General features: G+C 38.7%; 3 protein-coding genes and 1 pseudogene across 6 annotated transcripts; 1 reads left to right on the forward strand and 3 right to left on the reverse strand.

The window, feature by feature from the left end:
* Positions 1–2,207: 2,207 nt before the first annotated feature.
* Positions 2,208–18,528, reverse strand: TDP2 (tyrosyl-DNA phosphodiesterase 2). Of its 2 annotated transcripts, XM_045551900.1 has the most exons (7): positions 18,274–18,528; positions 18,103–18,188; positions 12,210–12,383; positions 11,450–11,541; positions 7,401–7,519; positions 5,952–6,122; positions 2,208–3,243 (listed from the first exon to the last, which is right to left on the reverse strand). In XM_045551900.1, the coding sequence occupies exons 1-7, from the start codon at positions 18,436–18,438 to the stop codon at positions 2,962–2,964; spliced, it is 1,089 nt and encodes a 362-aa protein (XP_045407856.1). In that variant the 5' UTR covers positions 18,439–18,528; the 3' UTR covers positions 2,208–2,961. The 2 variants fall into 2 exon arrangements, with proteins under 2 accessions (XP_045407856.1, XP_045407857.1); XM_045551901.1 differs by lacking the exon at positions 5,952–6,122 and having other exon boundaries at positions 18,274–18,458.
* ACOT13 (acyl-CoA thioesterase 13) lies at positions 18,321–32,790 on the forward strand. Its single transcript, XM_045551902.1, has 3 exons — positions 18,321–18,859; positions 28,942–29,126; positions 32,537–32,790. The coding sequence occupies exons 1-3, from the start codon at positions 18,632–18,634 to the stop codon at positions 32,691–32,693; spliced, it is 570 nt and encodes a 189-aa protein (XP_045407858.1). The 5' UTR covers positions 18,321–18,631; the 3' UTR covers positions 32,694–32,790.
* A 2,711-nt stretch (positions 32,791–35,501) lies between these two features.
* Positions 35,502–50,385, reverse strand: C5H6orf62 (chromosome 5 C6orf62 homolog). 3 transcript variants are annotated; one of them, XM_045551904.1, is made up of 6 exons: positions 49,304–50,385; positions 47,991–47,996; positions 46,054–46,230; positions 44,764–44,886; positions 41,554–41,688; positions 35,502–37,109 (listed from the first exon to the last, which is right to left on the reverse strand). In XM_045551904.1, the coding sequence occupies exons 1-6, from the start codon at positions 49,343–49,345 to the stop codon at positions 36,984–36,986; spliced, it is 609 nt and encodes a 202-aa protein (XP_045407860.1). In that variant the 5' UTR covers positions 49,346–50,385; the 3' UTR covers positions 35,502–36,983. The 3 variants fall into 3 exon arrangements, with proteins under 3 accessions (XP_045407860.1, XP_045407862.1, XP_045407859.1); XM_045551906.1 differs by lacking the exon at positions 47,991–47,996; XM_045551903.1 differs by lacking the exon at positions 49,304–50,385 and having other exon boundaries at positions 47,991–48,774.
* Positions 50,386–71,711: 21,326 nt separating this feature from the next.
* Positions 71,712–72,089, reverse strand: part of LOC123638785 — a 750-nt pseudogene continuing 372 nt past the window's right edge.

Below are 72,089 nucleotides of genomic sequence, written 5' to 3' on the forward strand. Positions count from 1 at the left end.
CAACCACAGAAAACTCACGTGAAAGACTCACACATGTGGCGCTCCGGATCCCCAACTGCAGCCTCTCCACAGAATCCAAACTTCACAGAACAAATCCCTTTATCAATTTGGATTCAGTCAAAAGGCCGCACTCAAGGATCCAGAAGGCCACATGTGGCCCCAAGGCCGCAGGTTCCCCTCCCCCATATGAAGTAGAGTGCAGTACTGAGGACTGAGTCACACAGACCTGATGAATGTCTCTACTAGGAGACTCTCTAGCTATGGAGGAGCCTTAGATAAATTACATAATCCTGATAATCCTCAATTTCAATTATAAAATGAAGATAATAATAGCACTCATACAGGATGAGTGTGGAAATTAAATGAGATAATGCACATCAAAAGAGTAAAAACCTGTCCAAGACTGAAGGTGAAAATCAGCTTGGACTAAAAAGAAAAAGGTAGTCCCCACTAATGATCAGGCTGGGAGGACAAAGAAAGATAAAAGCCAAAAGCAAAGTTAACAGGAAATACTTCTTCTGAAGTCATGCAGCCCCTATAAAATGACTTAACAACTCCCTCTTTGGATGACTACTGCTTTCTTAACACTGATGCCCCCCCTTCACTTTGTTATTTTGTTCCATAACTGGGGATATCCAATTGCTAAACTCCCTTCACCTTGTGATAGCACCCAATCCCTAGTTAATCCCAGCTTCTCCTAATCTGCCTCTGAAACAGCAACCAACTGGAGCCAAACCCTGATTCCAAGATGCTCTTCAGAATCCTTTAACAAGAACCCAAACCTTACAAAAGACACTTCCTTTTTCTTCTCATATGGCATTCCACAGTACCTGTGGAGTGCCTGCTCTCAATGCATCAAGTCGATAAATCTGATTTTGTCCCCAGTGGTCTTTGGCTGACTAGCCTTTAAATAAAGATATTTCTAGCATATCTATATACATCTATATAGATATACTTAGCCCAAAAAGTTAAACTATTAACATCCTTTTAACTTACAGGCACTAAAATGAATATTTACTTTCATTTATAATGTATATATATCTATGTTGGTACTGTATGAAAATGTCAGTCTGCCTCCTTAGGACACAGATGTGAGGCCACTATCTTTCACTTCTCTTCAACATTCAGTGGACATTCACTGAGTTCCTGCTATATGCCAGACGCTACAATAGGTACTAAGGACAAAATTATATATCCTTAGTACAATTTTCGACTTTGCTTTTGCTTATGCTGTTGGTTGGGACATTCACACAATAAAAGACAAAGAACTATCTTATTTTGAAGGTGGGAAAAACTGAGGTTTAGCAAGGTTAAAGCACATTCCATATCAGTTGCAAAAATGGTACTTAGCATTTTGAAAGCATTGCCTCATTGAAATATGAGATTCCAAGTTGGAATTTCATCAAGGGAGGTAAGTGAAGCTACTACAATGGAAAAACTTCAAAGGATTCAAAGTAAAAAACTCAAATTCGTAGGTTCTTAATTCTTTCATTGTTTGAGAACTATTGCTCATGAATACAGACTAAAAGTGGTTTGGTTGTTCTTATGCACTTCACTTCTAACTTGTTTTTTAGACTTTGTCATTATAAGCAATATACAGGAAGGCATTCCATGTGGATGCTGTAAGTTATATAAAGGAAATGATACTTTCATGGTTTTAAAACAATTTGATAATCCTTTATTTAGTCTAATTTGCCACATTGAATATTTTATTTTTTATATTAATAGGCTTTCACTCTTTTCTTTTTGTAATGTGAGGTTCTTCTAATAATTTTTCCAAATAAGCAATTTGTGCTAGAATAATCCTTTTCCCACAGAAATGAACTACTGTATTACCTCCATAATGTATGCTACTACAATATTAACACCAATTCTCACTTTTTAATGATTAAAATTATGATTAATATATAAAACTTTGCATTGTCACTAAAAAGGGAATATTACATATAAATTCAATTTGTCTTTTATTAGATGTTTTAATTTTGGCACTCCTGATGAAAATAAGGTTCTGTTACTTTTACTTCTAATTACTCCCACTGGCTTTCTTTTTTTTATACTAAGGAAGCAAAAGTATTGTTGGTAATTCTTGGTGCAGTAAGAAGGAACATGGAAAGCTGTTTCCTTACACATGAAGAGGAATCAGGAGCCAGAAACAGCAAACAGGTAAAAACTTTAATCCCATCATGGACACAAAAACACACTAAAACTATGAACAAGTAAAATTCTTTATTTAAAGTACAGTTCTCTTGAAGGAAAAATTCTTTTTCTTTAAAGCACATTTAAAAGTATTCTTTATTCACTTCCTATATTTCCATTTCACAAGTAACAAAACTAGAAGGCTATTTCTCTTTACACATTTATTTTTCTCTTAGCAAAAAAATCCCATAGTGCTATAAAACTGATTTCAATCATTATCAAGCCGAACTTTGCCTCTGTTGGTGACATAACTACAAAAATGAATCAAATCATTTATACCTTACCAATTATGTACTGTTAGCTGACAAAAATAAAGTCTGATGTAGGATAGTTGTCTTCTACGTAACTGCAGATGATCTGCCTTTTCCATTTAAGATTATCTGAATTTATGAAATATAATTAAAAGAACCAGTCCCAAAGATTCAGTAATCTTTTTTCTTTTGAAGACTTTTTTAGCCCAAAGACAACATGGCCCCTGCTTGTAATCCAGCCATCAGCTATAAACACTATTAAGAATTCTGACAGACTTTGTGCCTTTTTCATTAAAAGACCTCACATTCTGAACACAGGTATGCTTTAAATAAACATTAATCTTTAATATTGAATTCTGAGGACACAATCACAAAATAAAATCATAGTTGTTTTCTGTTACTATGATCCAGTATATTAATTCCTCCATATTAAACCTACCTTTCCAGAAAGTAGAAATTATATTTGCAAAAACCCTGAATAAAACTACCTTTAGAACTCGTATCTGAAAGCATTTCACAATATTACATCTAAGTTGCATAGGAGACCCCAGTGATCACTAGGAAATCTACCGCAGTCCAGTTTTTCCAACCCAAGGAGGTCCAAACTTCGGGGAATAATGTGGCCCTCTTCTGCCGCTGCTCTGAAAAATATCCGATCAAAACGAAGCCTACAAGTAGCAGTTATTCCAAGATTAGAGTTCATTTGTGTATCCCACGTATACTGGCAATGCTTAGGTTTGCCCAAAAACTCCCAGACATCCAAAATGTTGTTGGGTAAACCACCACATTTGGTAACCTGGAAAGAAAAAGAATGCTCTATTAAGATTTACATCCCATTTTTCCCTCTAATTTGAAAAGGTGTCTTTGCTATTACCATGTCTAAGTGCAACACTTCCAATTAGAATGTCAGCAGTTATTAATGTACAAATTCAAAATAACTAGACACATTATAAGAATTATGTTGCATGGTAATAGGTAGGTAATATAATAAGAGAGCCAAGGAGGCTTAGGATTTGCCCCTTCTCTTCTGCCATGGTTTCCTAACTTTGAATGTCAGATAAAACTCAGAAAGCTCAATACCCATGGCCTGTTATTGCTGTTAGTAGTTTGTAAAAAATGAACTCAAGTAAAAAAGGCAGCAGAACTAGTCTACAAATTTAGAGGTGTAGCATTTGTAAGATCCAGTAATGTCAATTACCCTCACAGTTTTATTTGAAATTTACTAACAATATTAATTCTTCCTTTTCCATTCACACTCGAGGATTAAAAAAAATTGTGTGTGACAAAATATATACAACATAAAATTTATCATTTTAACCAATTTTTAAGTATACAGTGCTGTGGCATTAAGCACATTCACACTATTGTGCAACAATCACCACCATTCACCTCCAGAAACTTTTCATCTTCCCCAATTGAAACTCTGTATCCATTAAACACTAATTTACCATTCTTTTATACCCCCAGTCCCTGGCAACCACCATTCTACTTTGCCTCTACAAATCCTACTAGCTTAGGAAATTCATATAAGAGGAATCATATATTCTCCTTTTCTGATTGGCTTCATTCACTTAGCATATGTCTATAAGATTCATCCATGTTGTAACTTGTCAAAAGTCCCTTCCTTTCTAAGACTGAATAATATTCTACTGTACGTATATACCACATTTTGTCTATTCAGCTGTCAATGACACTTGTGTTGCTTCCACCTTTTGGTTATTGTGAATAAACTGCTGTGAACACACATGGGTATACGAGTATTAGGTTATTAAGTATGAAATGTCTGATTCTCTTAAGTGCTAATTTAGACAGGTGATATCTCTGACATTGCACTTTGACACTTCTTGTTTTATGTTTATTGTGAAGGTACATCTTCATTCTTTCAAATGTAGTTTGGCTTGTGATTATCTTTCAAATTTTTTTTACAGCAATTTTTGTGAAACCATGGAGAAGTAAAAAATGCATGTTATTTTCAATTATGAGTTCTGTCGTGGAACCAATGCAGCACAGATAGCTGAATATATCAACAAAATGTTTGGGAAGGATGTGGCATTTGAACGCACAGTAGTACACTGATGGTTTGAGAAGTTCCCTTCTGGTGGTTTTAATCTTGAAAATGAGCCACGTGGGCAATCTGAGACCAAGGTGGATGATGATGAGCTGAAAGCTGTCATAGAAGTGAATCCATCTCAACCTACAGATGAATTAACAGCAAGATTTGACATTAATATTCCAATAATATTGGACCATTTGAAACAAATCAAAAAGGTAAAGAAGCTGGATAGATGAGTTCTGCATTAATTAAATGAGCGCCAGAAGAGAAATCGTCTCAAAACTTGCCTTTCTTTGCTGTCACAACATAAAGGCCAATCATTTCTACCCTGTATGTTACATGTAATGAAAAATGGATTCTTTTTGACAATTGCAAGTGTTCAGCACAATGGTTGGATAAAGAGGAAGTGCCAAAACACAGTCCAAAACTGAATATTCCTCAAAAAAAGCTAACGGTGTCTGTTTGGTGGTCCAGCACTGGTATTATCCACTACAGCTTCATGAAACCTGGTCAATCAATTATCTACTACAACCAATAGGATGAAATGATGAGGATGCTTGCAATTAAGCAGCCGTGATTGGTCAATGGAGACAGGCCAATCCTCTTCCAAGACAATGTCATACAAATAATGCTGCTCAAACTACAGAGGCTAGACTTGGAAGCTCTCTGTCATCCACTATATTCACCAGACCTTGCATCAACTGACCACCACTTCTTCCAGGCTTTTGACCACTTCTTGCAAGGAAAAATATTCAATTCTTAACAAACTGTGGAAAATGCCTTTTGCTATTTCACTGCCACTCACTCTCCAGGCTTCTTTGCTGCTGGCATAAAGCTACTGTTAAGATGGCAAAATTGTGTTGATAGTTTTGATGCATACTTTGATTAACTATACTGCTTGTTTGATATATAATAAACAAAACTTTTGATTTGAAATTGGACATTTCATATTTAATGACCTAATACCTGTTCAAGTCCCTGCTTTTACTTCTTTGGGGTATATACCTAGAAGTGAAATTGCTGGATCATACAGTAATTCTATGTGTAATTTTTTGAGGTCCTGAAAAATCTAAATATGCCTCAACTAAACTAAGGGGAAAGAGAAAGACTTTGTTTCAGATCTGGAGACCTGAACATGTGGCCGGAAAAGGGAGTAAAAAAGGTTGATAAAAGCCAAAGAAAGAAAAGAAAAGAAAAGAAAGAAGAAAGAAAGAAAAGGAAACCTCAGAAAGAGTGTTAGGGGCCAGGTGCGGTGGCTCACGCCCATAATCCTAGCACTCTGGGAGGTCAAGGCAGGAAGATCCCTGGAGGTCAGGAGTGTGCGTCCAGCCTGAGCAAGAGCCTTGGCCTCAAGCGACCCTCCCACCTCAGCCTCCCAATGTTAACGGATTACAGGTGTGAGCCACCACGCCCAGCCTGCCCGCAAACATTGAACTGACTTTGTCACTCACTTCTTGATCTCTTAAATTTGTATCTCCTGCAAATATAACTGTAGCTGACTCCGGAGCCTCTTGCATTTTCTTTAAGACAATTTTTAACTGATTCATTCGTTCCTTAGCATGCCCTCTGGTGCTCTCCAAATGGGAAGTCATAAGGCAAAGTTCATTTCCTGACACACTCACCTGCAACAGGATAAAGAGTCATTAAAATTGCCCACTGAGCTGAACTTTGCTAACAAAATCAGACTGTTCCATCAACTGGTATATTATTTACTAAACTGAAATTATATGACCAAAATTACTCCCATCCCTCTGGGTCAAAAGAAGTATAAAGTGAGAACCCTGCCCCAAAGGAAACTGCTTAGCAAGCACAACCTACCCCAGATGTTACCTCCACTGTGAGCCCTTCCCCAACGTCCCCAGGCCATCATTGGCTCCCTCCTCTATACTCCAATAGCAAGCTGGACAGACTGCTTTAAAGCCCCCTAGACTAAATTAAAAGCACAGTTTTTTTTCCCTCCTACAAAGCTATAAGTCATTTGTAAGTAGAGATGATTCTTATTTACTGCTATATTATTAAGGGCCTGGCACATAAGTATTCAAAAAATGTCAGTTAATAGAATGAATGGGAATCATTTACCATTTGCAATTAAGACACCAATAATGTATTACTGTCATTATATATGTGCCTGCAGAATCAAGTTCAATTCATTAGTACTCAGCATTCATGCTCTTCTATAATCTGGATCCTACCTACTTCTCAACCTCCTGTCAAACTACCTTCTCCGTGTCTTCTGCACCCAACTGAATAGAATGTTCATTCATACCAGTACATACACACCTCTTGCAACTTGCAAAAGTTTGCTCACGGTGATTTCTCCATCTAGACTCCTCTTAATGTCTACATCTTAGGTACTTTTCAGGGCCCAATTCAAATGCCACTTCTTTCATGAAACCCTCACTAAACAATCTGGTTGAAAGTCATCTTTCTTTTCTCTAAACCTCCATGGAACATCACTTACACTTCTCCTGTGGCATTTATGCCTTTCCTGTATTTTAGTTACTACATATGCACTCTCCCTTACTAATCTATAAACTGTATGAGGAAGATCTATTTGATTAATTTTGTAAGTCTCATAGAGTACAACACAGTACCTTGTGTAGAGCAGAAAGCAAAAACATTACTTCAGGAAGTAAATGTGAAATGTTAGGAAACTCTCAAGCATTCTTAGGAAAATATCTCATAGATTAAGAATTCTATTTTTATAAGTCCATCCATATTTAAAATTTATGTAAAAACTTAACTTACAAGGTTCTTTAAGACTATTTAAAAGACTCTGTAAGTAAGGAGCAAAGTTTTCCCTAAAAGCAATGATTTTTAAAAAGGACAACATGAAGAACTATTTAAAAAATCTATTCTTTAAAAAAAAAAAAAACAGTCAATTTTCAAAAATTACTTACATTCACACATAAAAGGTTTCTCATCATAGTGGTACTTGGAAAAGGAATAACTTCTTGGTTTTTTAATTTCACTCTTGATTTCTTCAACATTATAGCTGTGAAATAGCCTTCTTCATGACCTTCAAATGTTTGTGGAAAAGAATTTAGGCTAAGAAGGTCATTTTCAGTTTACCACAAGTTCCTGTACTGAACATTTTTATAACACATAGGTAACAGATATTTAATGGATCTAAATCTTTAAAGTAAACTATTATTTCTAAATAGTTTATCATGGCCAAGTCCATTTATTTACCTGCTCCCTCCTAAATTTTAACTGGAAGCATGGAAGAAATATAAAAATAAAAATAAATAGGCCAGGCGTAGTGGCTCACACCTGTAATCCTAGCACCCTGGGAGGCCGAGGCAGGAGGATCACTCGAGGTCAGGAGTTCGGGACCAGCCTGAGCAAGAGCGAGACCCCATCTCTACTAAAAAATAGAAAGAAATTAACCAGACAACTAAAAATATACAGAAAAAATTAGCTGAGCATGGTAGCGCATGCCTGTAGTCCCAGCTACTTGGGAGGCTGAGGCAGTAGGATTGCTTGAGCCCAGGAGTCTGAGGTTGCTGTGAGCTAGGCTGACGCCACAGCACTCTAGACCAGGCAACAGAGTGAGACTGTCTCAAAAATAAATAAATAAATAAATAGATGCACATATATGCCCAAAATAGTTAACACTGCCAATATCAAATGAGAAAATTTGAGAAATTTCTGAAAGACACAGAATAGATGAGACTTAAACTGAAGCAAATTACTATCCATTTACTTCTTTTCATACTAGAAGTGCAAAAAAAATTATAGTAAATGAATAAAAAATTCAGAAAAATATAAACCTGCAAGAAGAGGATGGGAACAGAAGGGCAGTGAATGAAAGTTTCCCATAGTTTTTCAGAAAATAGAAAGCAGATGGAGAAGTGGCAACTGGTTTATCAGAACAGAGGGAAACCATGTGAGTGACTGTAGCAGAGAAGCAGACAGGATGGAAGCAGATTTGTTCCACCAAAGCCTGGAAACTCTTAGTACTCCAACACAAAGGTACCACAAAAGGTAAGGTGCTGAGCTAGGAACAGCAGGGTCACTTCAAGGTCTAGATATAGGATTAAACACCTCCCCGGTGCCTTCCCCACTCCTCACAGCCAAGTGATCACCCCACTATTAACAAAGATTAGCAGTTTATAGAGAAACTGAATTGAGGAGGCTCCATACAGTCATCAGCCACTGGGAGGAGCGTGAGTTAGGGGAGGACTGATAGGGGAATGGGCTGAGGTATAGGACCGAAAATAGGGATTTAGTGAAAGCGTACCTACTCAGCTCCCTTCCAGCTTCCAGATGGTAGGCAAGACAAGCACACCACCTCCAACCCCAACACCCAGGAGACAGAAAGCTAAAGAATTCTTTTTGAGAGAAACTCAGTGGCCTCAGATTAAAGGCATCTATATACTCACACACTGATAATTGGAGGTCTCCCCTGGTGAACAAGCAGTTTGCTCCTTAATCAATCCCTCATGCAGCTCTGGTAAGGCACACTACTAGCCTTGCTCAGAGATACTAAGCTATAATTAACTTTTTAGTTAGCCTGGTGTTTAAATGTCAAGAGCCAAGAATCCCTACACATTTAAAAAACAGGTCTAAAATGACATGACAGGCCGGGTGTGGTGGCTCCCACCTATAATCCTAGCACTCTGGGAGGCCGAGGCGGGTGGATCATTTGAGCTCAGGAGTTCGAGACCAGCCTGAGCAAAGAGCGAGACCCCCATCTCTACTAAAAAAAAAAAAAATAGAAAGAAATTATATGGACAACTAAAAATATATATAGAAAAACATTAGCCGGGTATGGTGGCGCATGCCTGTAGTCCCAGCTACTCAGGAGGCTGAGGCAGAAGGATTGCTTGAGCCCAGGACTTTGAGGTTGCTGTGAGCTAGGCTGACGCCACGGCACTCTAGCCCGGGCAACAGAGTGACACTCTGTCTCAAAAAAACAAAATAAAATAAAATAAAATAAAATGACAGACACTAATATGACATAACACAACCAAAAGAAACAAAAAGAAAAAAGTGAAAACAATGTAGAGAAAGAGATTAAAACCTAAAACAAAAAACAAAAAGATACTATATCCATAAACATGAAAAGTATGCCATAAAAAAGATAATGGATAGGACGCCCAGGAAATTAAACTAATGTCTAAAAGTCAAAACAGTTGTCAAGAAAGTAGAACAGATACGCAAAGTGATGGGAAAATAAGAGAAAGATATGGAAAAATTTTTTTTCTTGAGACACAGTCTCACTCTGTAGCCTAGGCAAGTGCCCTGGCATCAGCCTAGCTCACAGCAACCTCAAACTCCTGGGCTCAAGCGATCCTCCCACCTCAGCCTCCCAGAGTGCTAGGATTACAGGCGTGAGCCACCACGCCTGGGCAAAATATGAAAAATTAAAGGATCAACCCAGGAGGTACACCATTTAACAGAAGGATTTCAGAAAAAGGGGAGGAATAAAGAAATTATAATGGAGGGAGGGAGAAAGAGAGAGGGAGGGAGGGGGGAAGAGAGAGAGAGAAGGAAAGAGAAGAAGGGCAAAGGAAAAGAAAATAACAAAAGGGAGGGGAAGAGTTAGAAGGGAAGGGAAGGGTGGAGAGACAGGAAAGCAGTGAGGAAGGAGAGGGAGGGAGGGTGGGAGAGAGAAGGATTTTCCAGAACCAAGGTTTTCCAAATATCCAAATTAAAAGGCCCCACCCAAGCATTCAGCACAATAAATTTTTAAAAAGACCCAAAGAACACTAGGGTTAAAAAGAAGACCTGCAATGCTTCCAGAGTGTAGGGAAAAAGAACAGGAATTAGAATGGCATCAGCCTTACTATCATCAATAATGGAAACTAAAAGACACTGAAGCAATGCCTTCAAAATTTTGAGGAAAAATGACTGAATACCTAGAAATCCATGTCCAGGCAAACTAACAACTATAAGGCTAAAACACAGGCATTCTCAAATATGCTAGGATTCAAAAACTTCACTACCTACAAATTTCTTCTCAGAAAATAATCAGAGAATGTGCTCCAAGAAAACGAGAAAGTAAACAAAGGAGGAGGAAAGCATGGGATTCAGAACATAAGAAATCCAAAAAGAATCCCCAAGAGAATGCAGAATAGTCCTACAAAGGAGACAGACCCAGAGACTGAGAGAGCACCTTCTCCTCAGCAATTCTGGATTAAAGAGTGTATCAAAATTAAAAATCACACATTATATAAAAGTGAAAGACAAAGAAAACACTATACAGTTGGCCCTTGAACAATAGGAGTTTGAAATGCATGGGTCCCCTTACATGTAGTTGACCCTCTATATCCACCAAATGTGGGTGGAAAATACTATATTTGCAGGATGTGAAACCCAAAGACATGGAGGGCCAACTACTTTTCCTATACGCAGGTTCTGCAGGGCCAACTGAGGGACCTGAGTTATGTGTGGATTTTGGTTATCAGTGGTGGGCAGGGGGATGGGGGGTGGTCCCAGAACCAATTCCCCATGGCTATAGAGGAACAACTGTATATGAAAATCATGAGACATAGCCAAATGTACTTAGCAAAAACAAAACAGATGGGAAACCAAAAAACTAATTTACCCAGGGCAAAAACCTAGAAAAAGAACAACAAAATAAATAAAAAGGAATAACTATAAAATAAAAAGGAATTTTTTTTGAAAAAAGCATAACCACAATATGATTATCACACTTAAAACTTTTAACAACTGAATTTCACCAAAAAGTTAGTGTCTCAAATTTTAGTAATATTTTCCTAAAAAATCATCCATTTCAAACACTTTTTCACACTTATTAACATTAAGCTATATAAAATATTCTCCTATAATTCTTTTAGTATCCTGTGTCTTACTTAATTTTCTCAAACTTATTTACTTGTGCTTTTTCTTCTCTATGTTCCAATAGGCTAACTTTGATTTATCTCTTTCATTGATCTGTTTTTCAAAGAAAAAGCAAGTTAAATAATAGGAAAATTGTTACCTGTAATAATCTCATAATTACTTGCTCTCTTCTTTAGATAACTGTAATATGGGGGAATAACTTCCTGTAGAAATATCACATCAGGGTTGTACCTAATTAAAAACATCAATTTATGATAAACACCAACTATATCATTTCATTTTCAGCTACACAGATTTGTCCCATGACATAACAAAAACACAAATCTATTACCCTTTAGAGCACGTAATATTCAGTGTTTACACTGGTCTTTGATAACTATAAAATGACAAAGATGTGTGCAATTTAACACACAGCACTGTAACAATTATATTTTTAAAAAACTGAAATGACTGACAATAGGAACCACTATAGTGAGAGCCTACAAAGGTCCTACACTCTTAACAGATGCTTTCAATGTTATCTCTTTCAATCCTCCTCTTGAGGCAGTTATTATCCACAAAGAACACCACTGAGCCCCAGAGAACTTAAGTGGTTTGCCCAAGGTCACAGAGCCCAACAAATCTTTTTGGTAATTTAAATCTCACAGCAGTAATTATATACAAAGTTTAACAAGAAATCAGTAGTAGAAGCCTTCTAACAAAAAACTGAGTATTCCCTCTCCACCCCAGCCGGAAATTCTGCTCTCAGAGGCAATCATCTCATTTCTTTCAGATGCTTCTTCTCTGAGCTGGAATTTGAACTCAGGTTTAATTCTAAAGCCCATAACCTTGAACTGATACTTTGTACATACATAAGACACATTACCATAATACTATTAAACAGAAGTGATGACACTTACAAAGTTAAGTAGGAACACACCCCTCGAGCCCTCTCTTGCAGACTGTTTAGATCCAATCCATCAATGTTCCAGGTAATGAAAGAGAACATGCTGCCATCTTCTTGCTGAGTATTTTCAGATGGGTTGACTTTAGAACTAGTGGAATCAGTTGTTTCCTCATTGGTTAGGTCAACACTGGCAAGATCAAAATAAAATACAACCTCACAAATAATCTATAAATTGATTAATCTTGAAGGATTATTTTGCACTTATAACCTTCATTTTACCAATAAACTTTTAAAAAGACTAAAAATATCTGCCTATAAGAGCAAAAGTTATATGACTGAGGAAAAACAGATTTTTACTGTGCTATCCAAATGTTTGCTTACACAGTCATAGCCAATGCAATATCCTTCAACAACATGTATCACTAAAATAATTTTACAAACTATGACCCTAAATTAGACTAAGAAATGTAAGATTTCCAAATGTATAAATCATATTTGAAATAAGATCTCATTGTGGCAGTTACAAATAATGGCTGCAAATTCTTTGCTACTCCCCTCTTTGAGTGGTGAAGCCTAATACCCCCACCTCTGAATCTGGGCCTTAGTAACTTGCTTGATTACAATAGTGGAAAGGATATTCTGGGACTTCTGAGGCTTGGTCATAAGAAGACCTGCAGCTTCCATTCAGGCGTTTTGGAGCACTCTCTCCAGGAACCCAGAACTGCCACGTAAGAAGCCCAGCTACCCTGAGACTGCCATGCTTAAGCCATACGTATGTGCTCCAGTCCACGGTCCTACCTGACCTGGCACCAGGCATGTGAGTGGAGGAATAAACATTACTGAAAGGTGACAGACAACCATTTATAAACTATAAATTTTAAAAATAAGTTTTTGTATTTATATTTTTAATAAATTTAACGCCAATATTTTACTTTTTATTTTGAAATAATTTCAGACTTTCAGAACTACAAAGACAGTAAAGAGATTTCTATGCACCACTCAGAGTCTCCAGATGTTAACATTTTACCTAGTATTTACTGGCTTTATTCTTTTTATTCTGAAACATTTGCTTAAATACTTTTGTATTATTTCCTAAAAATAAGGACATGCTTACATATAATCATGTGTCGCTTATGTTACCAGAAATGCATCACTAGGCGATTTTGTCATTGTGTGAACATCATAGAATTTATACAAACCTAGATGGTATAGCCTACTACACACTTAAGATATATGGTATAGCCTATTGCTCCTAGGCTACAAATCTGTACAGCATGTTACTGTACCAAACACCGTAGGCAATTGAAACACAATGGTTAATTATTTGTGTATTTAAACATATCTAAACACAGAAAAGGTGCAGTAAAAATATGTATCATATCATGGAACCACCACTGTAGTCAGTCCATTGTTGACCAAAATGTTGTTCTGCAGTACATGACTGTACACCCTAATATGATTATCAAAAGTGAAGAGATCATAATATTATTACCTAAAGACCTAGTCAAATTTTGCCAATTATGCCACTAGTGTGCTAAACCAGGATCACATGTTGTATTTAGAAGGCAAGTCTCTTTTAATCTCCTTTAATTTGGAACAGTTCTTCAGTCTTTGTCTCTCATGGCCTTGAAATTTTTGAAGATTTATCTTATAGGATGTCTTTCAGTGCATTTTTTGGCAGGAATAGCACAGAAGCAAAGTATGTTCTTCTCAGTGCATCATATAAGGAGGCACCTGATACAGATTTGTCTCAATGCTGGTGATACTAACTTTGATCACTTGGTTAAAGTGTTGTCAACCAGATTTCTCCACTGCAAAGTTATGATTTTCCCCATTAAGTATTTTGTGGGTAAGTGCTTTGTGATTATGTAAAAATATGTTGCTTCTCATTGAACTGCCAGTAGTTTTAGTAACCATTAATGATACCTGCCTGAAATAATTATTACGATAGCAATTCCAAAATGTTGATTTTTCTAATTCCTCATACCTTCTGCATTTAGTAGTTGGAATTCTACGGTAAGGAAAACCATTCCTTTCTCTCCTGAACAAACTGTATTTATATCAATATGAACTCTTATTTTATTCTATAGATTACAACCTGTTCCTGTCAATTATCCTGTTGCTTGAATTATATCAGATTTAATGGGAGATGCAGGTAGGCAGCTTTTAAGCTGGTTCTTGAGTCCTTTTGGCACATCCCCAACATTTTCTGGGCACCTCCTTATTTTCTGGCAGCACAGATATTCCAGGCTCATCTTGTATGTTACTTGCTGCTGTTCTGCAATCAATCAGTTTTAAGGAGCCCTTGTTCCTTCTAGTAAAGAATGGTATTTAGAAGCCATGATCTAGGTGCTAGGTGAAATTAATGCCAATATTGAAGCAAAAAATAAATCTTTTGAGTCATCTTCTTTTTACATTAAAAAAAACTTCAAGAGCATCAAAAAACTTATGTTTAAGTGTAAAACTTTCCTTTGTGAATTTTATCCTCCCCCAAAATTCTCTTTTTCACTCAACAATCAGTTAATATTATACCTTCAAGAGCATCAAAAAACTTATGTTTAAGTGTAAAACTTTCCTTTGTGAATTTTATCCTCCCCCAAAATTCTCTTTCTCACTCAACAATCAGTTAATATTATACATCTTTTTTCACGGTCTTACCACCAAAGAGAAAAAGCCAAGTGATTCCAGAGCCTGACCAAAGATGTTATTTCCTTCCTTTTTATGGAAAGCATTAAAAGCAGAAAGGATTATTAGCTCTTTATTCTGTTAAATCTGTTTTTTCACAAATTGCACTTTAAATACGTATCTATCATCAAAGACAAAGGTGTTTACCACATTAGGCCCCTTACCTATCTAGCACACGCACCTTTCCAAAGTTTAAAAGTGCCCACCTATAACTCAATCTACCTCACACAAAATTGTAAACACCCTCCCTACTCTCCTCAGTAGAAGACAACAAGTGTTAGTGAGTGATGTTGTGGGGAGAGCATAATGGTGTCACTAATCATAGCTAACATTTCCTGAGCTCTTACCATGTGTCAGGCACTATTACAAGTGTTTTATATCTCTTAGCTCACTTAATCCTTACAACAATTCCACGAGGTTGGTACTATTACTATCCCCACTGTGCAGATAAAGAATCGAGGCAGACAGAGGTTGTACAGTTACTAAATGGCACAGATGGGCTTAGAACCTTTGCATTTGGCTCCAAAGTCTATGCTCTTACTCACTATGCTGCCCTTTTCTCCTCCAGTTTCTCTATAACCCAATTTCATGTCTTAGCTATTTATGCAACATCCACAATATTTAATGCAGGAAGAACAGGATAACTGTAACAAAAACTCCCAGTCAGAAAAATGGAAGGGAAATAAACTCCAAAATGGCGCTGTACAGAAATACTAAGGGAACTGAAAGGGCCTAGCTAATCTTGGGGGCATGATTTGTTGACTTCTGTCCTAAGCAGGAGTAAGTGCTTTAGTCAGTGTATCTGGCTCCTTAGCTTCTATGTTGTAGGCCAGTGCTCCTCAACTTTAAACGAACTGAGAACCCTGTCAAAATATAGATTCTGATTCAGCAGATCTGGGACAGGGCCTAAGATTCTGCATGTCTAACAAACTCCCTAGCAGTGTTATTGCTGCTGGTCCAGGGTCCACACTGTTGAGTAACAAGGCTCTGGGACATGGGCTCTCAATGCCAGCTCCACATTATAATCACCTGGGAAGCTTCTAAAAAAAGAAAAAGCCTATGAGGGATAAATGGGCCCCATTCCAGACTAACCAAATTAGAATCTCTGGGGAGTTAGGGCCCCAGAAAAGTATGTTTTAAAAAAATTCCCCAGGTAATTCTAATATGCAGCTAAAGTTCGGCACAATTGTTTTAAGAGGATTTCTCTTGTCTTTCCTCGGAGACACTAAAGATAGATTCCAATGTAGGGGGCTAACATCACTTTAGAGTTCAAATTCAGTGTTTGCCGATATCCTAGGAATTTACTGAAGAACTGAGAATCCCACCCCACTGGTTTAAGACAACCAAAGCCCCTGCTCAGCATGCTTGAGTTTTTCTAGTCATAAAATCTTCCTATCAGTTTCTTTTTTCCCTTTACTTCCATTTTTGCTAACGCCAACATAAAAAACTTAATCGGGTCATGCCCCATGAAAACACAGGCCTTAGAAACACCTTTAAGTTTGTCCCTTCCCCATTTTTCTCTCAGTGAACGAAACTTTAAAAACCTCACTCTTGTTGGTACTTGATCTGAGTTCTAAGAGACAACCAGGTAATCAACCACTTGGCTTGTTTTTGCCAATTTACCATTTTGAAGTAGGGGATTCCTAATAGTACCCTGTGCCACCATTACTCAACTTGAGCCACAATTTTTCTGAGACCTATTTCAAGGAATCCACTTGCTTTGTTCCAATTTATTGGTTACAATTTAGTCTGCTGCTACTAACAGGTACTAACTCAGGTTGGTGTGAGCAAAACACCAGCATTTACAAGGAAATAGAAACACGTCACAGAACCAAGTGCAGGAATGCAGCCATGCTTAAGAAGGGAAATCTGGGGCTTTCTCTCAATGCTACAAATCAACTTTCCTTTGCTTCATTCTCTCTCTGCAGACCACTGTTTTCAGCTTCCCTGTGCACAAAAATGGGTATGGAACCCCACAGGTGCTAAGTTAACATGTTGACAGTTCCAGCTCCACAGGAAGATTCAGACTTAACTCTCTTAGTCCTAATCCTGAAACCCAGGAGAGAGGATCTGACTGGCCAGTTTGAGCTAGGTGAACACCTTTTAGTCCAACTGGCTCTGGCTATTACAACATGGGAGCCATAGACAAATCACTGGGTGGGTGGACAACTCCCCCAGAAGAGGCCAGGTAGAGAAAGGAGCCTAATGAAATGATCTTATCCCATCTGTAAGCCTGAGCAGCTGAAAATTTCAAAGGAAGAAAAAAAGCCTCCACTATGAACGGTCAACTGTACAGGCTGCCCATATGGCTGGGGGCACTTTACACATTCAGTACCTATTTATTGAGAGCTTATTATGTGCCAATATTGTGTTAGACTTTGGGAAATCAGCAATATATAAAACAGATATTGACTTTACCAGCAATTATACTATGGACTAAATTATTGTAACAGGGGTCATACAAGACGCTATGAGAGTATCTAAAATCGGAACCTTACCCAGACTTGGGTATCAGGAAAAGCTTCCTGGAGATAAGTCATATCTAAATTAGGGCCTTTAAGATAAATACTAGTTACAAGGAAGGACAAAGAAAAGGTTTCAAGTAGAGGTAATAAAAATCTTTACAAAAGTTGAAAAACAAGAGAAAATGGCTCACTAAAGAAAGTTAAAGTTAGATATGCTTGGAACTTTTGTTGGGATAGGAAAAGCAGGGTGGCGGGAGACCAACCTGGAAAGACAGGCAGTGGCCAAACCGTGGACGGACTTGTAGGGCACCTGGGCTTTATTTTTCTTATTACTTTTAAAATGAATCCCGTGACACATTATGGACTTTAAGAGCAGTAGTGCAGGAATTTGGGAGGGGCATTGAAATAACCGGAGCGGAAGCGCACTTAAAAAAAAAACTATTATTCCGGTTGGCCAGCCCAAAGTAAACAAACAACACAGGAAGCAGGGAGACCTCCCAGTCGCCGTCATTCAGCAGGGCATTGTGCTTCATTCATTCGTTTCAAACCTCTCGCTTACATATTTCCTATAATTCGAGCCAAAAATTATATTTCAGATTTTTTCCTCCCTGACTCCACCTTCAAAGAGACCTTATCCCCGCGGCTGGGGCGCATCTCCGCACAGCAGCACCAACACAAGCCTTTCGCTTTGGCCTCTAGTCGACTGCCCGACGCAACCCAAAATCAAACCGCCTCCCCGCTGCCCTCCTCACTTACTAGGTCTCGGGCTCAGAGGTGGTCTCGGGGCGGCTTTCCAAGGCGCTCTCCTCCACCGGCGGCTCGAAGTAGGAGTTCAGCGCCCTCTGGAAAGCAAAGGCACAGGGTGAGGCCCGCGCGCTCCACCCACCTAGGCCACGGAGCCGGAAGTGAGGGGCAGCAAAAGCGTACTTCCATCTCCCAGTCGTTCTCGGCCAGGTAGCACTGGGCCACGGCGGCGTCGCAGCTCGCAACCGAGGCAAACTCCACACACAGAAGCCGCCGCTTCTTCACCTCGCGTTCGCCCTCTTCGCCCGCCGCCTCCGTCCCGCCCCCGCGCTCATTCCCCTCCTCCATCTGCTCGCCGCCTTCCCACCGCCCCCTCCCGCGAGACCGGCGGTCGACGCCCGGCTCTGCGCAGGCGCCAACCGCCCCGCTGGGAAACGCGCTCCGCTGGTGGGCGGGAAACGCGCGTGCGCGCTGGGTTATAAGAGGGTGTGGGACGACATTGCGCGAGCCGCTGGGGACGGCGGCGGCGGGCGCGCGCGACATGGGGTTTCCTGCGCCCTTGTGCGCCGTGGGACGGGGGAGGCTCCAGGCTCTTCGACCTCTGTGTCCTTGTTCTTTTGCGAGCTTCTGGGCTTCCCGGCTCCTCCAAAGGAGAGCGCAGAGCCCCAGAGCCAGCAAGTCGTCCGTGATGAGCTGCATGAGAAAGACAGTGGTGGAGGCGTTGAAGATCCTCACGGATGCTCACGGTTTTGATAGAGTTTTGGAAAAGGTATTGGAGGCAAAGCTGAGGCTGGTAATGAAGGGAAAGAAAGCATCGTGCTTGGTGCACGGTGGGCGCTGAATAAATATCTCTAGTTAGATTCTGTTTGATTATTCTTGTAAATTCACCTTAGTAAAAATGATTACTGCTTTAATGGAACGCCTATTACATATTGCTACATCGAACGCATAAATTGTCTCATCGAAACATGAGTAAGTATGGTTGTGACTCATGGAGACAATTTTTCAGTTCTAAAGCTGGAAAGGATTTCGGACTTCGATCCTGTAGCAAACAAGCACCTGCAGTGCTTTGGAGGAACAAAAAGCAAGAGGCGACCTCTATATTTAAGGCACACGCAGGGGTGGGGAACCTGCGACCTTGGGGCCACATGTGGCCGTCTGGATCCCTGAGTGCGGCCTTTTGACTGAATCCAAATTTTGCAGAACAAATCCCTGAAGTTTGGATTCGGTTGAGGGGCCGCTCTTGGGAATCTGGAGGTGCCTGGTGAACGAAGGGAGAAGCTGTTCCTCCGTGGTTTTGGGAGATTTCACAAAGATGACTCAATTCCTGAAGAAGTGAGTTAGCCGGTGGCGGGAGATGGAATGCATTTCAGAGAACAGCACTTGCAAGGCCCAGGGGTATTTTAAGAGATTCATTTGGGGGAGCAGCGAAGTAAAGTACCACAGAGTTAGGCAGAGCCAGTCCCTGCCCCCTTTCACTTGAACAAACTAGCCCAGACTCCTAGTGTTGAGTATGTTTGTAAAGAACATCAGGTTCCATAGGAAGCGTTTGTAAATAAGCATGAACAAAAGCCCTTGACGTTGTCAGATACTTAACAACCTAAGAATTTCTAGGCTTTTTCTAAATGTTGTAATGCACGCGTATCTGTCTTTCTGATTAAGATAGAATGCTGGGAAATTTGGAAGTGGAGTTTAAACACAGATCAACTGCAGTCGTTCGTAGGACTCCCTCCTGGAACACAGCTCCCAGGAGGCTGTATTTTAACAATGTAAATGATAACTGTCTCTGTCTCTGTGAGGATTTTTGTGAAAAACAGGAAATAGACAAATATATTTAATGTTTCCAAATAGCAAATGCTGTAAAATCCAAGGACGTTATTATTTGACAGTAACTTTTTGAAAGATAAATTATCCAGAAAAGGTTGTATTAGTCTAAGGGAAAATTTGAATTCCTTAAAAATTTGAAGCCATTTTCCTTGAGCTTTCAGCAACCTTATGAGTGTGTATCTTCTCATGATAATCTTGCCATGGGTTGAATTGCCTTTGAGTAACTCATCTGGTTAAAATCCTCCTACTTTGAATGGACACACTGGAACAGTCATAAACTACATCCTTGCCTGAGTTGGTAGTGGTAGCTTGCCTTCCAAGAAGACTGATATACCTGTTGAACCAAATGTACAGAGTTTCTCAGAAGTTGCGGTAAGGTTGAATCGTGGTATGCACTGTGTCTAGACTAGCGTTGTCCGGTAGAAATACAATGCAAGCTAGAAATATGAGCCACATGTATAGTTATAAATTAATAGCCACATTTTAAAAGTAAAAAGAAATATGTGAAATTAGTTTTAGTAACATAAGTAACATAGCATATCCAAGATATTACTCTAACATGTAATCATTATCAAAAAGTATTATATTTTTGGCCGGGCATTGTGGCTCACGCCTGTAATCCTAGCACTCTGGGAGGCCGAGGCAGGAGGATCACTCGAGGTCAGGAGTTTGAGACCAGCCTGAGCAAGAGCAAGACCCCGTCTCTACTAAAAATAGAAAGAAATTATCTGTACAACTAAAAATATACATAGAAAAAATTAGCCGGGCATGGTGGCGCATGCCTGTAGTCCCAGCTACTCGGGAGGCTGAGGCAGGAGGATTGCTGGAGCCCAGGAGTTTGAGGCTGATGTGAGCTAGGCTGATGCCACGGCACTCTAGCCAGGGCAACAGAGCCAGACTCTGTCTCAAAAAATAAACAAAAAAAAAGTATTATATTTTTTCATACTTAATCATTGAAATCCTGCATGAATTTTATACTTAGAGCACTTTTCAATTTAGATTACTGACATATGGCTAGTGGCTGTTGAACTGCACAGGTTGATACCATAGTAGGTGCTCTGTGCTTCCTAATTTGATCTAAAAGAGGTTTTGTGGTTACTTTTATTTGGACACCAATTTAAAGTAACATGACCTAGACAAGTGGTTCTCTATTGGGGGTGATTTTGTTCCCCAAAGGATATTGGTAATGTCTGGAGACTTTTCTTTTTCCTTTATACATGGTCTCACGCTGTCACCCAGGCTGGAGTGCAGCAGTGTCCTCATAGCTCACTGTAACCTCAAACTCCTGGGTTAAAGTGACCCTCCTGCCTCAGCCTCCCGAGTAACTGGGACTACAGGCACGACACCACCACATTTAGCTAATTTTTCTATTTTTTTGTAGAGATGGGATCTCGCTTTTGCTCGGGCTGGTCTTGAACTCCTGGTGTCAAGTGATCCTCCCACCTCAGCCTCCCAAAGTGTTAGGATTGCAGGCATGAGCCACCGTGCCCAGCCTGGAGACATTTTTGATGATCACAACTTCGAAGGAGTGGAGGGATGCTACTGGCATCTACTCGGTAGAGGCCAGGGCTACTAGTTAATGTATTATAGTGCACAGATCTGTTCCCCATTCCCCCACAACAAAGAATTATCGAGTCCAAATGTCCATAGTACTGAGGTTTCAGAAACCTTGACTTAAACCGAAGGTTAACAGTCAAAATAAAATCCCTGCTCTTGCAAAAAGATCACCTTTAAATTAGTGAACAAACTAAGTACTGTGTGATTATAAAGAAGAAATACCAGCCACAGTTCTTGCCCTCTAGGAATTTATAACCTAGGAGAGAAAAGTATTGCAAGGAAGAGTCCCATCAGATGCACCATAAAAAAAAAGTTCAGGAAACATTGATTTTGTATTCTTTAAAAAAAATTTTTGGTAAAATACACATAAAATTGACTGTCTTAATCATTTTTAAGTGTATAGTTCTTAAGATTAATTACATTCATATTTTGGTGCAACCATCACTACTATCCATCCCCAAAACTCTTTTCATCTTGCCAAATTGGAACTCTGTACCCATTAAACAGTAGCTCCTAAGTTCCCCTCTCCCCCAGCGCTGGCAGCCACCATTCTACTACTGTCTCAATGAACTGACTACTCTAGATACCTCCTGTGAGCAGAGATGTTGTGTTCCTTTTACATATTAAAACTTTTGAGTAGTTCTGCAATAAATAAACATGTTTAACTTTTATCATATTTAAGTTGTTTGCCAGTGGAACTTTTCCCCCACAATAACACATGTGGAGGAACATACATTGGGAATCTCAAGTGACAGGCATTGTGCTAGGATCTGGAAATACCATGTGAAATCCAACACACATAGAAATAAGGGAGTGGAGTTCAGAAGCAAAGTAAAATTGTATATTCTCATTTTTATGGAAATTAGAGATGAAGATGTAAGTGAATAATATGTCTTAAGAGAGACAAGTGAGAGAGAAGAGATAAAGACTTAGGACTAAACCTTGAGGACATACAGGATTGAGAGAAAGAAAGCCTGTAGAGAACACAGAAAGGTAAGAATAGATCTTATACGTACTAGAAGAACTTTGAGACTTTGGATTGACCACAAAAGGACAGTGATATTTAAAATTTATCAACATGGTATGCTGACAGATATTTTCAAATTCATTATTGGTCATTAAAATAGTCTAGGTATAAGAAATGTACAATAAAATAGTAAGGCAATATTTTCTCAAAAATTTATGTACAAAAATATTCATTGCAGCATATTTGTGATATCAAAAATGGGAAATAACCTAAATGTGTAAACCATAGGCGAACTGGTAAAAGAAATCACAGTAGCTCCATGTGAAGGAGCCTGGTGTCACTGAAAGTAATGTCTTTTTTAAACTTTTTTTTTCAAGAGTTATGTCTTTTTAAAGTGATTTACTAACATAAAAGCATGTCACTCAGTAATTTGTAAATGTGTGTAACTTTATAATTAAAAATTTTCGTTTATCATAATTTATTTTAAAAACATTTACATAGTACTTACTATGTGTCAGGCATTATTTTACCCACTTTGCTAATATGAACTCATCTTTTTAGGACAAAAGATACAGTAAAAGTCAAACTATAACAGTCTGAAAGGGAATTTCACCATAGTAGTTGGTGTTAAAATCTGATAGGTGAAAAGAACTGTAGAGACAGTGTAATAGGTAAGTGGACTCTACAGGTGTGAACAGGCTATCCACAGAAAAAGAAATGCAGACAGCCAATAAATGTAAAAGAATGCTTTGTAGTACGGGGGTGAGGGCAAACTTCCCCTTTGCCTCAGAAGGTTTACTGAAAGATCAGTTCACAATAAGGCATACTAATAAGAGAAAGAGGCTTATTTATGGTGTACACAGGGAGAATCACAGAGTGATTACCCAATACCTGAGTGTTTATATACTGAGAAGTTTATATACTCTCATCTTAGAGGGTTGGGATGAGAGTATATAAACTGGAGATGAGGAATATAGGTAATTCTGTTTAGGGGCAATAGATGGTTGCTAGGGAGGATAAATGGAATGGGGGGCGGAACAGATTGACTTGTAAATGATTCTCTTTGCAAATTAAATGAATCTAAGAGACAGGTATTATATTTTAAGTGATTTGGGCCAGATCTTGTTGCATTCCTAATCTTCTTTCCTGTAATATATTGAGATAACAGAGAGGGGAAGGGAAGTCTATTATTCTTTTGATGGGTCTGGTTTTTTATGAAGAAAGAGAGAAAGCCCCTTCCAAGGCCTATTGATCTCTAAGAGCCTTTAATTCAAAATACATTTTATACCAAGGAATCATATTCTGGGGTGAAATTTCCTGAGCTCCTTCAATAGTGCCATTAGTGTGGCTAATGCAAATTAAAACCATGAGATACCATATTTTTCCTGTTGGATTGTGAAAATTAAGAGTAATAAAATGCATTACCAGTGAGCAATGAGAGAACAAGACATTGCTGTTGCAAAGTACTATAATCTGACAGATCTATTAAAATTAAAAATACATGTACTCTTACCCAGCTATCTAATTCTGTCAGTCTATCCTATACCAATAAAAGCACCTTTGTGATGGTCAAATATATGGAAATAACATGTATATCGAGCAATAGTTTGATAAATTTTAATGTGTTCATGCTAGGGATGAGCTAGCTATTAAAACAGATTTATATAAATTATGCTGAAGAAATGACTGTGATATATTGGGAAGAGAAAAATGAAAGCTGCAAAGTAATGTGCATTTTTGTAATTTTATAAAAGTCAAGAAAAACACCCTATTTATGTGTATATCTTTGAGTAAGCCTAGGAAATGGTATGGAATGATATACAGCACTGAAGGAGTATTGGGTAGGAGATTGTATCTCTGTACTGTTTATTTATATAAAATGAATGTTCTTATAATTAAAAATCTAATAAAGAAACAGTGATTTAGATAGCTCAGAGATAGGATTTAAAGAATTAATGTAATTAGTGAAATAATGAACTCTAGTCAAGAGTTATTAATATTGTAGGGAAAAGGGATTTAGAATCAACTCATAGCAAATATAAATATTTTGTCAAATTAATTTATAGTTTTAGTCATGGTAGATAGATGATCAATTTCAAGAGAAATGATGAATTTACATTTCCTCTGCCATGGAAGATAGTCAAGGTTTAGTTCTCTCTATGCAGATCCTCTAAAATACTGCTGAATTAGAATCAGAACACTAAACAAAAATAGTATAAGTTTTGCTCAACCACCCTTGGAGTTCCAGGAATTTCTGGAATACTGAACACATACTATTTCCATTGTTACTCTTTGGTTTATGGCTCTATCATATTATAACTGGGCTAAGTCTCCTGACCTTGCTTTACTGTATTTGCATTCCTTTAGTGTATCATCCCTTCCTGGGAACTACTCTTCATTCAGGTACTAGATTCCAAACTGTAGCTCGGTTGCAAAAATGCTACATGGTGTTGTGCTTTACCCCTTGAGAGGAACACTGGAAGTATGAATAGATATTGCCCAAATCTTCAATCTAAAGAAGAAAACAGAGGAAGGTGCCTTTCCTGTTAGCTCCTCTTTTCCAGGTTCAAGGCAGAAGAGAACCTGCGTATGAGAGAAATCTTACCAATGTGATTAATGTGATAGAGGCTTTCAGAGCCCCGCATTTATAGGCATTCCAGAATGATTCAGTAAAATCTGCCACTTACTAGCCTTTGGGAAAAAATACAGTGATTGTTTTTATTCCTTCCTAGCATATCCCTCACCACCACCACAACTATTCCAATGAATAAGAGTAGAGTTGTTACTTTAGCTTTGTTAGATCTTCAGGGAATGTTTAATTAAACTCCGGTTAGCTTTTCCCTGGGGCTTTGTTTTGCCTTCTGTGCCATTTAGTTGCTATTATTTTAGGCCTTCTGTTATAGCCTCTAGTGGTTTGTACACTCCCCGAGGATTAGGGCAACATCTAACTCATCTTTGGATCCTCTGCCCTTGCCCCAGTTGTCTGCCATTCACTCTTAACCTTCGAAGTCCTTTTCAGGTGACACCTGCTGTCCCTGAGAAGCCTTCCCTGGCAGCCCCAAATGTCTTCCTCTGGTCTAGTTCTACACTTTGACTAACTTTTGTTATGGGATTTGCTGTATATTACTGAAAATATCTGTTGATTTGTCTGTCTTCCCTCTCCACAGTGAGAACTCTCTGGGAGGAAGTTCCAAAGTAGATGCTTAGTAAGCGTCTGTCAAAGGGAACTGCAGTGCCTAGCGGAAGGTGCCCAGTAAAACGCCTTTTACATAGAAGATTATCCTATAGTTTGTTCAGTAAGTTGCAACTGAAGACCCTAAATGTTGGGCATATTGTTACAGAAAGCTCCTGGTAGACCTTCATGTTTGAATCTATTTATTCAGCAAATATCTGAGTGCCTATCATGTGCTAGGCACTGAAGATATACCAGCAAACAAAACTGACAAAAATCCTTACACTCACAGAAGTTATATTTTAGTGAAGCAAATCAAACACTATACAAAGTAAGTAAATAAAATATATAGTATGTTAAATGGTGATAAGTGCTATAAAAGAGAATAAAGCAGAGATGGAAGATAGAGAATATTGGTGCAGGAAAACTTAAATATTTTCCCCCTAAAATGTATATTTCTGTGGAGTTCTTTTTGAGTTCAATTTTAAATTTCATCTAGAAAGATGTCACTGAAATGGTGACCTTTCAGTAAAGGCCTGAGCAGGTTATGAATACCGAGGGAAGAGTGTTCCAGGAAGGGGAACGGCATATGTAAAGGCCCTGTGACTTTACAACACTGAGCTTTGCAGTGTTTCCGGGCAGGGGTGTCCCAAGGAGACTAGCATGATGGAGGACAGAGGAAGCTAGCAAGGGGCCAAGTTGTAGATAAGATGACATCATGCATGCTTTTTAGGTCACTGTAAGGACTTTGGTTTTTACTCTAGTGAAATGGAGCTCTCATTAGAGAGGATTTTAAGCAGAATGGCATAATTTGACTTGTACAGCAGCTTTCTTGACTTACGATGGGGTCACATCTGAATAAACCCATCATAGGTTAAGATATCAAAGGTATCTCAATTTATCATGAGTTTATCTGGACATAAGGCAGGGATTATACTGAATACATATGACTTTTGCACCACTGTAAAGTAATCATAACTCAGGAACCATCTGTACTTTAAAAGGAGCGCTCTTGTTGACACTAGATATAGGGGGACAAGGGCAGAAGTAGGGAGATAACTTGGAAGGCAATTGCAACAACTCAGGAGAGAAATGGTGGTGTCTTGGACCAGAGTGGTATCAATGGGTAGGTGTATGGGGGCTGGGGAAGTGATGGGATTCTGAATATATTTGAAGATGAAGCTGGCAGGATTTGCCGATGGATTGGATGGTGAGATATGAGAAGGCCAGAAGTTCGAGACCAGCCTCAGTAAGAGTGAGATCCCCATCTGTACGAAAAATGGAAAAATTAGCCAGGTGTGGTGGTGCTTACCTGGTAGTCCCAGCTACTCAGGAGGCTGAGGTAGGAGGATCACTTGAGCCCAGGAATTTGAAGTTGCAGTAAGTTATGATGACACCACTACACTCTGGGCAATAGCAAGACCGCGAGAATGTCTCAAAAATAAATAAATAAAAATAACAGTATAATGCGCTAGAAAATCTAACACTGACATTTGTCTTACCTTTCATCGGCCCAGCCAAAGTTAGATAATTCAAATGGAACTTTGTAAGAGCTAAGCTGTACTAAGCACACAGTGGCTTAAAATACACTGAACTACCTTTGGTGTCTATGAGGCTGTCATATTTGATTCTGTTTCTTGAGCTGCCCCACTTTCACCTGGCTAACTCCTGCCTGTTCAAGACTCAGATGTCGTTCTCCAGGAAGCTTTTCCTAATGCCTCTTCTGAAAACACAACACTTAAAAATGAGATATCTTTACTTCAAGAAACCTATCTTTATTCTTTCTGCAATAATTTCTTCCAGTGTAGTTTATGTACTTGTCTCTTCCTTTAGACCCCTCTAAGAGCAGAGATTAAATCTCATTCATTTTTACATTGCCAATGCCTGATACAAAAACCAGTAAATTTGAGTTTACACCTTGTTTCTGTTTGGTATGTATTATTATTATAACAGCTTATGAGGACATCTTGTGGCTAGATCATCTATTGCAATTAACAGAAGATACTATTCTAACATTTAGTTTTTACATTGATTTACCTGTTGTGCAAAACATGACATAATATTGCTTGGGATGGTTTATATTATGTGATTCTGTTTGTTTTCCTTCAGGGCCTTTTATGAGATAAACAACGGCAAAACCACTAAAGTGATGGTTTGTGAAACTCTCAAACATCTTCCTGGTGGGAGCCATAAAGGCCATTACATATCTAGATTTTATAGTTAGTGATTAGGGAGACATGAAGGCAGACCTAGATCTAAATCTCACTCCTATCAAATCCTGGGTGACCTTGAAAATAAGCCACTCTGAAGTAAAGTTCTCTGCAAAATGGAAATTATCCCTTCTTTAATATATAGTATATATAAAGTGCTTGGCACACAGTGCCTGGCATATTAAAGTGCTCTAGGTAGTTATTGATAGTTATCTAGAATCTAACCATCTAATGCCTGAGACATTCTCTCACCCCCAAATACAACAGACACACCAAATATTCATCCATATTCTGCCTGAACACCTCTAATGATAGTGAAAATGACTGTTGCTAGTTGTGGCACATTCTATTCACAGTTTAGCTCTAACTTCTAAATATGCTATGATGGTTTTTCCTAGTACCTGTAAGTATAAGAAACTTACATCTCTCTTATTTTTCTATAGGTTTCCTTTTTAAAGATGTTTAATATAAAATCATCAAATTTTAAATTTGTTGTTCCACATATTTATCTTTCATGTAATACTTTTTCATTATGATACTTAACTATAAATGGGGTAAGACCTTAAAAGAATTTAACTGCTGGATTTTATTGTCAAGCTTAGATTTTATATTAAAATGGCTTTATGGTATAAGTTCATTAATTCTAGTAACTCATTAATTACTGTATTTCTTCCCGTCTTTTCTTTAAGTTGTTTCAAAATGTTCATTACTAAGTAACTTAAAAAATTACTCTGCTTGTGTAAAAACTAAGAAGCACACAAATTAAAACCTGTAATGAGTTAGCAGATACAGGAACCAGGTGGCTCTGTTGGTGCAAAATTTCCAAGGAGACGTTGAGAGGTGTTGTGTACACATGGCTGAAAGGCTCAGACTGAATGTTTGATTTCTGTGGAGGACTGGAGATCACCAAAAACTATTACTATTTTTCCCTGACCATTCTTTTTCCTTTCAAAATTATTTTCATAAGGGTTAATTTCTATCACAGAGATATTGGCAATTTACTTGAATTTCTGAGTCAACCTTTTTGGGAAGATTCAGTTTTTAATCCAATGATTATTCTTCATTGGCTTTTCTATTACTACAAAATTAAGATCCAAAATTCTTTGTTTTATGTTTAGGTGGCTGTCATCTCTGCTGTTCCTGGGAAAGTGATTTGTGAAATGAAAGTAGAAGAAGAGCATACTAATAAAATGGGCACTCTCCATGGCGGTTTGACAGCCACTTTGGTCGATAACATATCCACAATGGCTCTGCTATGCACGGAAAGGGGCCTACCTGGAGTCAGTGTTGATATGAACATAACGTATGTATCCAGACTATACCCCAAATAACTTTTTTTAATGTAATAATTTATCAAATAACTAGGACTAAAAACATTTATAATATTAATGAAGCATGGATTCGATTAGCTGCATATCTCCTTAAGTGCAACTATAGATTTCTAGAACTAGAGCGTTAATTTCCAAGAACTGTATGTATAAAATAGTAAAGGGGGCACAGTGGCTCACGCCTGTAATCCTAGCACTCTGGGAGGCCAAGGCGGGTGGATCATTTGAGCTCAGGAGTTCGAGACCAGCCTGAGCAAGAGCAAGACCCCGTCTCTACTAAAAATAGAAAGAAATTAGCTGGCCAACTAAAAATATATAGAAAATATTAGCCAGGCATGGTGGCACATGCCTGTAGTCCCAGCTACTCGGGAGGCTGAGGCAGAAGGATTGCTTAAGCCCAGGAGTTTGCGGTTGCTGTGAGCTAGGCTGACACCACGGCACTCACTTTAGCCCAGGCAACAAAGCAAGACTCTGTCTCACAAAAAAAAAAAAAAAAAGTAAAGGGGCAATATTCCCAAACATTCAAAAAAGTAGGCATTCAGCTGCTTTTTTATATACACACACACACTTGTGGGGAAGGGAGAATCACAAACTCATGGCTCATAACTGTTTCATATAGTCCTTAAAAGTACCAGTTGTGCAAATGTTTTATGAGTGTTGTGTAGAGCACATAGGAAGAAAAGTGTGAATAAAATTCAAAGTTGGAGTTCATATGCACATTGTAATCTTGTTCTAACAAGCTGAACACAAGTGTCAGGTATTAAGAACAGGAAGCAATCCTGGATCTCTCCCTTCAGCTACACAGACATACTGTGAGTTTAAAACACATGATCAGGGAGCAGTGCCACAGATGTCAGGCTGTCACTCACTGCTGTGAAAATGCCTACAGGGGCCAAACTTTTCCAAAATGTAAAAAAATCAATTCCAACACAAACTAGTACTGTTGCCAGTCCCATTCAATAAAGAGCAGAGCCCAGGAATTTAGTTTCAAGACAATTACTTTTCCCACCTAAGCAACAGAAAAAATGAATTTGTTGAGAGGACAGGCAGGGGTTAGGGTAGGAGAGCCATAGTTGCCAGACATGAGGGTAATGGAAACAGTGTAATTGGGTTTTTAAACTATCTAAATCTTTTAGTAGGTTAACTTAAGAAACATTCACTCTCTCTACTATGGGAATAACTTAAATTGAGGGTGGACTAACCAAGTCATAGGACAAGATCAGACAAATGCTCTTGAAACTAAGATGTTCAGAAAAGAAAAGAAAGGCTTTGCTTATATTACTGGTGAGCATTTTCAGCAGTCCTTGTCTTATTCCGTGTGATGAGAGGTAAGACCAGTTGATAACTGTGCTTTTCCTTAAGAGCTTCTATTAAGAACACAGAGACATTTTCAAACCTAGCACTGCATTTCATGATTTTCTAGATACTGCTGCTTTCACAACCCTAAGGAATTTTTAGTAAGTCAAACATAGTTTTGGCCTTTCAAAGTCTGTGTTGCCAAAAGCATTAGCCACTATCAAGTGCTGCCTGAGCTTCAGAAATTGATTCACTCAAACAGAAACTAGGACATAGTCTCAAAGCCTGTTAGACCATGACTTAGATTTAAAAAAAAAAAAAAAAAAACTGGGTTCCAAAACAACAAAATGGGAAATTCTAGGATAAGAATACTGTTGACAATATGCCCTCTTCCCAATTCTCCAGACTTAATGTTTGTTCATCTATATGTCTTTCCCTAGTTTCATTTAAGTTAATGGCTGTTAGCCAAAGTATCTTGATTTACAGGAGAAAATTTGGAGAAATAATGAAAACTAGGCAAATTACTACTAAACATGCCATTCTAATATCTTTAAATTGAGATACACAAATTCAAGACCAGCCTCTATTTTTTTCATCAGTAAACTCTAACTTTCTTATACCTCCCAGCCTTAAACACTGAAATTTTTATTTATTTATTTATTTTTTTGGAGAGACATGATCTCGCTCTGTCACCCAGGCTGGAGTACAATGATCATAGCTCACTACAGTCTTTAACTCCTGGGCTCAAGTGATCCTCCTGCCTCAGCCTCCCAAGTAGCTGAGACCACAGGCACATGTCACCATGCCCAGCTAATTCTTTAAATTTCTTTCTTTTTTTTTTAGAAACAGGGTCTTGATATTTTGCCCGGGTTGGCCTCGAACTCCTGGCCTCAAGTGATCCTCCTGCCTCAATCTCCCAAAGTGCTGGAATTATAGGCGTGAGCTACCACTCCCAGCCTGAAATCTTATTTTGAATTTGTCAAAAATACATGCCCTTTTTCAAGGAGTCTTAAAGGTCCTTGCTTTGTAAAAAGCAGAACCATAAAAATAAACTGTAAGGAAATTATTTCCCTTTAAAACAGCGCTCCCCAACGTTTTTGGCATCAGGGACTGGTTTCATGGAAGACAATTTTTCCACAAATGGGGGTGGGAGGGATGTTTTCAGGATGACTCAAGCGCATTACATTTATTACATTTGCAGCCGCTCCCCAGCGCTAGCATCACCGCCTCAGCTTCACCTCAGATCATCAGGCGTTAGATTCTTACAAGGAGAGAGCAACCTAGATCCCTCACATGCGCAGTCTGCAGTAGGGTTTGCACTCCTTTGAGAATCTAATGCCACCACTGATCTGACAAGAGGCAGAGCTCAGGCGGTGATGTGAGCAACAGTAAATATAGATGAAGCTTTGCTCTCTTGCCTGCCGCTTACCTCCTGCCATGCGGCCCAGTTCCTAATAGGCCACAGACCTGTACTGGTCCAAGGCCTGGGGCTTAGGGACTGCAGCTTTAAAACATTAACATTGTTTTAAACAATCCTCATCCCCCAACTTGTTTTAAATTAGAGTCAGCTGAATCAAAGACAATTTATGATTACAAGTGGGTAAGAAATGTATGTCTTCAAAAATATGTATATACAATTCATCACCAGGATTAAGGATCTCATTAATTCCTTATATTCTTCTATTAAGTCATTTTAGAGTTGAGCAAATTCTAAATATTGATATGACAAGATAGAGACACCAACTGATATGTCACCTAGGAAGTAGATTAAGTGAAAGCTAGAGGGAATCTTTCACTAGCCCCAAATAAATATGAAGTGGGAAACTTAAAGGGAAAAAAAGGAGGAACAAGAAAACCCCTTACCGTATTTATGGGAAAAGAAACATGTGGATAAGGAATAGTAAGTAAGATAGAACCTGGTAAGGACCAGCCATTCACATTTGATACTACAGAAAGCTTACCAATATTATTCTTAAACTATTTTTAGGAGTAAAATATGTTATATAGGAAAGCTATTGTGAAATGCATACAACTTTCCTTTTTAAAAATTATTTACTGTTGACTATATTTAAATTTGTTTCCTTTCAAGGTACATGTCACCTGCAAAAATAGGAGAAGATGTAGTGATTACAGCACATGTTCTGAAGCAAGGAAGAACACTTGCATTTGCCTCTGTGGATCTGACTAACAAGGCCACAGGAAAGCTAATAGCACAAGGCAGACACACAAAACACCTGGGAAACTGAGACCAGCAGGATGACCTAAAGAAACCCAGCCATGAATATTAAGTGTAAATTTGACTTGAACAAACGTAATTTTCAAAATAAATTGGTAAAACCAGAAGTAGAAATATTTTCTTTGGAGAAAAGGACCTAGAGACCAAGTAGAGGAAGGTGGGGGTGTCTATGTTATTTAAGTGTCTTCAGTTTTATTTTTTAATCATAATATATAACTGGATGGAAAATTCTTACCTCAAAGTGTTTTGAAAACTTAGGTGAAGCAAAGAAGCTAGCAGAGCCATTCTGAAGTAAGATTACTGTAAAACTAAAGTTGAACATTGAGCTAAAAGAGAAATATAAATAGTTGTCTTCGTTGGGGTTGCTATAGCAAAATACTATAGACTGGATAGCTTATAAACAGAAACTTCTCATGGTTCTGGAGGCTGTAAGTCCAGGGTCAAGGTTTCAGCAGATCCTGTCTGGTGAGGGCCTATTTCCTGGTTCATAGCTGATGACTTCTTGCTGTGTCCTCACATGATGGAAGGGGCAAGACAGTTCTCTGGATTCTCTTTCACAGGGGCACAAATCCCACTCATGACTGTCATCATGATCTAATCACCTCCCAAAGACCCCCCCACCTCCTAATATCATCACCCTGAGGGTTAGGATTTCAACATATGAATGAGGGGCACCCAAACATTCAGACCATAAAATGGCCAATGCTTAATGAATTTTATGTCCTTCCCAGATCTAAAATGCCATGCCACACTTGCATTTCCTTTCTTAAGATTATGGAACTTCAAAATAGATGAACCATGGCCCACAGTGGAAAATAAAATATGTTGAACCACATAGTCTAAAATAGTCCTCAAAAAAGTTTGATGCAAAGCACATTAGTGATACAGAAAATGGCCCAAATGCTTTTCTCCAATAACTTCTTATAGAACTAGCACTGTTTAAAGGGGGAAAAAAGCATACTATTAGCCCCTTTACTAGTACCTAGAATAAAACCATGCAGATCTTGAATCTTCCTGTCTACAGTATTGAAAAGACCAACTTCATTAATTATTTAGTCCATTTCTCAAAGATCTCAAACTTATGTTGACCGTGGCACTCTTAACATTTCACTTTTACATCAAGGAATCTTAGTGAACATTTCGTGACTAAAGACTGAAAAGAAACAAAGCAGCTTTAAATAAATTTATAAATACAATTAGCAGTTAAAAGTTGGTTATCCTTGGCCTGTATTAGAATGCATGCTCATCTATCAACTGGAAGGACAGAAGCACACTCCCTAGAAGCAGTGAGCATATAGAAGACACAAGACCTTGATTTCTAGTTTTTCCCACTAAAAGGAACTCATTGGATAAATGGCTGATTAAAGGGCTGGAAGCTGGGAGAGAAAAGTTACAAAATGCCCCCCAAAATTGATAAAGGCATACAACATGCACTGGGGGTGGGGTGGAGGAGAAAAACGGAATCATCGAGTCCACAGTTTTTAGGTAGGTAATACATGGCAGACAGATGGACTCTTCCTTAGAATGAACACTGAAAGATGTGGAGGGAGGCATAGATTTGGAAAATCACTATTATGTAACCCTTGTAGTTAAAGATGGGTGTGGAAAGAATCAGCAATGGAGCTCTTGATAAAGGATATTTGCATACTGTTCCCCATGGACTGCTAATGAGTCCTTTATACAGTGCAGAAACAGGAAAACACTTTGACCAGGCAATCAAAAATAACATCTACAAAGAGCAGATGGAGAATCTGCTTCTGGATATTAATTTAAGGGCATAAGGTTAATCTAACTATGAACAAATAGAGTTTACATGAAAAACTACCCAGTACTCCAAAATGTGGAGGTCATGAAAGAGAAAGGCTAAGAACTATTCCAGATTAAAGGAGACTAGGGGCTTGGTGAGGTGGCTCATGCCCATAATCCTAGCATTCTGGGAGGCCAAGGTGGGAGGACTTCTTGAGCTCAGCAGTTCAAGAGGAGCTTGAGCAAGGGCAGGACCCCACCTCTACTAAAAATAAAAAATTTGCCAGGCATCTTAGCACACTCCTATGATCCCAGCTACTTGGGAGGCTGAGGGAGGACTGCTTGAGCCCAGGAGTTTGAGGTTGCAGTGAGCTATGCTGATGCCACTGTACTCTAACCTGGGCGACAGAGACTCTGTCAGTCAATGAGACTAAGGATGTGACACTTAAATGCAATGATCCTATACTACAGGGCAATTTAAAAAACAAAAACAAAAACACTACCAAGAATATTGAGACGGTTGACAAAACCGGAATAAGGAAGACATGTATATTAATGTTACATTCCCTGTGTTTGATAACTTTAGTTACATAAAATATTCTTGTGCTTGGAACATATACCAAAGTAGTAAGGGGTAAGGAATCACATATGCAACAAACACTCAAATGGTTCAGAAAATATGTATAAATATATATACAAAGAAAAATGTGGCAAAATGATAAAAACTAAATGTAGAGGTAAGGTTTGTAACAGAAACTTTGGCAAGTTTTCTAAATTATTCCAAAACAAAAACTTAAAACCAATGGCTGCTGAAATGCCTAATTTAGTGAACATAACTCAATATAGTATTAATAAAATAGTTAAGAGCTTGGGCTCCAGAGCTAGATAGCCTGGTTTTAAATCCTCCACTACTTATGATTTGGCCAAGTTACTTTAACCTCTGTTATCTATTTCCACTCAAGTTTGTTAGATCAAGTTACAAGCTTGGAAGAGTACCTGGCCATAATAAATATTCAAAGTGTTATTTAAAATAGACTCTAATTTTTAACAGATCAGAGAACATGTGAAAGCATTTTGAAATTAAGAATGGTATTTTTTATTTTCCACGAAGCAGGGCATAAGGCTACGCTGTTGTTGCAAGCTGACAAAATGTCCGTGATTCGTGTTGTTGTTGAAGTTACAAACTCAATTGCCAGCTTTTTTCCTTCTGAATATACTCGTTAGCCATGGACTATGAAATAATCCCCTAAGGTGACCAGTAACATCTACCAGTGACTTGGGGAAAAAAAGTTACCACTTCAAGCTTTGTGTATTCACCTGAATAGTCAGGGAACTTTCACCCATTTTATTTAGGTTTTCATTCTTCTTCAAATTCCAACCAGAAGCTAAATACAATTGGAAACCAGTAAGCACTAGTTTTACTCCAAAGGAGTAGGATTATTCAGATTTACTCCAATAAAGTATGCAACCCTTAAGCAAAGCTTTTCTTCATTTAAAAGAAAAAAAAAACTATACAGTAGTCTTTCCTTATGTTCATTGCACAAAATGAGTTCTGCTTTTAGAACTTTGACACTCAATGGTTATTTTTACAATTTAAGATTCCAACTTTTATAACTTTTTTCTACTCCAAAAAACCCTCAACTTTTTCTTTAGGATAGTGTAGAAACCAGTATTTCTGCACACTTCACTGGATTTTTTTTCTTTGTAATAAAAATCTCTTCTCTTTAAAACCCAAAAGCAAAACAAAAACCAAAAAGGAAAGTCCTCTATCTATCATGGTTTCTGCAGCTATGAATGTATTTCTCAGTTTTATAGCTGCTTTAGCTACTTCAGACTCCAGATCTGCTTTAATGTGTATAACTGCATCCACACTCAGCAGAATACTCTTACAACAGCAACTTGGGGAAAGAGATCTGGAAAGAAAATACACGTATTTATGAGTACCAGGAAACAAACATGGCCCAGTAAAATATGAGGCAAGAAATGCCTACAATGAGATGCTTATTTTCATTTAAGATTTCTTTCCCATGGTTGTAATTTCTTTTTTTAAACAACCACTTCTGGTTATTAGAATGAATCTGACAGTGCTCTGGAACAACGGTGATTACAGCAAAGCTATTAAGTTTTTAAAAATGTTATTTATACCTGTTACATTCACTTCTCACCCTCTAAATACTGATGACAGATGTCAGAGGCAAAAAACCCAGCACAAATGGGAAGACCATCAAAAATGAGTATCACCTTGTGCTTTCAAATACTCAGTGTACAATAGTCCTTTCGTTTCACATTTTTAGTAAGATGCTGATGCAGTGCAGCAAATATGCAAAGCATCTTCTTTCACACAGTCCGTGCAGAAGACATCTAATTTTTTTTTAAGTTCTGAGATACAAATGATTAAAAAAAAAAAAATCCAGGATGAGCAAGTTTCAAAATGCATAGTGTTCTGTGCATGAGTCCATTTTCTTTAAACTCTGAAAGAATAAAGTGGTAAGAAAAAAATAAGAAAAAATTGCTGCTGCATTCTCTGATCTTCTCCATTTTGCTGGTCAGCACTCTATTCTGGCATATAAGGACGGAGGTGATCCTCTATGGTGCCAACTGCCCAGTGGGTGAGCTGTTCCTGCGGCAGGTAGAGGCAGATGCTGCATAACTTGAAGATTGTAGCTTTGTTTTTTGGAGTCTGGAAGGCAAGAAATTTTAATATTCTTACTAAGACTTTAACATAACTGTCACATGAAGTCAATCTCTCCCACAATTTATTAAGCACCTATGGGCACAGTAACAAACATACAGAGTAAAAGATAAAGTATGGTCCCTATCCATAGTCTAGTTAGAAAGACAGACTCTTGCCATACAAGATACAGAAAAAACAGAGTGAAAATGATTGTAAACTAAATAAATGCTTAGAGAATTTCTGCAGAGTTAAAAGGTAAAAAATTCAGGAAGCCAAACAGAGATTACTTGCTAAAAGAAATTAGAGTTAACGGCATTTAATAGGGACAGATTTGAGTAGAGGTTTTAAGTCATATTTATATACATAAAGACAGAAAGCTTATGTGGTCACAGCAGAAGCTATGGAAAGGATTAAACATGGTAAAGATTTAAGCATATCCTGGGGTAAGAGACTAGAAAGCCTAAGTATTACCAGGTAAATCAAACTCTAAGTATCATTTCTAAGTAGTAGTTACCATCTGAACAGCTAACCTATGAATAACATGTGCTAGATGCTTTCACTAACAATTAAAACTACTGCTAGTGAATGGGAGATGGAATCTGAATGTAGACCTGACTGCAAACTTTTCACTATAGCACCTCTAAAAGGCAAAAGACTTTGACTTTGCTAATGTCTGAAGTTGTCTCTATATATGTACATATATTATTTAAAACATCACGACCTATGTACCCACATATATGTACATATACGAGTTCATATTAAATCTCACAACCACCTTGTGAGTATCACTTGCTCAATTTAACAGAAGGAATATGCTCAACGAAGTTACCTGTCCAACTAAGAGCCAGCAAGTGCTGCATCTATATTAGAATCCACCAACTCCAGGTTTGTTCTTCTAAAACACCTGCCCATCTAAGATTATCATTATCATATATTAAGATAAAAGCACAAGAACTCTGCTAGGTGATTTTGATCAAGTTACCTGATTTCTTTCCTTAGCTATGAAGTGGGAGCAGTAAATACCTACACCTCAGAGGACTGTTATGAGGATTAAACAAGTTCATACACGTAAAGCTCTTAGTATAGAGCCTGATATATAACATACTATACGTGTCAGGCACTATCATATCAACTGCCCCACGAACTAATGGGGGTTGATTCTTCTTCTTCTTTTTTTTTTTTTTTTTTGAGACAGTCTCACTGTTGCCCAGGCTAGACTGCTGTGGTGTCAGCCTAGCTCACAGCAACCTCAAACTCCTGGGCTCAAGCAATCCTCCTGCCTCAGCCTCCTGAGTAGCTGGGACTACAGACATGCGCCACCATGCCCGCCTAATTTTTTTCTATTTTTAGTTGTCCGGCTAATTTCTATTTTTTGAGTAGAGACGGGGTCTCACTGTTGCTGAGACTGGTTTTGAACTCCTGACCTCAAGCGATCGTCCCTCCTCAGCCTTCCAGAGTGCTGGGATTACAGGCATGAGCCACCACGCCCAGCCTGATTCTTCTTTACAATGTAAATATGGCAACAGATCTGCAGCAAAACCTGAGTGGAGGAAGGACTAAGAGCACTGGAGAGGCCAAGCATAGTGGCTCATGCCTGTAATCCTAGCCGTCTGGGAGGCAGAGGCAGGACAGCTTGAGCTCAGGAGTTCCAGACCTGCCTGAGCAAGAGTGAGACCCTGGCTCTACAAAAAAAAAAAAAAAAAGAAAAATTAGCTGGGTGTGCTGGGGCACACCTGTAGTCCTAGCTACTCAGAAGCTAAGATGAAAGGATCACTTGGACCCACAAGTTTGAGGTTGCACTGAGCTACGATGATGCCACTGCACTCTACCCACGGCCACAGAGTGAGACTGTTTCAAAAAAAAAAAAAAAGGAAAAAGAAAAAAAAGCACTGGAAACCAAGCTCACCTACAACTAATCGTTTCAGTTTGTCCTAGACTGAAGGGTTTCTAGGACTTGGGACTTTTAGTGCTAACAAGAGGATAATCCAGGCAAAAGGACTGGTCACCCTACCTACAACCCAAATTTAGCTTAATTTAGCTTATGGACTTAACATTTTCTTTTCATTAAAAGGATTCAAGCCGTTTGCTTCTTAACCCATAGAAAAGATCTGTCCTTGATGCAAAACAGGACATGATTTACTATTTATATAGCACAGTAATTCCTTGAAGTTACTAGTCATTTCCATATAGTATTAATGATCTCATAGTATATTCACATAAAAATGAAGTCTAATTTCTCTATGCTAGTATACTAGTCATCTTTAAAGCTTCTGTGATTAAAAATCTGTATTGCGGATTCCACGTCGATAACCTTTAAAACTGGATAAAATAATGACAAGTGCCTGCTATACACTATTTTCTCAACAAATACTTCAAATGGAAGTACACTACAAGCGATTAAAAGAAAAATAACAGTCAACTTAAAAACATCTACCAGAAAAGAGCTAAAGAAAAAACTGCAAAAAAAACCAAAGTCCCCAAATCCCGCCTAAGTTATGTTTTTCTATTTCGTTTTATCAAATTCCTCCACCAAATTAACTTTCTTCTGTAATTCCCATAGTTCTTTTATTTGTACCTATACCATAATTACTTAACTTTCTATAAAGCAGTAGTTTTAATGTGATTTGTCTTTACTTTTTTTTAATATCTTGCATATTCTTTCTTAACATATGGTCTATAATGATAACTAATATCATAAATACTTTCTTTTTAGGTCTTTACTTAAATCACTTTCTGAATGAGGCCTGCTCTGTTGACAACGTTAATAATTTAAACACCCAACAGTCTATATTTCTCTACCCAAGTTTTCCTCTTAGTACTTATCATTTATAAAGACATTTTATTTACTGCTGGATCTCCCACAATGGAATGTGAATTCATGAAGGCAGGAATTTTTGTCTATCTTTTTCACTGCTGTACAGTGCTTTGCACTATATAGGCACTCATTTGTTAAGTGAATGGTAAATAAATTAGGATGATGTTATTTTTAGAGATTAATAAACTTACAATCAAGAAGCTATTATAAATTCTAAGTGATGGCATTCAGTGATGAAAATAAAGATGTTTTATAGAATAAAAACTAAATTGGAATACTTGGACTGCTGCTTACTTGGGAAGTGCTTACTTGAAGTACATGTGGACCTTTTAAATATAGGTGCCTCATCCCTTTAGATTTTGATTTAAAAGGTCTAGGCCAGTGCTTCTCAAAATCTAATGTGTTACAGATCACCTGAGGAATCTGTTAAAATGCAGATTTTGATTACACACGACCGGAGTAGGACCTGAGCATCTACATTTTTAACAAGTTCCCAGGTGTTGTCCATCTATTGACCACATGACAAATAGAAAAGCTTTAGGGCAGTGGTTCTCACTCACTACTGTTCACCAGAATGACTTTTAAAATCTCCCAGGTACCAAGTAGTTTCAATGTGCAGCAAAGTTGGGAACCACTGTTCTAGGCCAGCGATCCTCAGCCTTGTTGGCACCAGGGACTGATTTCATGGAAGACAGTTTTTCCACAGGTGGGGGAGCAGGGAGCCCAGGTCATGATGCATGGGGAGCAGCTGTAAATACAGATGAAGCTTCCACCTGCTGTGCACTGCCACCGCCCCCACACCCCTTCCTAAGTTTTAAGGAAGACAATTTTTGTGGCCTGTGGGTTGGGGACCACAGTTCTAGTGTGAGGCCTAGGATATCTGTTTCTTGTTTCCTTAATAACGTCAAAAATTGTGCAATGTTGTGGGGGTATAACAGAATCAAGTAACTCGTATAAGAAACAGTTTCCTGCCAGGTGTGGTGGCATGTCTGTAGTCCAAGCTACTTGGGAGGCTGAGAAAGGAGGATGGCTTGCACCCAGGAGTTCACATCTAGTCTGGGCAATACAGTGAGACTCCGTTTCTTTTTGTTTTTTTTATTAGAAACAGCGTGTTGCTTTGTCACCCAGGACAGAGTGCAGTGGTGGGGATCATGGTTCACTGCAGCCTCAAAGTCCTGAACACAAGCAATCCTCCTGCCTCAGCCTCCCAAGTAGCTAGGACTATAGGCCCACGCCACCACGCCCAGCTAATTTTTTTTATTTTTTTTTTTATTTTTTAATTTCTTTTATTTCAGCATATTACGGGGGTACAAATGTTTAGGGTACATATATTGCCTTTGCCCCACGCGAGTCAGAGCTTCAAGCATGTCCATCCCTCAGATACTGTGCATCACACCCATTTGGTGTATACATACCTATTCCCTCCTCCCCACTATTATTTTTTTAGAGACAGGGTTTTGCTATGTTGCCCAGGCTGGTCTGAAACTCCTGGCCTCAAGCAATCCTCCCATCTTGGCCTCCTAAAGTGCTGGGATTATAGACGTGAGCCACAGGGCCCAGCCCTGTCTCTTAAAAAGTTTACTAACCAATAAGATTTCAAATGAGCCCTTAAATGGTTTTCAAAATAATGCTTACCTGTAAGTGCTGTCTGTCAATGAAGAGAAACACTGACTGGTTAGGATTGTTGACAACAATTCCAGTCTTGTCCTTGCGGCTCAGTACGTGCAGAAACTGTTTTTCATAGTCACCGTGATGAAACTCAAATTTGGCCTAATTATAAAATACAAACATTTATATTTAACCACAAACATGTTATACTACCTGAAACATCTGCACCCATAGGCAAACATCTGTGCTGTCCAACATGGTAGTCAACAGCCACATATAGCTGCTTAAATTTAATTAAAATTAAATGCAATTTAAGATTCAGTTCTTCAGTAACACCAGCCATATTTCAAACGCTCAATAGTCACACGTGGCCTACTGGGAAACATTTTCAACAATCTTTTGAGATAGAGAACATTTCCTTCATTGTAGAAAGTTGATAGCACTCTATTATATGATCTTCAAGAAAAGCTTTGAATCAAAATACTCATCTTATTTTCAAACCTACTTGGCTCAAGACTCCCACCATAGTACTTTAAACTCCAACAGCATCTCCCTCCTTTTGATTAGGAGGCACACTATTATGGCTCTTGTAAAGAAATCAGTTTATTCCAACCCTAACTGTACATTTCACTAGTTACGTAACCTTAAGCAATTTAAATTTCCTAAACTTCAGCTTCTTCATCTATGAGGCTCTAACCGTTTCATAGGACAGTTTAGAGGATTACATGAAATGTAAACACCCCACAATTGAAATACAGTCCCACTCCTCATAGAGATGAGCTTTTGAGGACATACAAACCTCTTCGAAATTTTTAAAAAATGTTGTAATGTGCATTTGTCCCATAGCTAGCCTCACAAGATTGTTTTTAAAAAATTCTTAAAATTATCAAAGATTGTTATCAAGTCAGAACATTCCTTCAGTCTTTTAATATGAGGAAGATCAACTCTATTCTCACAAAATGTTTGTAGGCATAGGGAGAGGCCAAATGCTAGGTGAAAAGACAAGGCTTAATGGGGGATTCAAGAAACTGAGACTTAACAATCTGATGTTTAGGTAATAGTAAATTATAAAAATGACTGTTACTCCATTTGGTTCAAACAATTTTTATTCCTATTATGTCAAAAGTAGTAGGAAAAAGTAAGATGGAAAAACCAAAAAAAAAAAAAGGCTGGGCACAGTGGCTGTTGCCTGTAATCCCTGCACTTCGGGAGGCTGAGGCAGAGGATCACGAGCCCATGAATTCAAGGTTACAATGAGCTATAATCAGGCCACTGCACTCCAGTCTGGGCAACAGAGCAAGATCCTGCCTTTAAAAAAAAAATAAAAACAAATAAAATACAAGAGTTTAAAAAAAAGTCTGCAAGTTAAAACTTACCATTCCTTTTTTCATTTACCTTGAGAAAGAAAAAACTAAGCTATTTGCATTTAAACCCTCTCCTTCAGGATATTCATATAATTTAGATTATTGCAGGGAAATAAATATTAACTTATTTATTGCAATTAAATTCTAAAATTACAAGTTATTACCTATATCCTACTGCTTATATTTCATCCAAAATTTAAAGTTTTATAATTAATATAGGGAACTTCTCATAGTAGAGAGTAGGGAGTTAAGAGCATAAACTTTAGCTTTTTTCTTGACCATTAACTTCACTTCATGACCTTGGGCCTATTATTTACCCAATTTCTAACTGCCTCAGTTTCTTTCTCTGCAAAAGGAGGCTCATATCTACCTAGTTATTTTAAGGACTAATATTAAATGTATATAAAGTACTTCAGAGAAAGCCTAGTACAGTCAAACTCTCAATAAATATCAGCCATGATTTCAAAGAATAGTACTTGAGACAAGACTATTGTAACTCAATTATTCCAAATAAGGTCCCAGAGAAAAAGAAAGGCTATTAGAAATTTGAAAATATACCATGATAAGCAGATCTACATTTTTCCAATGAGAAATCTTGAACTAAAAAAATCACCAAAAAAATCCTAACAATGCTTCTAGAGAGCAGTAAGAGTTAAGGTATAAGCCCTCCTCTGATAACTTTAAACACATCTTTTCTATTTCTGTTTTCATTCCTTTTATATGCAATTGATATATTGGTGGTTACATCCAGATAAACCCACCGTAAATTTAAAGGCACTTTCAACTTCAAGATATTTTCAGTTACAGTCAGTTCATCTGGATGTAATTCCATGGTAAACTGAGAATATTGAATGCTTATGATTTTCACATCATGGTAAGGTCAAAAAATCTTAAGTTGAACCACTGTAAATTAGGGACATCTGTATATGACACTTTTACCTGCATTTAGCTTATCAAGTATCCTTAGAACTTATTACTGTCAAACAGATCTTAGAAAAAGGAATGACAATTTATTTGAGCCGATGTATAGCAACATTACCATGCGGGCAGGGGAGTATACCAACTTATACAGTCTATCACATACAAAGCACCACAAAGATATTTCACAGTAATGGCAAGATGCTAAATGTTTTAAATGACAAATACTTTTCATATTCCTACACCACTAGCTTAAAATAAGCCTTCTAATATTTGGTTTAGTATACTTAAAATGAATCCTTAAATGTCACTTTTTTCTAATTGTAAAATAAAAGTATGCTCACTCTAAGAAAATTAAGGATATATAAAATAAATAAAAACGGAAATACGTACGTAAATATATATGATAAAAAAGGAAAGTAGGCCGGTGCTGTGGCTCACGCCTGTAATCCTAGCACTTTGGGAAGCCAAGGCAGGAGGACTGCTTGAGTCTAGGAGGTTGAGACAGCAAGATGCCCTCTCTACAAAAAAATTAGCTGGGCGTGGTGGCACGCGCCTGTAGTCCCAGCTACTACTCAAGAGTCTGAGGCAGGAAGACTGCTTTAGCCCAGGAGTTTGAGATTGCAGTAAGCTATGATGATGCCACTGCATTCTAGCCAGGCAACAGACTGAGACCCTGTCTCAAAAAAACAAAAAATGTCTACTTTAAAAGATTTTCTCTAGTCGTAATTTCAAAGAAATACTAGGCAGTTAAAAGCACCTCATGTCAAGTGATTCCATAATCCAAATGTTTTATTCTCTTGCCTCACAATACTCAAAAGAAAAAGTGAGACTCATGAAATAAAACTATTAGAAAGTGTATTCCCAAAGAATTTCCAAAGTTAGGCCCTATTCCAGGTGTTTTTACTTATTGTTTTTACTTATTACTTTACTCATCACATTTATTTTAGAATACCTGAACAGGCCTAAAAGGCTCATCAGATTCCTTCCACCTAGAAAACAGGAGACAGACAATTTTTTCAATATCATTCCGAGGCCAAAGAATGAAATCCATCTCCTGAGTACAGCCAATTACATCCTATAAAATGACCACAAAAAAAAATACTTTAAAAAAAAACAACATCATTGTATTCGGGAAGCATGTAAATTAAAAAAAAAAAAAAAGTAAAAAAACAAAGCTATAACAAGCAATGTCACAAATTACAAGATTTGACTATAGAAACATTTTATAAGTACAAAAGAACCATCATAATATCATATTTTAAGAGCTAACAGTAATAGAAATGTATACAATCTAAACAGTTCATGACCTAATTTTAATTTTTATCTTATAGAGTCATAGTCACTCAGTGCAATGTTCTTCACACTAAGACTTAGATTCATTGATGCAATGTGAAAACTCCAACTAAAGCTCAGATTGTTGCTGTTATTAGACCCTGCACCTTTATTTCCACCCTTCAAAATTAGAACCTATTTAACAAAGGTGTCTTGGAACTTCTAATGTGAATCACTATCTTATCACAGATGAAATGCTATTTTTATGTGTTGATAGAAAACTACTTTTCTCCATTCTTGACCTCTTCTTCATTATCGTGGCCAACATATTAATTTTCCAAGGCCAATATACCTCTTCCGGACCAGTACATGGTCATCTCCATTCTCTCCCCACCCCCAAATAATTGAGGGGTCTCTTGTTCAAGTATGCCCAGACTAACTTTGAATGTGTTGCAGTTTAGAAGGGTGGCAGCAATACCTTCTTAAAGTTTCTCATTTATAAAGGCGCATGATTTTAGTTCTCCCCACAAAAGGAAAATTCAATGAACAGCAATATAAAGCATTCACAATAATAATGTACACCATCACCAGCATAATCCCACATAAGCAAAACTATTCTTGTTTTATTTGAAGTCAATTTTTGAAAAACAAACCTACTTCAGGAATTTAAAACAATTTTATGCACAGCACTTAAGTTATTAAAAATAGTTGGCTATCACAAATACCTAACACTGATTGATGAAATCCCTCTATATACTTTATCTATCAAGAATATGGGCAAAACTACATTTTTATAACTCTATTAATAGTACACATTTAAAGTTTCTAAAGCGTGATCCCAGTTATTAACATGGCACAAAGACAAATTTACCTCCAGAGATTCATTACCATAGTAACTACCATGGGGGGGAATGCAAACTTAACCCACAAAAACTTACCTACCAAGTTCAGACTTAAAAAACAAACTTACCCTTCTCATAGACTGGTATCGAGGAGCATGGAGCTGTACCACATCCTTCTGTAAAAGCTCTATGGAACTTTCCAAGGAATAGCTGGAATCTCGCACACCTTTCAGGATATTTTCTTCATAATTATTTGTCATGACTGGTATAACCTCAGACACTTCAAAAAGTGCTGACTTTTTCTTCTAAAAGAAAACAAAATGGTGTATTAATTCACTGGGAGCACACTGTCTTTTAACACCCAGTTCATATTACAACTTCAAGTACCTATATTCTAATTCTGCAAAATTCTTAACTGAAGTAATTTTTATACTGAAAACAGGTTTTCAGATAGGTGGATCCTTCTGTTCTTCCCCCTAAAAGTACTTATTTTAGAAAACAGTATTTCTTAAATGCAGTAAGAAACAAACACCAGATACCCCTAAAGTTTAAGGGGGAAAAAAAAAAAAGCAGTGATGTAATTTTGACATAATTTCATTTAAGTGGTTCTACATACAGCTAAATAACAATCTCACCACTTTAAAAACAACAGAGCTATTCAGAAAAATTAACTATTTCTTAAATGAGTCAATTTCCATCACTCTTTCTAGATATTATATAACCACAAATGTTAACATTTGAAAGGATTTTTTAAAAAGGTACACCAAATTGTTTTAGAATTAGTTAAGACCAAGTGCTCATCATGAATCTAGCTTTAAAAATCCTATATTATGAAGTATAGATCATGAACTATTCAGGACGATTGCACACTGTCCATTCAAAGAATAAAAACAGATTTTCACAGTTTTTAAAGAACTAGATGGTACAATTTGGAGTGATTTACAGATTAAATACAAAGACCTAGTCTCACCACTTCAATCTTGGATTTATTTAGAAAGCCCACATTATAGTATCTTCAACTAAATCTAATCTTATCAATTTTGAGTTAACTTGTCAAAAAAAAAGTAAGAAAAAGAAAATGGGAACATAAATCCTTGATACTACCCAATCTTGGGACAATCATTTCAAAACAAATTACTTTGAAACTATTTTACAATGCAGCTGAAGTGTTCTTAAATAGAAATAACCGTTAAGAGTGGGGTAACAACCTAGAAAACTTGCAAATACTGATACCACACTAAGATTATATTTCTGATCTGAAATTAACCCACATTCTAAGTGCAAAAAGTAGTACTTCCTTATATTCATAACCTAATCTCATGTCACATAGCCAAGAAACTCCATTTTAAGTTGCAATACTGCTTTTATCATGTCCTTGATTACTCAAAACTCACTGCTATTTAACTGTAGAACTAATTCTGATTAAGAAAAAATATCTTCCTTTCCTTCTGAAGTGACGGAAAGAAAACTAAAAATAAATAAATAAATAAATAAAATTAAATAAAAAATATCCTTTAGGTCATTTTGAATTTTTAAACATTGTACTTCTAAACACGAACTAACCATTTCAGTATTTAACTGCTCCTATAAATTAAAAGTACATTCTATTTCATTAAATGTACCATGAGAAAAGGTACCTACATCATGGAGTTGAAGAAAACAGGCTGACTTTAGCATATAAACACTTGAATTCCAATTTAACACTTTCAAACATCCTATTTATATTTACATTAGATAATCTTTGCATTCAGTTATAAAGTTCCCTATAATTCCATATAAATTTCTACAATTTTGCTCACCCTATGTCAACTAAATGTGGATTCTACTAAGCTTCTGACAGTATTTCCAAACCCAAAAAAACCTCAAGGGCCTTCCATTCATAATTACACTGCAAGTGCTCAATTCATAGAATCACCCAAAGGGTGAAAAACAAAGGGTATAAAGCAGACTTTTTTCCCCAACCACTCTTTAACCTAATATTCATAATTATTTAAGAGTAACAAACAACTTAATATACACTTACAAAAATCACTTGTGCTAATTCACATTAAGAACTTTAAATTACCTTCTCCTTGAATACAAAGGCAATATACATCTTGAAGTCAAACTGGTCAGCTAGAGATTCTTTTTTCTTTCTAAGCTGAGCACGTAGTCTGTTCAGAGCTTGTTTCTTCCGGGAGTTTGGGTCCCCCATTTTGAAATACAGGTGGTACTAAAGCCTTTGGAAATTGTCACTAAACTATGGGCACTTTTTCTTAAGACTCAAGTACAACAGAAACAAGTCATTTTTTTTTCCTGCTAATATGATTGAATAGCTAAAATCACAACTGTAACCCAAAACTGCACCCTCTGGCACTATTAGCAGACTGTCATATTACAGGGTCAAGAAACAAAAGCTGCTGTCCTGTCATTTTTGGACAATAATGTTTGGGGTCAGATAGGAAAAAGGAAAGGAAGGAAGGAAGGAAAGGAGAAAATACTTGAACTAACTTTCTGGAAAACACATTTGGCTTAACTCCCAAAATAAAGGCTTTGGGGGGAAATGAAAAGCCTATAATCAGGATTTAGGTGTGCAACAAAACACAGCGGACAGCAGTCCAATCCTTAAAACCCATCCGGATTTTCCCCCTTTTTAGAAAAGGAACAAGGAGGGGGAAAGTGTGATCCTTGTTTTCCAAATACAAAAAATTAAAAAAAAAAAAAGAAACGAAAATACTAAAACAGGGTAGGTGAATGAAACTGAAATATCCAATTGTATTTTACCCAGCCAGATCCATGGCCGTAGTACCTAATTAATTCTTAGTTATTTCAGATTTCACTATTGCTATGTATTGTCAGTGCTTGTTATTGATTACACTTGGTGGCGAGCAAAGAGAAAAGTGCAAAATCGGTAGAGAAGGAAGGGGAGAGGTACAGGGTTTCCCTGCAATCAACTACAGTGTATACTGGGGGCGGGCAGCTGTTGCCCAAAGGAACCATGAGAAAAAACAGCGGAGTCATTACCAACTTCCCCATCACCCACATTTTCACCCTCAGGCGGCTGCTAATGCTGCTGCCAAAGAGAATCATGATGGCAGAGGAAAAGAGGGTATATAATACGGTATTAATAATTATTCCGGCTCTGTGGTTAGATCTGATTAATGCCCGGGTTCCCAACACTCCCAGCCCTGCAACTAGTCCTACATTCCCCAAGGGAGCCTTCCCTGTGGATTTGCCCCCGTTCAAGATGGTAGGGAGTGTGATTTATTTCCTTGTGAGCATTGCTGAGGCAAAGGTGGCGGGTTCTTCTCCCAAATCCCAGGCAGCGCCCGGGGACCACCTGCGCTCCACCCCCCCAGGTCCCACCCCCACCCCTTGCCTTCAGCGGCAGCGACTCACTCGCACCACGGGAGACACAGGATCACTCAGGTTTTCACTCATTTCATCGTGGAAACAATTCCCGCCCGGGTAGAGTAGGCGGGAGTGGGCAAATGGGAAGGATCAGTGGGAAAAAAAGAAAACAGTTGTGTTAATATTACTTTTTAAAGTAAGCCCGCCCACCCCACCCCCCAAAAAAAAAATTTAAGTCCCCGGATTCCGGATCAGCTAGCTCTCAAAGTTGAACAGACCATGTTTCCAGAGTTTGGATTGTTTAGGGTGGGGTCGTTAGTTTGTTTCCCAAGTGGGCAGGGGCTGGAATCAAGGCAGCTGGGGCGGGGTGGGTGGCGGGGAAATCCCCTCCCTGTCCCCGCGGAGACCGGGACTCGCGGACCGACTCTCAAGCAGGGGTTCGGGCCCTCTAGCCGCAGCCTGCGGGCGGAGCGGTGGCGGCGGCGGAAGAGGCGGCGGCGGCGGGGGCGCTGCTCGCAGCACGGGCAGGAGCCATGTCAAGAGAAAACCACCAGCCAACTGAGCCCCTCCATCCCCGCTGCAGTGCGCACTGTGACCGGGCCGCGCGCGCTGCTGCCGCCGCTCAGCCCCCACCTGGGACCCATAGTCTGGCTCGGCGCCCTGGACGGCGACGTAGGGGAAGGACGCGGGGGCAGCGGCGACCGGGAGAGAAAAAGAAAAGGAGGAAAAACAAGGAGAAAGAGAGGGAGTCGAGTTGGTACTGGCGGCGGAGGGGGAGGGGAAGGAGGGAAAGGGAGCCCTGCGCTAAGGGGTCTGTCAGAGAAGTAAACCCCCCAAAATAAAGTTATTTCAGTTCAAGCATCGGCTCTTGAGTCTCTCTTCCCCCCACAGTCGGGTTCCGTTCTCGGGAAAGAAGGTCGAGGAGACCCGGAGGGGGGAAAAGCCGGAGCGGATGGTGAGCGTCCGCGGTGGCACAGCCTCGTTCCCCCCCCCACCGGTGGCTGCGGAAGCGGCGGCGGCCTCGGGCGCCTCCCGGGTCCGGGGCAGAGTCGCGTTTGAGGAAAGAAGCGAGAACAAACAACTTAAAATGGCAGCGACGGCCGCTGCGTCACCCGCCCCTCACCGGCACCGCCCCGAGCGCTCTGCGGCTGCGCGCCCCGCGGGCCTCCACCATGTGCGCAGGAGCAAAGGGGGAGAAAGGATTGGAAGCCAGAAGGTTTTCAACATTATCAAGAAAAAGCAAAGCCTATCAAGTGGAGAGAACATCAGTAAGCCTAGAAAAATATGAGTCTTTGAAATGAGACTTCCAATTTAATATATCCTCCTCAGGGGCAAGTTTGAGAGTTGAGACTCCCCTCTCCTCCAGTGTTTCCGCGGGGCGTGGAAAGGAGCTCCCCACCCCTCCCTCCGCCCCCTCCTTCGGGAAGTTCCAGTCTCCGGAGTCGGCTCTTCGTTCCTTCCCCCACTGACGTCATAAAATCACGCCCTGATGCCCTACCCGACAAAACACCCGGATGGAGTTGCTTTTCCCGGGGTCTCGTCAGCGTTTCTGGCTCCGGCTGCGCGGGACAAAACGGGGGAAGTGGTCTGAGAGTGGGCGAGGGTGCGGGTGGAGCGAAGAAGGAAAAGGAAGCAGTGTGTCGGACGGTTGAAGGGAGATTCTTCTTCCACTTCACTGTCATTGGTCATCTTTCTGGGGATCTGCCCCGCGGCATCTTTGCGGCAGCAAACTGAGTATTCATTTCCAATAGGTGTAATTTAAACGGCGCGCAGCAGAAAATGTCTCACGTTAGCCCCACGCGGCTCTGTCCCCGCCCCGCCACGTGCGCGGGCCGGCAGGGCGGGTGCCAAGCTTTGAACAAGGTCAAAAGACGCCGTTTAGGCGTCGCTGCTGTGATTTAGGAGAGAAACGGCCGAACCTGACCTGTGGATTTTTCCCCCCCGCTGTCAGATCACAAGTTCTATTACGATCCCCTAGGATTTCAGACCTACATCCTGTCCCTTAGTGGTTCTCTGTTTTCTCAAAATATAAAGAGGGCACTGTGGAACGTTTGCTGCGGAACCACACGTCCTTGGCACCAAAGAGCGTTGAGTCCATTTTTTAGAGCTCTAATGTGCTCATACAATAAAAACGCAGTTATATAAGTGATTAGCAGAAGTCAATATTCCACGTAAGCAATGCCTTTATTGGCTAATCTCTGATGAAATTTTAAACGTATACAGGGCCCCAAAATTACTGCTTTTCACGTCTTTTTTTTTTTTTTTTTTTTTGACAGATGTTGCCCGAGCTAGAGTGCTTTGGCGTCAGCCTAGCTCACAGCAACCTCAAACTCCTGGGCTCAAGCAATCCTCCTGCCTCAGCCTCCCGAGTAGCTGGGACTACAGGCATGTGCCACCATGCCCAGCTAAGTTTTTCTATATATATTTTTAGTTGTCCATATAATTTCTTTCTATTTTTAGTAGAGACAGGGTCTTGTTCTTGTTCAGGCTGGTCTCGAACTCCTGAGCTCAAACGATCCACCCCTACCTCGGCCTCCCAGAGTGCTAGGATTACAGGCGTGAGTCACTGCACCTGGCCTACTTTTCACGTCTTGAAATCAAAATAGATTAGCTGTAAATACATTGTTTTCACCCTTGAGCCAAAAGAATAACGAGTACCCACCCTTCAATATAAATTGTCCAAAACCAAAGGATGAGATTCCTGAGGTTTCCAAATTTTTCTAACCTTGAAAGATGAAGCTTGCGTTTTGCTAGTGTTTTTTGCGATTATTTTCGCAGTCACCTAAGTGTGTGGAAAGCTCACATGGGTAACTACATGAAATGAAGATTTTACTTAGTTTATGGCATTGGTTTAAACAAGAAAGATGTAAGAAAAAAATTAGTGCTGACATGTGTTCTTGACCTTGTGCTGCTTAGTATGTAACAGCTTTATTGAAATATAATTAAGGTACCATACTATTCACCTACTTCAAGTGTATAATCCAGTGGTTTTTAACGTATTCAGAGTTATACAACCGTCACATTATCATCACCCTTAGAAGAAACCCTGTACCCATTAGCAGCCACTCCCCTTCTTCCTCTCTCCTAGCTCTCAGCAACCACTTATTTATGTTCTATCTCTATAGCCTTTGCTGAAATTTCATATGAATGGAGACATCCAATATGTGGTCTTTTGTGACTGGCTTCTCTACTTAGCATAATGTTTTCAAGGCTCATCCATGTAGTAATTCTTTTTATAGTAGAATAATATTCCATTGTATGGATATTCCGTATCTTGTTTATCCTGTAAAAAGAAAATAAAATCTCAGGACCACCCCTACAAGTTCTTATGCAAAACAGAAGGTAAAGGCCTCAGGAAACTGTGAAGAACTGGCCCCACAGATCGTTCATTAAGGAAATTCTTTGCTGACCTCCCATAAGCAAGGACATGGAAATAGTAACTAGGTCTGTGGACTATGTATAGCTCCTAAAACTAAAGTTTGTTTGATTTCACACTAATAATGAATTGCAAGTTTATCTTTTTAGGTGCACAACAGAGATAAGAAAGGATCAGTCTTCTGCCTACCCAGGGATATCTATATAATTGATGCTTACTTCACTCCCTTCTTTCTCCTCTAACATTCGCCTTATCTTATGGAAAATGTAGATTTTCCTGGGTCTTACAAGGATGTAACCATTTTGTCTCACTATCCACCACCCCCAGCTTTTTATCTGTATGCCTTTAAATGCTGACACTTTCAAAGTCCCCTTCTGAAAAATAACTTCAGCTTTGTCTGCAGTTTGTGTTTTTCCCAGGCATGTCCTCAACTTTGGCTTAATAAACCTCCACTGATTGAAATTTTGCCTCAGTCACTTTTTTGGGTAGATAATCCATCCATCAGTTGATGGACATTTAGGTTGTTTCTGGTTTTTTGGTATTATGAATAACACAGCTATGAACCTTTGTTTAAAAGTTTTCCTGTAGGCATATGTTTTTAGTTCTCTTGGTGTATACCTAGGAGTGGAATTACTGGGCCATCAGTTAACACTATCTTTAACCACGTGAGGAATTGCCAGACTATTTTCCAACTTGGTAGCACCATTTTACATTCCCATCAGCACTGTATGAGAGTTCCAATTTCTCCACATTCTTCTTAAATCTTTTTGAGTATTGCCATCTTAGTGGGAATGAAGTGGTAGCTTGTGGTGATTTTGATTTGCCTTTCCCCCAAAGTTAATGATGTTGAGCATCTTTCCATGTGCTCATTGGCTGGACATTTTTCTGTTTTCTTTAGAAAAATGTCTATCAGAACTTTTGCCCATTTTTAAATTGGCTTTTAACAAAATTATATTGAGGTATAGAAATTCTTTATTTAGATACAAGTCCCCTGTTGGATACATGATTTACAAATATTTTTCTCCCATCCTGTGGGTTGTCTTTTCACTTTTTTGATGGTGTCTTTTGCAGCACAATTTTTTTTTAATTTTCATGAAGTCCAATTTGTCTATTTGTTCCTTGTGCTTTTGTTGTCATATCTAAGACGTTATTGAAGAATTTTTACACCACTGTAATAATCATGAAAAAACAGGATGGAGCAGATGTTAAGTTAAAAATGAAGTTTTTAGTTTCAGCTACTGTGAAACAGAATTGGAGACACCTGGTCCTGGTCACAGCTGAGCAAATCCTATGACACTGTGTGCTGTGGGACTGTGCCAGGTCTTAGTGAGATGAGCCAAGAAATAGCAGCAATGTGCCCTGGAGAAAGAAAACACTTCTAGATCAATTTTCTCTACAACTTGCAAGGGCTGTAAAATACGAAGGTTAATCAAAGGAAATAAAATTTTAAAAGTCACTACCATAACATTCCTCAATGAAATTCAGATAAACGTCAGAGAGAACTCACTTAAGATTTAGCCTTGCTAACTGTGGAAATATATTTCATTAAGTTAGAAACAGCTTATTTAGGGATAGGTTGCTTCAAACAAAATGGGATTTGTGGAGTGATGATGATGGCACCTTCACTAAAAATATCTGCTTAATTTCCCCTTTGGAGCTTTAAATTATACCATTATACCATTTTAATAAAATAACACCTTATAAAGATTCTGTACCAGCCTCCTTCCTGAAGAAACACAATCCAGACTAGCTCAGGAGGGCTGCTAGGTCAACTTCTGACCTTAAGAAACACCAACCCTAGAAATCCTAGTCTCCTACATTTGTTCCAAATTAAAAAATGATTACTCACACATATGCTTACTTACCCTAATTATATGACCATAGGATAGCCAATAAAGTATTTAACAACTATTCTTCACTATTTTAAAAAGAACCAGCCTTCTCTTTTACCTTTAGAACATACGTTGTCTGTACACACGTGTTCTCTTGTAAAAATCTCATTTTCTCAACACCCCTCCCATATTTATGACCATCAAACAAACATACTAGATTTTTCAGGAGTTCCCAAATATTTTGTCCCTTCATTAGAGTTCTCAAATATTTTTTCCCTTCATTTATCAGATATGGGCCTTGGTTTTTGGCCATATTTATGGTTAAGCATTTAATAAACATGATAAGCGCCTACACAGAACAAGTTTATGCTTAGACACTACAGGACTAGTTCTGGTACTCGGGATCTTTAGTTTGATCCTAAAAGCAGCAGCACCAGGACCTTGTCTCTAGCTTTCAACGTTATAGATTTGCCATCTAAGATAACTATGATATATGTACTAATAAAATTGCACAATCCAATAGGGATTTTCACAGCATATACTGTAGCACATATAGACCTCCTATCCACCACAGAGCCTCATGGTTACTAAACAAAAAGGATATTAAAAAGAGAAACTATGTTTGTTTTGAGGGCTTTACTTACCCTTTTTTGAGGGTGTCAGAGGATAGTTTGGTAATTTCTTCTTTAGTCTGACCCTAATTTCATGTAGGCGCAAACTAATTGTTTGCAGGTGAATAGTTGAATATTTACTGAGGGCATAAAGCAAGTTGTAGGCTTCAAAAATGAGATTTGGCCAAGTAAACAGCCATTGTCCCAGAGTTTGAAACAGGGTTAAGAACCAGAGGAATTTACAGGTAAGTACATATATTCCACTATGTATTTTCTTTATTTTTTTAACCTCTACTCCTTTCTCTTCTTCCTTTCTTTGTCTCTCTCACTTTTTCTTTTTCTTCCCCACTTCTCATGTTTTATGCCCACCAGCATTATCCAAAAATATTCATTAAACACCTTTTGTTTACACTTTGGGTTAAAGCTGTACAGTTTGCTGTCCAAACAAATCTGCTGGTGCCATTTGAGAAGGAATTTTTGCCCATTATCTTTGTCTGTTCGTCTCAATTTGTTATCAAAAAATTTTTTATTTAGTTTTTCTTGACCCATAGCTCCTATTGACTTTTGCTTTTTGACTATTTCCTAATTTCATTTCAAAGATCTTTCTTGATTGCAGATGTTACTCCCACAAGTCAAAATGCTCTTACTATTCCATTTAATGCATCCAGGAAGGTTATAGTAGATAAATTGGAAAAGTAAGCTTTTAACACTTTTGTTAGAAACACATTATCACCCCTAGAAATAAAATGTGAGAATATTATAAAAAGTTTTCTCCATTCATTCTATCCTATTCCCACATGCAAAGGACTTAAGACAAATTTCACCAGTTAACATATCAAGGCAAATTGAAATATTTTAGGATTTTTCCTTCCTTCCCAGCACACAATCCACCATCTATTACACAAAGATTAGGTATCGAAAAGGGAATGGGAAAGATATATACACGTGTAATAATTTCTTCCATTGTTAAGGTAATTCTACTTATCTATAGTCACACAAGTATACTTTAATTATAGGATTCCATAAATTCTTTGTGTAGTAATAATACATGTTTGTATATAGATATAATCCTATGTGCAAATACATATATAAGCATACAGAGCACCAGTACACTTTTTCATTTGAACACTGCAGTAGTTATCTATTTCTCAATAACAAATAGTCCTAAACTGTAGTGGCTTAAAACAACAAACATTATCTCATAATTATGGGTCAGGAATTCAGGAGCAGCTTAACTGGGCTATTTGGGCTCAGAGTTGTTCATGGGGATGCAGTCAAGATGTTGGCCCAGGCTGCAGTCATCTGAAGGCTTGAGTCATACAACTGTTGGCAGACCTCAGTTTCTTACCATGTGGGCTTCTCTGTACAGCTTTTTAAGTATCCTCACAACATGGTAGTTGGCTTCCCCCAGAGTGAGTGATCTCAGAGAGAGGGACATAGAAGCCACAATATATTTTATGACCTAGGCAAAGATGTCCTATTCTATCACTTCCATATTGGTTACAGAAGTCAGCCCTACTCAGTGTGGGAAGGGTGCACAGGGTATGAATACCAGGGGATGAGAATCACTGGAGCTGTCATCTTAGGGGCTAACTACCATAAACATCTTTTTGTTGTGTACAAAACAGAACATAGACATATAAAGCCATTTACCAAAGACCTCCAGTTCTATCATAATCAGCATAGGCTAGGTCAGAGGTCAGCAAACTTATTCTTAAAGGATAATAGTAAATATTTTAGGCTTGCAAACCATACAATCTCTATTTCAGCTACTCAACTTGGTTGTAGCATGAAAGCAGCCATAGATAATACATAAGCAAATGTGTGCCTGTGTTCCAAAAAAACTGTACAAAAACAGGTAGCTAGCTGGCCTATATGTTATATCAATAGTTTGCTGATCCCTGGAGTAGATTATACTGAAAACCCCCAATATCTCAATGGCTTAAACAAGAAAGCTTTATCCTTCACTCACACAGTTTTGCAGGAAATCTGTTCATTATAGACTTTCAGGAATTCAGAATTATGGAGAATCACATGCTTCTGTGATCACTGAGGCAGAAAACAGAAACATGGCAAATCCCACATTGGCTTTTAAAGCTTCCACGTAGAAGTGACATCACTCTCACTCTCATTTCTTTCGCCAAAGCAAGTGGCATGGCTACTCCTAACTTCACGAGATCAGGGAAGTACAAACCTACCCTGTGCCCAGAAGTGAAGTGAAGCAGATATATTAATATTTGGTAAACAGCACTAATGACTACCAGAGGCATATTATTTCTAAATCATTTGCTCATTTTCTACCTCTAAACCTCTTTCCTTTTTAATTGAAGATGCACCATTAGCAGTGTTAGGAGAACTCGCTCTCAGTGGAAACGCTAGACAATAAGGTCTGTTTTTCAGTCATATTTTGCTACTTTGCTTTTCCCCAAACCACTCTGGCTTCATTTGCTTCAACAATATGTATGGTATATAACTTGCATTTTTTCCTTAGTGTAGAAGAATTAGCATTTTTTTCTGCCTGAAATGAAGCTTCCCCAGTTCAACTTCCAATTCAAAGGCAGTCTTCCTACTGTTTCCACACACACACACAAAAGCAGTTATCTACCTCCTCTTTGCAAACAGGAGAGAAGTTAATCAATTACAAATATTTATTGAATACCTACTATATATTTACACTGTACTATGTGTTTTGAAGCCTAGATAAAAATAAATACTTGTTCCCAAAGAATTTTAAGCAGTTACCAACATAATAATAAACATCTGAAAAAGAATGAGCAATACTATACTGTATAATTAAGAACTGAGGCCGGGCGCGGTGGCTCACGCCTGTAATCCTAGCTCTGGGAGGCCGAGGCGGGTGGATCGCTCGAGGTCAGGAGTTCGAGACCAGCCTGAGCAAGAGTGAGACCCCGTCTCTACTAAAAATAGAAAGAAATTATCTGGCCAACTAAAATATATATACAAAAAAATTAGCCGGGCATGGTGGCTCATGCCTGTAGTCCCAGCTACTAGGGAGGCTGAGGCAGTAGGATCGCTTAAGCCCAGGAGTCTGAGGTTGCTGTGAGCTAGGCTGATGCCACGGCACTCACTCTAGCCCGGGCAACAAAGTGACACTCTGTCTCAAAAAAAAAAAAAAAAAAAAAAAGAACTGAATTGTGAATGACAGCTTGATAACAGTAAGATAAGTAGGAGATCAATGAAAGCTGGGTTAAATAGTAAATAGGATTCATGAAGAAAGTGTGCTCAAGTTAAGCTTTGAAAGTCTGGAAGAATTTCGCTAGGAGAAGAGAGGAAAAGAGAAGAATGAAATTTCTGGAAAAGGAAACATAATAACTAAGGCATGAAGATGGACATTAGCCTGATGTATTCATGAGACAGTAAAGATATCAACCTAAATAGGATGAAATATGCATATTTAGAAAGAGCAGAAAATAATTTAGAAAAGATAGAATGAAGCTCTGGTTCAAGATGGCAGCCTGAGCACATGCATTTGTCTACTGTCGCTCACAATACACAATGAAAAAGAACAGTAAATAATTTTCAAATGAACAAAGCCAGAACTGCTAAGAGAATGGGAGGAGGATAATTAGCAGACAATAGTTTTTAACTAAATGCTCATAAACTGACGATAAGGTGAGTGTTGGAAGCCCAGTTAAAGCACTCTTCTCTCTGGCTCTTGCCCTTTTCTCCTAAGGGGAAGCCTCCCTGTTTAGGAAGCTCTACTCAAGAACACTGAACTTCCTGTCAGCCTCTTCTGTTTTCTGGACAATTAACTAGCAGGAAAACAGCCCTATATATAATAATAGAGGAAACACACAGAAAAATCAGCACATTTCCTCTTTTTTTTTTTAAACATAGAAAGGTACCCCTAAATCACTGGACACATGAAGGAAATCAGCTACATAAAAATTTTAAAAGCCAGAAGCAAAAGTAAAAGCTGACTACACACAAACAATCTGGGAAACAGAAAAAGAATTTTTCAAACCTCTAATTAGTATTCTCAGGGATATTTTAGAAGACAATATATAAAATCAGAAAGGGATGCTACAAATAAAGCACCACTAGAGAACAAAAAAGAGCACTTGGAAATTAATAATAAGCTTGCCACACATAAAAATTGGTGGAAATGTGAAGTTAGAAAAAAAAGAGAAAGATAAAAACTGGAAAATATTAAAGACCTAGAGGTCTCATCCCAGTTCAAGATCTGGCTAATAGATGTTCCAGAAAGAGCCCAGAGGAAATGCATGAATAGAAGTTACTTGCAGAAATCACTGAAGAAAATATGCCAAAGCTACGATAGCCATGAATCTTCAGATTGAAATGACATACTGAAACAAGCAAAAAAATATTAGATGCAATAAGGAAAAAGAGAAGATCCAGAATATATCCAGAATGGGGGAAAAACAGATCACCTACAAACATAAAAATCAGACTGGCAATGAATGACAAAATGTGAATTTCTTAGAAGTGCTAAGGTTAGTAAATGTCAACCAAGATTTGTATAATTGGCTAAACTATTATTCAGGATGGAGAGAGTAAAATAAAGACATTTTCATATTTAAAAAAAATTATTCAGGTCAGGCGCGGTGGCTCACGCCTGTAATCCTAGCACTCTGGGAGGCAGAGACGGGAGGATAACTCGAGGTCAGGAGTTTGAGACCAGCCTGAGCAAGAGCGAGACCCCGTCTATACTAAAAAATAGAAAGAAATGATCTGGACAGCTAAAAATATATAGAAAAAATTAGCCGGGCATGGTGGCGCATGCCTGTAGTCCCAGCTACTCGGGAGGCTGAGGCAGAAGGATCACTTGAGCCCAGGAGTTTGAGGTTGCTGTGAGCTGCGCTGACAGCACGGCACTCTAGCCTGGGCAATAGAATGAGACTCTGTCTCAAAAAAAAAAAAAATTATTCATAGCATCACTATTCACAGCAGCTCTAAATTGAACACAACCTAAATGTCTATCAACGGTAGAATGGGCTAAATGCAGTAATCCTAGCACATTGGGAGGCCAAGGCAGATGATTGCTTGAGCCCAGAAGTTCAAGATGAACCTGGGCAACAGGTTGTCTCTACAAAAAACAAAAAAATTAGCTGGGCTTGGTGGCACATGCCTGTAGTCCTAGCTACTTGGGAGGCCAAGGTGGTAGGATCACTTGAGCCCAAGAGTTCAAGGCTACAGGGAGCTATAATTGCTCACTGCACTCCAGCTTGGGTGACAGAGCAAGACTCTGTCTTAAAAACGAAACAAAACAAAAAACAAAACAACAACAACAACAAAAAACCGGTAGAATGGATAAATTGTGATATAATATAGTCATACAAAGCAATGCTTTATAGTACTGAAATGAACAAATGACAGCTACATGCAATAACATGCATGAATGAATCCCACAAACATTATATAGAGCAAAAAAGACACAAAATAATATAAAGTGTATGACACCATTTATATAAGGATGGAGAATAAACAAAACTAACCTACAGTAGCAAAAGTCAGGATAGTGATTACCCTTGGGAGGGGAAAAGAAAATAGTGCCCTAGATATCTATTGCTGCATAAAAGAATCACCCCAAACTTAGTGGCTTAAAACACTATTTATTTCGCTAACAAACCTACAATTTCTTGGGTGATTTTACACTGAGTATCTATGAAAAGTAAAAAAAAAAAAAAAGACAAACAAACCTACGAATTAGGCAAGGCTTGGACGGGACAGCTCATCTCTGCACCACACAGCATCAGCTGGGACAGCTCTGAGGCTGGGGGTGGGGGTTGGGGGTATTTGGCAGTTGAAAGCTGGAAGCCTTGGAAGACCTGTTCACTTACAAGTCTGGCAGGTGATGCCGACTATTGGCTAGGACCTCAGGGGCTGTCAGCCAGAACACCTACATGTGTCCTCTCCATGTGGCTGTGTGGCTTTCCTTTATTATGGTGGCTGGATTCCAAGTGCAAACATCCCAAGAGACAGGAAGAGAAAGCTGCCAGTTTCTTAAGGCCTGGCCTGAAAACTGTGACAGTGTCACGTCTGCCATACTCTATGGGTTAAGCTCACAACTGAGCCAAGATTCAAGGGCTGGGGATGGAGTCCCTGTTTCTGCCAAAGAATGTGAGGGCCAAATTTTAAAATCGCTGCAAGCTTTAATTAGGAGTGCGTGAGAGGGTGGTTCTGGGGTTCTGCTTTCTTGAACTAGGTGGTAATTATACAAGTGTCTTCACTTTCTGATGATTCCTTGATCTGTACATATTATTTGTACATTTTTCTGAATATATGTTTTCCATAAAAGTTCTTCCATAAAAGAAAAGTTTAAGAAGAATGCAAAAACTCTTTATGTCCTGACATAGAACAATTCCTAAGACGTAGGAATTGTATCATGTAACCGTGGTGTCATGGTTAAGTACATGAGCTCTGGGGGTTGACTTGCTTGATTTAAATCTGGTTTTGCCAATACCAGGTTTTGTGCCTCGATTTCCTCATTTGTAAAATGGGGATTATAATAGCCCTTACCTCATGAGGCTGTCCTGAGGATTAAATGAGTGAACACATGCAAAGCATTCAGAATAATAATAGAAAACTAGAAAATGCTCAGGAAATGCTTGCCATTTTCATTATATTAAGTGCAAATTATAATATGTATGCATAAAACGGTGTCTATAGTATGCTGTCATTTGTGGGAAATAGACATACCCATTTCTTTTATGGGTACAAATTATCTATGGGATCAAGCATACAACAGGAATGAATAACAGTGGTTGTTCGTGGGAAAGAAACCGGGTGACAGGGAGACATGAGTTGGAGGGAGACTTTCACTGTGCAGACTGGTACCATCTGAATTTTCAACTACATAAAGGCTGCATCTTGGAAATGGGACAGGACGTAGGGTAGTACACTATGGCTTTTAATTTTTAGTGTTTATATATTTTTTAGCAACATATATGAGTTGCTTTGATAAAAATACTAAAAAGATAAAGTGGGTCAGATTATGGAGGGCCGTATACAGATCAGGCAGGGAAATTTAGACTTGATTAAGGTCTGAAAATGGCATTGAGAATGGTGATAAAAAGATGGATTTAGATATTTAATAGGCAAACTTTAGAAGGTGAAATGTTTGGATAGAAGACGATAGAGTCTGAAGGAAAGAGGTCACTTCCCTAAAAAAAAAAAAACATGACGATAGAGGCAAATAAACAGGACAAACAAGTTTTTGGCCTGGGTGACTATTCTTTCTCTATTATTTTATATTATTTATTTATTTATATTGAGACAGAGTCTCACTCTGTCGCCTGGGCTAGAGTACTGTGCTGTCAGCCCAGCTCACAGCAACCTCAAACTCCTGGGCTCAAGCAATCCTCCTGCCTCAGCTTCCCAAGTAGCTGGGACTACAGGCATGTGCCACCACGCCTGGCTAATTTTTCTATTTTTGGTAGAGATGGGGTGGGTTCTTGCTCAAGCTGGTCTTGAACTTCTGATCTCAAGCAATCCTCCGACCTTGGCCTCCCAGAGTGCTAGGATTACAGGCATGAGCCACCTCACCCGGCCTGGATGACTGTTATGGACTGAATGGTGCCTCCCCCAAATCATATATTAAGGAACTAATCCCCACTAGATCTCAGAATGTGACTATATTTGGAGATACGGCCTTTAAAAAGGTAATTAAGGTTAAATGAGGTCATTAGAGCGGGCCCTAATCCAATATTGCTGGCGTCACTAGAGGGAGAGACACCAGGGATTACACACCCAGCGGAAAGGTCATGTGAAGGCCCATCAAGAAGGTGGCCATCTGCAAGCCAGGGAGGGAGGCCTCAGGAGAAACCAAAGCTGCCAGAACCCTGATCTTGGACTTCTAACCTAGAGAACTGAGAGAAAATCAATTTTTCTTGTTTTAGCTACCGAATCTGTGGTACTGTGTTACAGCAGCCTGAGCAGACTAAGACAGTGACTAAGAAAATGACCCGGCCATGTCCAGAGGCAGGAAAGTGGGAGGGGGAGCCGGTGCGAGGAGGGAGGTGTGTTCAAATTGCAGTGCCGGTGAAATATCCAAGAGTAGATAAATCGTAGGTAGTTGGAAAAGAGGGACTACAGCTTAAGTGAGAAAATAATACAGACCTTTTTTACCACAAAGGTAATGGCCACAGGGAAGGCAATGTGACCTTGGAGTGAAAGGATAAATAGAGGCTAGGGGACCAAGGGAATATGCAGTAAAGGAAGGGCAAGAGGAATAGAAGGCAATAAAAAGAGAAGGAACTGCTAACAAATAGGATGGAAGCCAAGAAAGAGAGCATTTGAGGTAGGAGAAATTTTTTTTCCTCTTTTTTTTTCTGATGCTGTAGAAAGGTCAAAAGAATGAAACAACAGAAACGAATAATGGCTTTAACTAAAAGGAGGTCATTGTTGACCTTACAGAGAACAGCTTCAGAGCTGCTGTGAGGATAGAAACCGGATTTCCAAGTATGCAGTAGATGAGAGTATGGATAGAGAGCGATTGGAACCCCAGGCTACATGTCACCCACTGTAGAGGTTAGGTGGCCCTAGAGAGAAACAGCATGGCAGGGGCTGGGAGCGACTAGCCACACACCTGTTGCAGAGTTCAAGGTAAGTGGGGAAGGAACCAATGAAGTGGAAGAAAGGAAGGAAGGCCGTGCAGAAGTGAAGTCCTCTAAGGCTGTGGTCCCCAGTCCCCCGGTGCAGACCGGTATCAGTCTGTGGCCTGTTAGGGACTAGCCGCAGAGCTCCACTGCCCCGCACCTCCCACTCCTCCACCCCCCACCGAAAAATTGTCTTTTATGAAAGTTAGGAAAGTGGGTGGGGGGCCTGCACAGCAGGAGGTGAGCAGCGAGTGCGCCAGCCCCCCCCACCCCAAACACACACCAATCAGTAGAAAAATTGTCTTCTGTGGAACCAGTCCCTGGTGCCAAAAAGGTTGGGGACCGCTGCTCAAAGAGTTGCCTCGGATGGATGGGAGCCCCGCAGATGAATTTATTTTTGAAAGGAGGGCAATAAGTCTCCCAGGAGGGAAGGTGGGAAGATGGTGAAAAGATGTAGGGAAGTAGAACTTAGGATAATTGCGGGAGCTTGAGACTTAGTGGCATACATAAGGAAGTCAATGATGTGAGGGAAGGGAATGGAAGGGAAGCTTGAGGAGAGAAAAAGTCCATTAAAGGGAGTATGAATTTCACAGAAGTCCATAACAATTTGGTAAAAGATACTAAGCAGTAGTAATACCCAATCACTAATAAAGGCTTAAGCCTCTATAAGAACAAAGAATTAAGGACAGTCGGGAGCAGTTCACAGAACCCATGTGTGACCTTCAGAAGCTCCTTCCTGAATGACTTTCTGTTACCGCATTGCTACTTGCAGCATTCTGGGATTCTATACTGCAGGCTGAACATTAAGACCATGTATACAATCTGAAGGCGGGAAGAGTCTCTGCTAGGAAGATTTTTAGTACAAAATCAACTGTTCTCTGCTTCAAGCGAAATATCTAAACTGTCTACAAAGGCAAATGGTTAAAAGCTTTGGAGAGGAATATTTTGCTAAGCAAGATTAATCATGACCTCTTTTTAGTACAGGCCTGAAGAAAGAAATGAAAGTTGAAAGTAAAGATATGAGTCACACTGCAACTTGGTAGCTGGCATTCATTCAGCAGCTCAACCATGTCATGGGATCACAGGCTCCTTCCTCCTGCTCTGCCCGTTCTTGTTAATTCATGAATTCAAAATGGCTGCCATAGCTCCCAACATCACAGCTCAAAGGCAGAAAACAGAGGGTAGTCAGGGTAAAAGTCTTTATCCTCCTGGGACTACTCTTCTCAGGGAAAAAATGATCTTTTCCAGTAGCGCTGCTGGCAACTTCCCCTCAAATCTCTTTGGCCATATAAGTGGCTATTCTGAGATGTAAGGAAGGCTGATAAAAGGACACAGAATGGCTATGCCTGACTTGGCCAATAGTGACTCATCCCTAGGGCTGGGTACATCCTCCAAACAAAAGAAGGCTGCTGGTAGCAGGGAAATAGCTCTTAGGTAGGCAAAAGTGTCTGTCACAGTGAATGTAGCTCATATACGTATGTGTTTGGTCTTAATTCTGCGTCACATTTTATATGATGTTTTCTGGGGGGTTTTGTGTGTTTGTTTATATTTTTTGAATATTTCACTATTGGACTCCATTTTGTGTGTATGTGTTTCTTAATTTATAAGGAAATATATGTTAATATATTTTTGTTCTAGTGGTTACCTTTTGTAACTACAAATTTATATAATACACTTAATCTTCTATCTCTTTAGACAGAACCAATTGACTCCAGACTATAAACACTGATGAAATGAATTATGTTACCACTTCTTCCCTCTTTCTGTTCTTCTTAGTATTTAGTTTAACATTTTTAAATATGCTCATTTGACTAGTATTTGATCTATCAGCTTTAGATGATCTATTCTCATCCCTGGGTATTAAAAATGATTAAATCAGCACAATTTAAACTATCTCCCTCTTTTTGTCACTTTTCCTCTCCCCACTATTGTTCATTATATACTTTCTGTATAGTTGGGTGGGAATTAGAATGAATGTAGGTACTTGGGACTTTTAATGACTTACAAGGAAGATTTTCTTGCTTAGGAGGTTGGAAAGAAAAATAGCTTTTCATTTTGATAATGGCACCAAATATATGGCCTGGTCATGAAGAACAAGCTTCTGACCCATGGTTATTTTGATGGTATATAAAAGTAAAAATATCAGCCAGGCATGGCAGCACATGACTGTAGTCCCAGCTTTTTGGGAAGCTGAGGTAGGAGGATCCCTTCAGCCCAGGAGTTCAAGTACAGCCTGGGCAACATAGCGAGACCCTCATCTCTAAAAAAAATAATAATAATAAATAAAAATAGAAAAGTAAAACTATCTTGTCATCAGTACTGTGTGGAACTGAATATTGAGAAAACTCTAGTAGAGGAGACACATGTGGCTATTCTTCAGCATCTATCACAGGAATTAAATTTGTGGAGACGGTGAGGTTCACCTCAGGTACTTCCTTGATTTTCTTCTGAATGTCATTAGTAGGTTTGGACCTAAGGCTGTCTGAGTCCAGAGAGCTGCACAAAATGGGGCAATCACCTTTTCTGTAAGATTAGACCTTGGGTTTGGTTTCACCCTGCATATGAATGCAGCTCCTGTGAACACTGACCTTCTAAGCTCTGTCTGCTTGGATCATTCATGCCTCATGTCTCTTGCTCCTCAACTGACTTCTTCAAATGGGACTTCCTTTCTAACAGATTTATAGGACCTGCCTAGCCTCTTTAGCTATATATTAGCTCTTCTGGTACTTGATGTCTTACCTTTCTATTCGTGTCCTCCAGCCCCATCCTGGTTAGCCACACTCCCAGTCTAGTCCTCACCAGACCACCCCTGTCCTATCACTGCTTAAATCCCAGAGTGGCAGTAGGGAAAGTGGAAAGCCAAAGAAGAACATCACCCTGAAAACCAAGAGGGAGGTGTGTGTATATGTTGGGAAAGTTGTCTGTAACAGGATTGGCAAACTTTTTCTGTAAATGGTCAGGGAGTAAATATTTTAGACCCTGCAGGCCATATAGTCTCTGTCACAGCTACTCAGTTCTGCTATTGCAGCAGGAAAGCAGCCATGAACAATACACGAACAAATGAGATGGGCTGTGTTCCAATAAAACTTTATTTATGGATGCTGAAATTTGAGTTTCATTTCACGTGTCATGAAATATTATTTTCCTATTGGTCTTTTTTTCTTCAAGCATTTAAAAATGTAGAACTATTCTTTACTCAGATTGTAATGAAAAAGAAGATGGGCCACATTTGGCCCATGGGCTGTTGTTTGCCAATGACTAGTCTGTAAGACTAAATGTCAAAAACTGAGGTGGAATCAGTGAGTCATAATGGACAGAGGTTCTTTAGTTTTGTTTTTTTGCTTGATAAGAAGACGTGATACTTAATGAGCTCTACAAAATTATTTATTTAAAGAGCCCCATCTCATGGATTTTTGGATCATTCCAATTGCCCTAACTTCAGGCATATCAGAATACTGGAATGGAAAAAGAAGAAACATATGGGCATCTGATTTCCTCAGGTTCTTTTCCTTTCTTTCCAAATTAACCAAGAATGCAGCAGAAATTGGCAGATGATATTTTTCTTTTGGTCAGCTGGTCTCATCCAAACTCCTTCAGCCTCAAGAAAGACAGTTATTTCCATATATTCCACAAACTATCACAGAACTCTTCTTAGTCTAATTGTGCTTTATGGTTACTTTTTAGTTTAGAATTGATAAAATGAGCTGATTTTTTAAACATGAATTTTACTTGGAAAATGCCAAAATTTTGACTAAGCTTTTTCTTATGTATAATTCTAGTGACTATAGTAATCACCTGGAGAATACTGAGCAAGTCATTATCTAGACATCTATTGTTATCACTACCACATGCTAGGCTTACATTTTTTTTTTTTTTTTTTTTGAGACAGAGTCTCACTTTGTTGCCCGGACTAGAGTGAGTGCCGTGGCGTCAGCCTAGCTCACAGCAATCTCAAACTCCTGGGCTTAAGCAATCCTACTGCCTCAGCCTCCCGAGTAGCTGGGACTACAGGCATGCGCCACCATGCCCGACTAATTTTTTCTATATAGATTTTTAGCTGTCCAAATCATTTCTTTCTATTTTTGGTAGAGACAGGGTCTCACTCTTGCTCAGGCTGGTCTCGAACTCCTGACCTCGAGCGATCCACAAGCCTCGGCCTCCCAGAGTACTAGGATTACAGGTGTGAGCCACCGTGCCCGGCCTTAGGCTTACATTTTAAATAAACTTTTTATTGTAGAACAGTTTTACATTTATATAATAGAAAGATTGCAAAGATATTACAGAGAGTTCCCATTATTCCCATTTTTCCAATGCTAACATTATACATTACTGTGAAACAGCTGCCAAAATAAGAAACCAACATTGACACATTACTATGAACTAAACTCTAGACTTCATTTGTATTTCACTTGTACTAGACTTTTGATGATGAAATCAGAGTAAGTTGTTACAACTGGGCTGCCATTTTATAATAAAGCAGGCCTAAAGGTTCCATAATTAGTTTAGGCTCTAGTTAGATCAAAAGTAGATTATCAACCCAAATATATCTTTTTAACTTTTCTTTCCTCTACTTTCCTAATTGTTTTAGTGAACCCATAAGGAAGAAATCCCTTCAAGATTATTTTGCTATTAAAAATTTTTTACTGGAATCCTTTAGAGATTTGAGAGCATTCAATATATATAATATGAAATAAAAAATTTAAAAGACAACTGTTTTATTTTTAGAAGAAAACAAAAAAGACCAAAACCAATATATCTGTGACTTCCTCATAACATCAGTTGTGTTACTTCTGTTAAATCTGCAGCTGTTACAGTTTTACCATATTTGGAAAATGAAAAAAAAAAACTAAAAAGGAAATAATCTCACTTTAAAAGTGTTTCTTTTTTTACCTTTTATTTTCCAATAAGAAACATGTTGCTTATTAACGCTCATCTTAAAAGCTAATTTATTTTCTGCGTTTTTCTTGATTTAGCTATCCAGTTTTCTTATTCCATTAAAAACAACAAAAAACTTTGCGAAAGGACCTCGTGCCTCCTTCCATGTTCCTTTTCTGATTGCATCAGCATTGCTCGCTGATTCTTTTTATCTGCTAGTCTGAAGATCCACTGCTCCTCAGCACAGACTTAATTCTCCGCCTAGGTGTTGTCTCCTCAACAGTGACATGTTCCCTGAAGGAAACATTCACCTCTCATTCGGGTAACACAGGGAGTTGATCATGCTTTTCTCTTTTGAAGCTTAACAGATTAGATAAAGACTGTTCAAGCAAGGTTGATTAGCTCTCTGTGAAGCATTAAGGCCAGAAATCAATGTGTACTATGTGTATTTGGCCTGTGAATGGGGTTTGTAATAGTTAACTTTAAATTATCTGAGGAGATGGGGGAGATAGGACTTTTTCTTGGATAAATGACATCCCACAACTTCATAATTGAGAAAGATGACATTCTGCTTCATTCTCCGTTAATTTTTTTCTCTAAGCCACTCACAGGCAAGATCATTTTTGCTTTTTACCTACATTCCTTCCTCTGAATAGCCTTGGGTATGGTTTTAATTAAACCTGCAAAGTCCAGAAAACCTATAAGTGGAGGATCAAAAGGAAGTATTCTGTGAAGCAGATATTCTCGTGGGTTCTTTCACATGAAAAGTTTCTCTCCATCTTCTTACTGATACCTGATAGTCCTTTATTTTTTTTTTATTTTTTTATTTTTTTTGAGACAGAGTCTCACTTTGTTACCCGGGCTAGAGTGAGTGCCGTGGCATCAGCCTAGCTCACAGCAACCTCAAACTCCTGGGCTTAAGCGATCCTACTGCCTCAGCCTCCCGAGTAGCTGGGACTACAGGCATGAGCCACCATGCCCGGCTAATTTTTTTGTATATATATTTTTAGTTGGCCAGATAATTTCTTTCTATTTTTAGTAGAGACGGGGGTCTCACTCTTGCTCAGGCTGGTCTCGAACTCCTGACCTCGAGCGATCCACCCGCCTCGGCCTCCCAGAGCTAGGATTACAGGCGTGAGCCACCGCGCCCGGCCCTGATAGTCCTTTAATAAGAGGCAAAATGTTTGAGCTCCTGATTTGAGATAAAGGATGGAGATGGAGCCATTTAGAATGCCCAGGTCCAAGGGGCAAGCAGAAAGGGGAGTTGGCAAAGGGTTCCGAGACAGCTGGAGAGGCAGATGCATCACAAGTCAACTATGCCCTGGCAGGAGGAGTGGATTTCGAGAAGGAGCTCAACAATGTGGAATACCAAGAAGAGAAGCCAGGCCTCTGTTGGGTTTCCCTGTCACGAGGCCCCTAATGGTGCTGAGGTGAAGTTGTCCCTTGACACTGACTCGGAGGTTGGAAGTGGAAAACAGGAGTGTGGATTTCTCTTTTGAGAAAGTGGGCTATGAAAAAGATAAAGAGATGAAAAAGTTAAGAAACTTTTTTTTTTCTTTTTTAACTAAGAAGGCTATATAAAGTTGTTAGGAAAAGGAACCAGCATACAGAAAGACTGAAAACAAAACTTAAAACTCAGGAGGAATAGGAAGAACTAGAAGGAGCAGAAATGTCATAATGACTTTTGAATGTTTCAATAAAAAAAAAAAAAAAAAAAAAAAAAGAAGTATGTGCAGAGAGATAAACAAATGTGGCAAGATGTTGATCGTTGCTGAACCTGGGTAGAGGTATACAGGCTTTCATAGCACTATTCTTTCGATTTTCATGTGTATTTAAAATACTTCAAGAATTCCCTGGGAGTGATACAAGAAGAGAGCAGGGAGAGGTCCGCGTACAGGCCAATGAGGAGGGAGGGATGGAGCGAGAGTGGCAGAGGTCTCCTGGCGCAGATGTGACCCACTACCCAACATTGCCAAAGAATTGGCCTCCTGGACCAACCTCTGGTTGCCTTTCAAGCCGAACAGTGCAACACAGATCTCGGTCTAACAAGATGAATCTCACTGTCTAATTATTTTCATTTTGTGGGTGTCCACACAATCCCAAACTGTCATAAGAGTCTCAGAACTACACCAGATTTCCAGACTGGTTTCTACTCTCCCGGAAATTCTGAATCCTTCAGGTTAGTATCTATCAGTGAGTTTTGCAAGATAATAGGGGGGAAAAAGGTGAGAGGGAATAAAGAAATCAAAGAAGCAGTAGCCCAACAACAGTGTTTCCCACCTTTTAACTTCAAAACTATTCCAGGAAGAAATAAATATTTTTCAGTAGTTGATAGAGATCATCAAATTTACTTCTGAACTCTTAATGAAAGACGCTTACTTTATGTTGCCTTAGGCTCTTTCCAACCAACAGAATATCAATGTCAAATTCTCCAATTCAAAGGGACAGTTTTTGAAAAAGACAAATAAAAGCTCAAAAGAATAAAGTTAGTTTAGCAACCAATAAAAAAAAATTTTCAAAATAAAAACGTGAGAAATCTGTGGATCAGCCATATATGTTTGAAATTTTTCTTTTGGGAGATATCCAAATATAATGTGAACATAAAATTACAATGAAAAATTATGATTAATTTTTATTAATAGCCATACCTAATGTACTGCAGATAATATTGTGGTATGGACCTTTAGAAATTGTTCCACTTTTTTTTCCCCCAGTTACCTTGGAGTTTACTTAAACTAAGAGAAAAAGGTCATAATATTTTCATGCAATCCACACTTGGTTCTTTAAATGATAATTGTAACAAATAGCAAAGAATTAAGGAATGCTGTACTTGTAATGCATACGAAACACCAATATTTTGGGTTGTACATAATTAAAGAAATGTCTCAAACACTTTTCAAAATACTGTAGTAGCCAATACACAGAGGAGGCATGCCTTCAGTGGGCATAGGAATGCAGTGTAGGAAAAAAAGTCACGCTGGAACTACTCAATTTCTTTAAAATAACTGAGCAAGGAAAACAACACTGAACTTCACATAGCAGTTTACACAACTTCTATACGGTACCTGGACTTAAGTGCAAGAGCAAAAGTTAAAACTCTCCTCTATATTTGGTAAACAACTATGAGGTAAATTTAGATGAGTTTTCCCCCTGGATTTTACTAGGAGTAGCCTTTTTAATTTTTTATCTAAAAGAGGGCAGGTTTGGCACTTTTATACTGATGTCACCAATGTTTATGTCTCTTGGAATCTTAGCAAGATTTATAGTCTTTATATATTTTATTCATTATGGCCCCAAGTTTCTCCAGTTCATTTTCTGCATTAATTTGTATAACAATTTCACTCTTGTTGGTTCCAATATCATTCCCTCATCACCATTTCTGCAAGAATATTGTGAGCCTCATCTACACAGAAAATTAAATCCATTTGACAGACATTTTCAAAGACACTTGCCTAATGTTTCCACAAATACTTGAATTAGATCTAAAATACCAAGTTCATTTTTTGAAAAATTCACACAGAAAAAATATGATGTTGCATAATGTCTAGAAATCAGTTTGTT

Source organism: Lemur catta, chromosome 5 (assembly GCF_020740605.2).
Source record: "Lemur catta isolate mLemCat1 chromosome 5, mLemCat1.pri, whole genome shotgun sequence".
Taxonomy (NCBI): domain Eukaryota; kingdom Metazoa; phylum Chordata; class Mammalia; order Primates; family Lemuridae; genus Lemur; species Lemur catta.

Excerpts from the sequence above, each read along its gene's own strand:
- TDP2 (XM_045551900.1), bottom strand. The coding sequence starts at position 18,438 with ATGGAGGAGGGGAATGAGCGCGGGGGCGGGACGGAGGCGGCGGGCGAA. Across the intron at positions 11,542-12,209 it reads GTGTGTTCCTACTTAACTTT|GTACAACCCTGATGTGATAT; the intron begins GTAAGTGTCATC and ends GTTTTTAATTAG. Across the intron at positions 7,520-11,449 it reads TAATTATGAGATTATTACAG|GTCATGAAGAAGGCTATTTC; the intron begins GTAACAATTTTC and ends AAACATTTGAAG.
- ACOT13 (XM_045551902.1), top strand. The coding sequence starts at position 18,632 with ATGGGGTTTCCTGCGCCCTTGTGCGCCGTGGGACGGGGGAGGCTCCAG. Across the intron at positions 18,860-28,941 it reads TTGATAGAGTTTTGGAAAAG|GTGGCTGTCATCTCTGCTGT; the intron begins GTATTGGAGGCA and ends TTTTATGTTTAG. Across the intron at positions 29,127-32,536 it reads AGTGTTGATATGAACATAAC|GTACATGTCACCTGCAAAAA; the intron begins GTATGTATCCAG and ends TTTCCTTTCAAG.
- C5H6orf62 (XM_045551903.1), bottom strand. The coding sequence starts at position 48,119 with ATGGGGGACCCAAACTCCCGGAAGAAACAAGCTCTGAACAGACTACGT. Across the intron at positions 46,231-47,990 it reads CCTTTGTATTCAAGGAGAAG|AAGAAAAAGTCAGCACTTTT; the intron begins GTAATTTAAAGT and ends GTTTTCTTTTAG. Across the intron at positions 44,887-46,053 it reads GATACCAGTCTATGAGAAGG|GATGTAATTGGCTGTACTCA; the intron begins GTAAGTTTGTTT and ends GTCATTTTATAG.